This window comes from Nicotiana tabacum, chromosome 5 (assembly GCF_000715075.1).
Source record: "Nicotiana tabacum cultivar K326 chromosome 5, ASM71507v2, whole genome shotgun sequence".
Classification (NCBI taxonomy): Eukaryota; Viridiplantae; Streptophyta; class Magnoliopsida; order Solanales; family Solanaceae; genus Nicotiana; species Nicotiana tabacum.
In genome coordinates, this window is record NC_134084.1 from 63,430,179 (window position 1) to 63,502,267 (window position 72,089).

At 39.7% G+C, this 72,089-nt stretch overlaps 1 long non-coding RNA gene across 1 annotated transcript; it reads left to right on the forward strand.

Annotated features, from left to right (window-relative positions):
* The first annotated feature begins 19,334 nt into the window (after nt 1-19,334).
* LOC107780622 (uncharacterized) lies at nt 19,335-24,901 on the forward strand. Its single transcript, XR_012709220.1, has 2 exons — nt 19,335-19,698; nt 22,681-24,901. It is a non-coding gene; the product is annotated as an uncharacterized LOC107780622 (long non-coding RNA).
* The last annotated feature ends 47,188 nt before the right edge of the window (nt 24,902-72,089 follow it).

A 72,089-nucleotide genomic window follows, 5' to 3' on the forward strand; every position in this document is an offset into this window, starting at 1 on the left:
ACCAAAGAAAACGAGTACAGGGCTACCATAAGCAAGTTGGAAAAGCAAGTCAGAGAACTTCAATTCGATAATAGCTTTCAAGTGGCGGCGGATGAAGGAGAAAAGAAAAAACTAGCCAAAGAAAATGAGGCCCTTTGAGCTCAAATCCAGAAATTAAAAGTAGCAGCAGAAAATCCAGTCCGAAGTGACAAAGATGAAAAACTCATAGCTAACCTGAGGCAGAAAGTAAATGACTACAGTTTTGATTTGAATAAAGAAGAAAGTGAATTAGCCAAGGCTCGAAAGCAATTGGCTAAAAACTCAGATGAACGAGTACGCTTGGTTAAGCAATTGAGAGAAAGGTATGACGATGAGGTCGCAGGGTTAAAGAGAAGGGTCATCGCCGCAGAAAACAAAATGATCAAACAGGCAAAAGACTTTAAAGTTGAAAGGGAACATTGTTATACAACATTGGCGCAATTAGAAATAGATTTGCAACAACTTCAGGAGCAAAATCATGTGGCTGAGCAAACTTTGGAAGCCAGGGCCCAGCAGATTGGGCGTTTGTTACAAGAAAAGGGCGCCATAAGAGAGAGAATTAGAAGCATTGCCGACTACATCGTTATGAAGTGCCACATCTGTGAGGATATGACTCGCACTACATTCTTTGCAGTGGTGATGACCTTTGTTAAACAAATAATGAACGACTTGGACCGACTTCAAAGGGATCTTGCACATAGGCCCGTGGCGAGACCGAATGATGTCCCGCGGGCACCAGGAGCTTTGATGTATTTGTGATTTTTTGTTTGAGTCTGTATTTCCTTTTTTGTCGGAGTCTGTAAGTTATGTTGAGTTTGTATTTTCTTTCTGTTTTTGAGTCTGTATTTCTTTGGAGTATGACAGTCCATTCTTGGAGTCTGTATTTCATCTTTGCATCGAAATCTGTTAGTCTTTTGGAATTTGTTAGTTTTGAGTTTGTAATGGAGGCATTTGTTGTTTTATTTTATGAAAACTAAAAATCCCATAAAAATGTTTTATTTCGCACTTATCTACAAGAACTACGCTTGGTCTGATTCATGCGGGGTCATGATACGTAGGTAATCTCCATAGGATTCAACTGTAACCAAATAAAAGAGAGTAAAGAGAAGAAAAAGCAGAAAAGCAAAAGAGAGAGAAAATAAGAAATAAGAGAGAGTAAAGACAAAGAGAGAACAGAGGCAGGAATGAAAGGAAAGGAAAAGAAAAGAAAAGAAAAGGGGATGTTTGCAATTAAAAGAAGGAACATGCCAGGATGACGCATGCAACCAATCAAATACACAATAGAGACGGTTAACTGTTTAGGTGCATTCATGCCCAATGTGCGGTTACCAATCTGTTAAAGCCTAATCGCTAACAAGGTTGTTTGTTTGATGTATTAAGTCTAGGCAGGTGGTTAGTTGACTGGCATTCTAGCAACTCACTCCTACAACACCCAATCGAAAGACAGGCTGAATATGGTCGACCAAGAACCGGAAACAAGTATTGTCGACCCGTCGAAAGAGGTGGAAGAAATGGACAATAATGCAATGAGGGAAGAAATGTATAAGCTGAAACAGCAGATGGCTGAAATGTACCAAGCTTGGGCGAAAGGGCATCCACCACCAGTTTATCCCGCCAATCCTGCTTATATCCCACCATCAGCCCAACCTCCGGAGCCTCCCACTGTGAACTCATCTCCAGCCTTCCCCCTCTACCAACAATGCCATGGCACCACTTCCCATACTTCTCAAGCTCCACCACCCAAACAAGTTTTGTATCCTCCCCCACCAATTACACCTGTTTTTGTGGCACCTCCACATTTGCACAGATCTTCCAATGAACCCTTGTTTCAAACTCACGACAACAAGTACTCTCCCCCTGAACCCACCTTCAAAGTTCCAGAACCATATCCTTACACTCCTCATCTTAATATCCCGGCAGAGGCCGAGAAACCGCCCAAAAATCCCGAGCATGAAGAGATGATCAGAAAGGTCAAAAGCTTAGAGCAATCGTTCCGAGATATGAAGGGTCTGGGAGGCCAAGTGAGTGTGGCCTATAAGGATTTATGTCTGTTACCAGATGTTCAGTTGTCAGCGGGGTTCAAAATGCCCAAGTTTGATCTGTATGATGAGCATGGCGACCCGGTAGCACACTTAAGAGGATTCTACACCAAGATGAGAGGAGCAGGTGGAAGAGACGAATTGCTGATGGCATATTTTAGCCAAAGTTTGAGTGGGTCGGTGCTAGAATGGTACACCAGACAAGATCATGCAGGTGGTACACATGGGACGATTTGGCCCAAGCCTTCACCTGTCATTTTCAGTATAATCTTGAAATCATCCCAGACCGTCTGTCATTAACGAAGATTGAGAAGAAGCCCAGTGAGAGTTTCCGGGAATATGGGTTCCGTTGGAGAGAGCAAGTGGCGAGGGTTGACCCTCCGATGAAAGAAATCGAGATGGTTGATTATTTCTTGCAGGCTTTGGAGCCCACTTATTTTGGTCACTTGGTGTCAGCGGTGGGCAAGTCCTTTAACGAAGTTATGAAAATGGGAGGCATGGTTGAGGAGGGACTCGAGTCCAATAAGATCATGAGTTACTGATCAATCAAAGCAACCACCCAGGCCATTCAAAACAGTACTGGGGGTGTACCCGGAAAGAATAAGAAAGAGGATGTTGCAACGATCGAGTCGGCAGCTTGGGGTGGATCTAGGAACCTTCCACCATTCTACAACCAGCCTCGACCCTATCCCCAAACATACTCCCACACTCCATATAGCCCACCACTACTACCCACCGCCAGATCCCCATTTTTCTGTCTATCATGCACAAACCTATACCCAACCTCCTGTTCACGCGCAATGGCATGCACAAGCTCCACATAGTCCCTACCAAGCTCCACAAAATACCCATCCACCCCCAAAAGCCTACAAAACCCCTCCTGGAACAGGTTTTCGACCCAATCAAGCCTTTAAGAATAAAATGTTGCAGAAGTAGAAGACTTTCACTCCATTGGGAGAATCATATACCAGCCTATTCCACAGACTGAGACAGTTGGTTATGTTGAATCCGATCGAGGCCAAAATGCCAAATCCCCTTCCTAGAAATATTGATCGCTCGGTGAGTTGTGAGTATTGTTCAGGGGCCATGGGCCATGACACAAAGAAATGCTGGAATCTAAAAATAGCTGTACAAGAGCTCATTGATACTCATCGGATCGAGGTTCAGGCCCAGAAACACCAAATATCAACCAGAATATGCTACCAGCTCACCATGAGACCCATATGATTGAGTTGATACATAAGGGAGGGGAGGCTAAGAAACCCTTGTAGACGGTGATAATGATCCGCTCCAGTGAAACCAGTTCAAAATAATAGGTAACTAGTGGGAAATCAGTGGTCAGTTGAAAGGGGCAGACAATAAGCCAGTTGTGGCAGCCGGGAAAGGGTCGTTAGGCGCTGTTATAGTGAAACCAGAAAAAGCTAAAGTGGTGGTACCTGGGGTTACAAGTAAACCTGTTGTGGTCGTGAAGGGTGCTCGCGCAGAGCCTATTATCATAAAACCAGTAACTCAACTTCCAATGATCAACATCAAGGTGGTCCCGTGGAACTATGAACAAGTGACAGTAACTTACAAGGGGGAAGAGGTCAGAGAAGAAGTGTGTGAGACCCATGGATTGGCTTGATCGGGGAGATGCTTTGCCCCGGAAGAGTTGAGAAAATCTAAGACCTCAAAGGATAATCCAGTGTTGGTGAAGAAAGCAGTGCTGAGGAAGAAGCAGAAGAATTTCTGAGAAAGATGAAAGTGCAAGACTATTCCATTGTGGAGCAGTTAAGGAAGACACCAGCTCAGATCTCACTCTTGTCATTACTGATCCATTCAGATGAACACCGTCGTGATTTGATGAAGATCTTGAACGAAGCCCACATTTCTGACAAAATCTTAGTATACCACTTGGAAAAGATAACTAACAAGATATTTGAGGTAAACCGAGTCACTTTTTCTGATGATGAGTTACCCATGGAGGGTACCGAGCATAATAGATCCCTCTATCTGATGGTGAAATGCGAAGACTCCGTGGTTACTCGGGTACTGGTTGATAACGGGTCTAGCGCAAACATCTGTCCTCTCTCCATATTGAACAAGCTGCAAGTGCAGGATGAAAGGATTCATAAGAACAGTATTTGCGTTCGGGGATTCGATGGTGGGGGGAAGGATTCAGTCGAGGACATAGTGCTTGAGCTCACAATAGGGCCAGTCGAATTTACTATGGAATTCCAGGTGCTCGATGTGGCTGTTTCGTACAATCTGTTGTTGGGACGACCTTGGATCCATGTTGCCAAAGCAGTCCCGTCTACCCTGCATCAAATGATCATGTTTGAATGGGATCGACAGGAAATTGTTGTACACGGCGAAGATAATTTGTGTGTGCCCAACGGTGCCATTGTTCCGTTCATAGAGATTGACGATGACAAGGGACCATGGGTTTATCAGGTTTCCGACACAGTATCGGTAGAGAAAATTCCGGAAGGAAAGTACTTTCCAACTCCAAAGATGGCTGCGACATCAATTATGGTAGCTGTTGAAATGTTGAAAAATGGTTTCGTACCGGGCAAGGGTTTAGGTGCATCTCTGCAAGGTATTGTGCAGCCAGTTTCTCTTCCAAAGAATCTGGATACTTTTGGTCTTGGGTTCAAGCCTACCGTTGCAGTCGTGAGAAGAGCTAGAAAAATGAAAAAGAAAGCGTGGGCATTGCCAAAGCCAATCCCGCGTCTGTCTAGGTCATTCGTCAGGCCGGGTATTAGAAAGCAACTGTTGTCAAAGGTTCCTGGACCACTGATTGGTGCCGATGGAGATTTGGAGAAAGGGTTTGAAAGGTTGTTCGCCGAAGTTAACATGGTTCAGGTTAGGGAAGGGTCCAGAAGGGCAGATGTGCAATTCGTGGGACCACGTGCAAAAGTCAACAACTGGGAAACTACTCCTTTTCCTATCCGGAGGGAGTCTTGGTAATGGGTTTTGATTTTCTTTTAGTTGTCTGGATTATTCCAGGGTCTGCAATTCAGATATTATGTTCCGTCCAATTGGATGTGTTAAAACCCTGTTATCTTTATATTCAATGAAATGTAATTGTTCCTTTTCCTTCATTTCTTCTAATTTTATTTTTGATTTCTTCTTTTGTACAGTTCTTTTTATGCTGATATCAACGACTTGACAAGCGTGAGGAATCTTCGTCCCAGTTTTAAAAGCCAATCTAACTCTGAAATAATAATACAAGAAATTGAGTGTGATGACGAGTTGGAATTTGAGGATGATGAGGCCTATGAAGAAATTAGTAAGGAACTAAGTCATTTTGAGGAAAAGCCCAAACCTAATTTGAATGACATAGAAACAGTTAATCTAGGGGATCAAGAAAATGTACGTGAAAATAAAATAAGTGTCCATCTGGAACCTCAACTCAGGGAGGAGATAATTAAAGCATTGTTCGAATATAAAGACGTTTTTGCATGGTCCTATGACGACATGGCAGGTCTAAGCACTAATTTAGTGGTTCACAAGTTGCCCACGGACCCGGCATTCCCTCCTGTCAAGCAGAAGCTGAGAAAATTCAAGACGAATATGAGTGTAAAAATCAAGGAAGAGGTCACCAAGCAGTTCGATGCCAAAGTCATTCGGGTCACCCAGTATCCTACCTGGTTAGCCAATGTTATGCCTGTACCGAAGAAGGATGGCAAAACCAGGGTATGTGTTGACTATCGGGATCTCAAGAAGGCAAGTCCAAAAGACAATTTCCCGTTGCCGAACATCCATATCTTGATTGACAATTGCGCCAAACATGAGATTGGTTCTTTTATGGATTGTTACGTGGGTTATCATCAAATCTTAATGGATGAGGAAGATGCAGAAAATACGGCATTCATCACGCCGTAGGGAATGTACTGCTATCCGGTCATGCCATTCGGTTTGAAAAATGCTGGGTCAACCTACATGAGGGCAATGACAACAATATTCCATGATATGATACACCAGGAAATCGAGGTGTACATGGATGATGTGATCGTGAAGTCTAGAAAGCAGTCTAACCATGTTAGGGATCTGAAAAAGTTCTTCCGAAGGCTTCGCAGGTACAATCTCAAGCTTAATCCTATAAAGTGTGCTTTTGGGGTGCCGTCTGGAAAGTTGTTGGGGTTTGTAGTCAGCCGCCGGGGCATTGAATTGGACCCATCAAAAGTCAAGGCCATCCAGGAATTGCCTTCTCCGAAGAACAAGACCGAGGTAATGAGTTTGTTGGGGAGATTGAATTATATCAGCAGGTTCATCGCTCAGCTCAAGACAACTTGTGAGCCTATCTTCAAGCTGTTAAAGAAAGACACTGCGGTCAAGTGGACAGATGAATGTCAGGAGGCGTTTGATAAGATAAAGGGGTATTTTTCAAATCCACCCGTGTTGGTCCCGCCAGAACCAGGGCGACCGTTGATTCTATATTTGACAGTATTGGACAATTCATTCGGTTGTGTATGGGGTCAACATGATATCATTGGCAGGAAGGAGCAGGCCATCTATTACCTCAGCAAGAAGTTCACATCCTACGAGGTTAATTACACTCATCTTGAGAGGACATGTTGTGCCCTAACTTGGGTGGCATAGAAGCTGAAACACTATTTGTCATCTTATACTACTTACCTCATATCTCGCTTGGATCCATTGAAGTATATTTTTCAGAAACCTATGCCCATATGGAGGCTTGCAAAGTGGCAGATCCTGCTCACAGAGTTTGACATTGTCTACGTGACTCGGACTGCAATGAAAGCACAGGCCTTGGCAGACCATTTGGTCGAGAATCCGGTTGATGAAGATTATGAACCTTTGAAAACTTATTTCCCTAACAAAGAGGTGATGCATATTGATGAGTTGGAACAAGTTGAGAAGCCGGGATGGAAACTTTTCTTTGATGGGGATGCAAACATAAAGGGTGTGGGAATAGGAGCAGTACTTATTTCTGAAATAGGGCAACACTACCCTGTTACGGCTCAGCTTCATTTTTACTATACCAACAATATGGCTGAGTATGAGTCGTGCATTCTGGGTTTGAGGTTAGCTGTGGATATGGGTGTCCAGGAAGTCTTGGTCTTGGGCGACTCAGACCTCCTGGTGCACCAGATTCAGGGAGAATGAGAAACACGGGATTTGAAACTCATACAGTATAGACAATGTTTGCATGATCTGTGCCAGCTGTTTCAGTAGATCGAATTCAGGCATACCCCGAGGACCCATAATGAAGTTGCCGATGCTTTGGCCACTCTGGCGTCAATGTTACATCATCCAGATAAGGCTTATGTGGATCCTTTGCATATTCAGGTCCGTGATCAACATGCTTACTGTAATATGGTGGAAGAAGAACTGGATGGGGAGCCATGGTTCCATGATATCAAAGAATACATTAGGATGGGGATATATCCGGTACAGGCCACTGGTGATCAGAAAAGAACAATTCGATGATTGGCAAGTGGATTTTTCTTTAGTGGAGGAGTATTATACAAAAGAACTCCAGATCTTGGATTGTAAAGGTGCATATATGCCAGATAGGCCATAGTTATCATGACTGAGGTACACTCCGGAGTTTGTGGACCGCATATGAGTGGGTACGTTCTGGCAAAGAAGATTCTCCGACCAGGTTACTACTGGCTCACTATGGAGCGGGATTGCATTAGTTTTGTGCGTAAATGCCATCAGTGCCAAGTGCATGGAGATTTGATTCATTCTCCACCATCTGAATTACATACAATGTCTGCACCATGGCCTTTTATTGTTTGGGGCGTGGATGTCATTGGGCCAATCGAGCAGGCAGCATCGAACGGACACAGGTTTATCTTGGTAGCCATTGATTATTTCACTAAGTGGGTTGAAGCGAAAACGTTCAAATCTGTGACCAAGAAAGCAGTGGTTGACTTTGTGCATTCAAATATCATCTGTCGGTTTGGGATTCCGAAGGTGATCATCACGGACAATGGCGCTAATCTCAACAGTCATCTGATGACGGAAACATGTCAGCAGTTTAAGATTATACATCGCAATTCCACCCCATATCGCCCTAAGGAGAATGGAGCAGTCGAGGCAGCCAACAAGAATATAAAGAAGATACTTCGAAAAATGGTGGAAGGTTCTAGGCAGTGGCATGAAAAGCTGCCATTTGCATTGCTGGGTTATCGCACTACTGTTCGCACTTCAGTAGGGGCTACTCCCTATTTGTTGGTGTATGGCACGGAGGCAGTAATACCCGCAGAAATTGAAATCCCATCACTTCGGATTGTTGGTGAGGCAGAAATTGTTGATGTTGAATTGGTCAAAACCCGCTTGGAGCAATTAAGTCTGATTGATGAAAAGAGATTGGCGGCAGTATGTCATGACCAATTGTACCAACAGAGAATGGCGAGAGCATATAACAAGAAGGTACGTCCACGGAAGTTCGAAGTGGGTCAACTAGTGTTGAGACGTATCTTGCCTCATCAGGCTGAAGCAAAAGGAAAGTTCGCCCCAAATTGGTAGGGGCCATTTGTTGTATCCAGAGTATTGTCCAATGGCGCATTATATTTGACAGATATAGAAGGCAAATGTGTATAAATGACTATCAATTTCGATGCAGTCAAAAGATACTATGTATGATTCCCTTGTTTGATTGTACTTGTTTGTATTTGGCATATTTTGAAGATTGAAATGACGAAGGTGTTTTGTTCTGCTATCTAAACACTTTATCCCTTGTCACCCTTTTTGAGCCTTATTTATTTTCTTTAATACCTCTCTTTCGGGATAACGACACAATTCAGAAATGCAAGTGCGAAGGATAAGTAAGTGAAAGGAAAAAGAAAGAGTGAACAAGAAAGGAAAAGAAGAAGAAAAATGAAAAGAGAGAAGAAAGAGAAAGAAAAGAAAAGAAAAGAAAAGAGAAAAGCAAAAAATAAAAAAGAGAGAAAAAAAAAAGAAGAATAACAGAAGAAAAAGAGAGAAAAAAAAGAAAGAGAGAAAAGAAAAATCACAACAACGAAGTAATTTCAATGACATGAATTACGTCCGACCTGATTCCTTTTAAGGATACGTAGGCAGCCTCACGGTTCGGTCCCATAAAAACAAAAATCCAAAAGCCCCCAAACAAGAAATTGGGGCAGAAGTTGTGGATGTTGTAAGAAACTCGATTCCGAAAGTTGTAATTTTAACCCATTTGAATTGTTTTGAACCTTTTTATACCCTTTCTTTCTAACCCTGTCCAAAAGCCCACATTACGTTCCAAAGAAAGACCTTCTGATCAGTCTTCGAGAAAGGCCAAGTCAAGCAGGTAAAGGTAATACATGTCAGGGGCAACACTCTAGTTCAAGCATAAAAAAAATAAAAAATAAAAAATAATAAAAATGAGAGAGTCTTATTGGTGAAAACCCTCGCAGGCACCGTAAGGCGACGGGAGTTGAGAGAAATAAAAAATGAGAGAGTATTATTGGTGAAAACCCTCGTGGGCACCATGAGGCGGCGAGACCTGAGAGAAAGCAAAGAATGAGAGAGTCTTATTGGTGAAAACCCTCACAGGCACTATAAGGCGAAAGTGAGTTGAGAGATGAACGTATGAAAGAGGTCTGCTGGTGAAAACCTTTCAAGGCATCGCAGGATGAACAAGGTCAAGGTTTGGGTAAAGTAATCAAGTCATGGAAATTCTGAGGCAACAAAGTACGGCGACTGAAAGTTGTTTGGTTGGATAGATTGGGCCGATTAATCCGAAATGCATGTCATGATCCTCGGTACCAGCTGTTCCACTCAGATAAGTTTATTTTTCTTTTTCCCCTTTGTAGTAGTCATCTGGTTTTGGATTCTTCTTATCCTTAACCTGCAAAGTCATTGCATTTTATTTTCTTTTGGGTTTATTTGTCTAAGATGTTTCAATGTCAGTCTTGTTCAAAGCAAGTGAAAAGAAATTCAAAGCTCACTACCAACTTCCAAAATTGCAAAGCATAGCGTGGTCAAAGCGTACTAAGGATAACATGATATGAGAGAGGGTACAAGGAATCACCAGAAGTTTCATCGGTGGAATGGTTTGGTAATGCCATGGGAGATGCAAAGGTTCGAATAAAGGGGTCAGAGGTGTGAAACAACAGCAGGGGTATATAACACTCGGCTCGTCAAAAGTCATGGGGTTTGAAAGTCAGTCAGAAAGTCAAAGCGGTTCAGGGCCAGTTCAGAGAAGCCAGTCAGAACAAACATTGCAGCAGAAAGATCTTTAGCAAGAATGCCATCAGCTAACCACCACTTTAAACTAACAAAATTTTCTTTGATTGAAACAGGGGAAGAAAATTCGTTGGATTCAGAGACACTATCCGTGGAGAAAGGCAGTCACCAAACAGGTTTGATTTTTGATTTTTAGGACCCTCCTAAAAAATGGGACCTAGTTTAAATGTTCACAAATAGTATAATCTGGCATAAATGCATCCAGAGGAATATAAGTTGGTTTAGAAGTTTGCATGTTCGAGATAGAATTCAATTAGGAGTTTTTCAGGACCCTCCTGGATAATGGGACTTAGCTTTAAGATTTTTATTAGATAACAATATTTAGTGTAAAGTCTGCTGTAGGGTAGTATAATTCAGCCATAAAAGTTGTCACTCTTAAGATAAAATTTGACCTTTGATTTTCAGGACCCTCCTGGATAATGGGGAGTAGTTTAAATATTCTCTTAGATAGCAAGATTAGCAGAAGTCACACCTGTAGAAGATATAACTTAGATTTAAAATTGTCGTTTAGTTAAGAGTTGTCAGGACCCTCCTGCATAATGGGACCTAGCTTTAGAATCCTTGGTAACATTTGGTAATATGATTCAGTTTAACACTCACATATGTGCCCAGTTACCAAACTGGGGCAGAAAATTTTTCTTTGTTTTTGTCTATTTTGTTGAAATCAGGTACCCGCTTGGAGAATAGGGAGAAGACATTCAAGCGCAGCAGTCAGGAGCCCGCCTGGAGAACAAGGGAGTACAATTTAAGTTTTAGTTTTCAAATTCTTTGTTTCGTCTATGTTGAAGTCAGGAGCCCGCCTGGAGAGCAGGGAATACATTTCAAGTTAGCAGTCAGAAGCCCGCATGGAGAGCAGGGAATACTTTCAAGCGCAGCAGTCAGGAGCCCGCCTGGAGAACAATGGAGTACAATTTAAGTTTTAGTTTTCAAATTCTTTGTTTCGTCTATATTAAATTCAGGAGCCCGTCTGGAGAACAGGGAATACATTTCAAGTTAGAAGTTAAGAGCCCGCCTGGAGAGCAGGGAATACTTTCAAGCGCAGCAGTCAGGAGCCCGCCTGGAGAACAAGGGAGTACAATTTAAGTTTTAGTTTTCAAATTCTTTGTTTCGTCTATATTGAAGTCAGGAGCCCGTCTGGAGAGCAGGGAATACATTTCAAGTTAGAAGTTAAGAGCCCACCTGGAGAGCAGGGAATACTTTCAAGTGCAGCAGTCAGGAGCCCGCTTGGATAGCATGGGAATACATTCACGTTTTAAAGTCAGGAGCCCGCCTGGATAGCATGGGAATACATTCATGTTTTGAAGTCAGGAGCCCGCCTGGATAACATGAGAATACATATCAAGTTCAGCAGTCACGCCCCACCTGAAGAAGGGGAAAACATCGCAGTTTACAATTCAAGGTGGCAACAAATGAATGTCTCCGGGAGAATGAAGGACAACAAGGCAACAAGAAACACAAGAGCAAGTTTGAAGATATAGATAGGACTTTTGTAATCCATAGACCATAGTCTAGTCTAGATTCTTATTTTATTTTGACATGGTGTAATAAGGGGGTTCAGTAAGCAGTAGCAACAACAGCAGTAACAGCAAAATCACAGCTTCATGGTAGTCCCAGCTACCAAAACTTCTCGAACTACACTGACCTGATTCCTTTTTTAGCCAAGGATATGTAGGCAACCTCGGAAGTAGGGTGCGGTCAACTCTTTCAAAAATGCTTCCCACGGAGTATCCAAACGGGCAAAAATCGCTCGTATCCGCTCACTTTATCTTTGCACGAAAACTCTTCGTGTTTTCGGGCAAAGAGGGGCAGATGTGAGTACGTGATTTTTGCCCTATATGTATTACTCCAACAAATTCAAAACAAAATAATTTCTTTCAGTGTTTGCAATTTTGTTGGATTTCGTGGCATTTTCTATTAATTATTTACATTTGTCTGTGCACGTTTATTTTATTTAATTCATGAAAAATACAAAAATATGTTGCATATGCATTTAGGATTTAATTTTATGTTTTAGATTAATTAGCAAATTAGTTTGTTTTATAAAAAATGAAAATCGTAAAAATAATTCATTTTGCATTTTTTACTTTTAATTTTGAATTCTGCAATTTTTTCCTTAAATTTAGGGTTTAATTAATTAGTATAAATACCATGATGAGTGATTAATCTATTTGGGTAGGTTAATTTAGTTTGAAAAATTATTATTAATTAATTTAGGATTTATTTTGATTTTAGGAAAAGAAAAGAATTGTGGATTGAAAAAGAAAAGAAAGAATGAAAGAAATCTGGGCTCAAACCCGATTTTATTGCCTCAACTCAAGTAATAACCACCCAATACCCGTCCCAACCCACGCCTGACCCGGTCTGGATTCCCCCCCAAATGAAACGACATTGTTTCATTATGATGGATCTGGACCATTCATATCGCCTGATCCAACGGATCAGAACTGGGGGGTTTCAATATATATATGTCCGAACGCACCCTACCCCCCCCCCCCCTTATTTCATCGTCCCAACACCCCCTTCTTCAGAAACCTACCACCCAAACCCTAGTAGCCGCCCCAGAATTCCCCCACCGTCCGGTGGCGGCGCCACCTCCAAGCACTACCAAATTAACACCATGAACTCCCTTCCACCCCCCATCCCAAATCTCCAAACAGTTCCTCTCAAATCCCCCTCCTTTGCCTTGAATCTCAGATCTAAGGGCAACACCTAAAACCCTAAGAATTCCCAAATCCACCCAGAATCACACCATGCAACCCCTCATCTCCTTTCTGCCTCAAATACGAGTTTGTTTCATTTCAAACTGGCCCGTTAGTGGTAGAGCAGAGGTCCGAATAGCCAAGTCTCTCCCTAGGTTCCTTTCTGGCTCAGCAAGGTTGAGTGAACCCAAAACAGTCATTAATCGTTTGTCTTTTGTTAAGGACAGCCGATTAATGATCGTCAAAGGTTCACTTTCTTCTTCAATTTGTTCGAGTTCATGTAGTTCTTGCTGAAGCAGGTTTGGGATAATTTCCTTTGCGTTGATTGGTTTCCTTTGATCTTTTCTGTTTGTTTGCTTGGTTGTTTGTTTTTCTAGTTTTTGTCCTTCAGAAGTTTCGTTTCTTGCTTAATTGTATTATGTTTTGGTTGTAAGTTCATTAGTTATCTTGTTTGCTTAATTGTTAATGACAATCGGCTTCGTAAGGTTTGAGTTTAATTTGGTTTCAATTCGTGAGATTTTCTTCTTTCCGCTAGGTTTCATTTTACGTTTGTCAATTAATTTTGGAACTAAAGCATTGAGATTAGTCAAGTATAGTTCATCGTTCGCATTAATTCTTGTGTCAAGAACATTTTCTGAATTCATGTTTATGTGTGAAGGATATTCAGGCTAGTTCTTCATAATTTCAATAGTTGTTTTGAATTTCAATCTATTTGAAAGTGTCAGCTCATTTGTTTACTGTTATTGTGATTGTGAGCATTCAGAATTTACGGGGGATAAGTGAATAATTGGGAACTTTAGGGGGTAAGTTTGGAGATTGTTTTAACTTGAAGAATCTTTAATAACTGATGGGTAGCTTCCTAAATGGACAGCTGCCCAAAATGGTTAGGGAAAACAGGCTGTAAATTGAAAATATCTGAAGGAAATGAACAACTGTCCAAAAATCGGTTTTAAAAGATGCCCTGTGAGGATATTTTGGAAAAAATCTGACTGCCTTGCCTTGGAAGGCACACAACAGACCCTCAGCCTTATAAAGGAAGCCTTCTTCTCATTCAACACACAGTTTTTGACACCTTAGAGAGACTAGAAAGAAGAAGAAATATACTGAGTTGGAGAAATAATTGATTTTCTTCTGAAATGTCCTAGAAAATGTTAGAAATTATTTGAATTGGTTTTGGTTTTGACTCCCTGAATCCTTGTTTCTCTGGAACTTTTCCTGAAAATAGTTTCCAAGTCATGCATTTGCCCGAAAACTTGGCTTTAATCTGGGTTTAGAAGCTTGGTTTGAACTGCTGGAAGCTGATTTTTGGAAGTTTGGGGGTGGGTTCAATTGTGCAAGCACTGTTATATCGCTGCTAATATTGTCCTGTTGCTGTTGATCCCTCATTTTCCCTACTTTCTTTGTTTTCCAGGTATATTTTGGGAACCACAGACAACATGTGAATGTGAATCTACACTTTGGATATGAAACACTTGAGATGCAAGTTATATTTCAAGTTTACTTCTACTATTTCATCTACTACTGTATTATTAAGTCTGTAATCATATATTATGCATGTTTATTATAGCCTTTTCTCACATTGCTGAATATCGTAAAGTGAGTTTATGTCTACTTGTCCGTTTGATTCTGGGGGAGTATGAGTGTGAGGTTTAGATTCAAGTATATTAAAGTTCATATCATATAGTTTCGAAATGCTGAAATGGTTATTTGGACAATGTGTGTTATGGGATAACTGTAATAGTATGTCTGTTCACCTGCGGAATTGTTCAGTTTGTGATTGATTGTTGAACTTACATAGGCTAGTTTGTTCTAGTTATGCAATTCCATGGTATCCTATTAGCATGAGGTTTTGATGCTCATTGTTCAAATAAAGAGGCCATACAAGTCTAAGGCAGATTCAAGCCCAAATCACGTTGAAATTGCTTTCTTTTCTTTTGAAACTGTCTAGTTAAAATCTAGTATTTGATATGTTGATTCGGCAAAATGTTTAAAGTCTTTTTCTTGTTGGTTTTCTTTTGTTTCAACGTGAATTTCCCTTAAGTCCTTGCACCCCAACTCCTACTGGCTGGGAATGAGGCCTGCTTCATTTCTTTAGAAGGTTCTTTTTTGGTTAAGGTTAGTTAACGTGAGTTACTATAACCAATGGTCTTGTTCACAATGCAAAGTTATAAAATTGTAGATTCGGTGATGTACCGAATTATCTTTAATCATTTGTAGCATATCTTTCCAGTTAGCTTTTCTTGAGAACCTTTTCATGTGATCAAGCTTTTGGATAATCGTAGGGGTGGGCAAACTTCTAGGCGCGTAAATAAAATCATCGTGACTATGGATCCGGTTCCCGTGGCATGGTCATGATACGTAAGTCTAAAATTTGGGTGTGCATTTCATGTGACCCAATTTCCATTCTCAACAACGTTAAATAGAACGTGTCGCGAACCGTGGGTGCATTTCATGTGACGTGGTTCAAGGCGTGTTTTAAATAATGTTGAACCTTCCTATAAATAATTAAAAACGATTAAAGAGTTAAAATTTGCACATAGGTTCAAATGTATTAAAATCAGATAATTAAGCCAGTTATAACAGTTGAGCGACCATGCTAGAACCACGGAACTCGGGAATGCCTAACACCTTCTCCTGGGTTAACAGAATTCCTTACTCAGATTTCTAGTTCGTGGACTGTTAAACAGAGTCAACCCTTTCCTCGATTCGGGATTCAACCGGTGACTTGGGACACCATAAATCTCCCAAGTGGCGACTCTAAATTTTTTAACAATAAATCCTGTTTCGATTGTCCTTTAATTGAAAAAACTCCTCTAGACCCTTTTCGGGGGTGTAAGGTAAAAAGGAGGTGTGACACTTTACATGCATACACACTGTTCAAGTTCAATATAGTAGATGCATTCATTATGGATGCACCCTCACTTCATAAAATATTGTGATGTTAAGTTGGAGCCTAATATTTAGCATTAGATCTATTTACCTCGAAAATACAAGTAACAATTAAACTTGATTTGTAATTTTAAAGACATGTGATTTAGTTCAATACTAATTACTAATAACCAAGAAGTATGTACACGGCTAAAATCGGACGCTCCGATTTTATGATCGATATGATATTCCTTAACCCAGTAGGCTCGAGGCACCGATCGAGGTTCGATCCCGAGGGTTCCTATGCTCGATCTTGGGGTAGCACAAATCGATGGCTATCATGGACAAGCGAAAAATTCCCAAGGCACATGCTCAAAGCTGACAATGCTTGCAAGAATAGTACAAGTCCGTACCTGACCATTAAGTAGCTGTACCAGCTACTTTTCTTTGTAATAAATACGTATGTACTCTGTTGGGATTCCCCATCCTATATAAAGGGGACCCTGGTCATTTTTTGCGCACATGATATTCAATACAAGAATAAGAACATTCTCTGCTCTCTAACTTAAACACTCTCTATTGTCTTTCCTTTGATTTATTGCTTACATTTATTGTGTTTCATTGATTGTTCTTCATTTATTAGTCATTATTGATCATAAAGAGCCATCATCAAGGCCCTTAGGACTGTTAGTTCTTCATCAATCAGCCCCAGTCCAGCAGTTTAGCTCGTCCTCGACGCCCGACGTAGGCTAGCTCGAGGTCCTGATTCTAGCCATTTGGTTTGCATAACATATTATCTTCAAAGCTCTTATCTCTTTCTCTTAGCTCGCACTTAGAATCTATTGCCTAACAAATGTTATTAAAATAGATCACGTATTTTTAGAACCACAAAATCAAATATAATTGTAATTACCATTTTTGAGGTAAATAGTTTGGCGCCCACCGTGGGACTAAAAATAATAGTGATTGTTTTAGTGCTGGTTTACTGAAAAACGCAAGTTATTCTTCACACTTTTTCTTGTCCAAGAATCTTTGATTCAAGGTCAAAATGTCTAACTCAGTGAATGCACATGAAAACTACGGTCCTAAGGACCATAGAGAGAATGGTGTAGCTGTTTCAGGCGCTGGTGCACCACTGCAAAACCCTGAGGATGCACCAAAGCCAATCTCCGTGGGTGTGGGCTCACACAATGCCCGACACGTCAATATTAGCTCCCATACTAACGCAAGTATACGTTAAGAAAACCAACAAGAAGCTCGGAAAACCCTAGCCCGGGAGGAAAGAGAGATAGACAGGAGGAACGGAACGAGAAAACCTCAACACATCATTCATATGATCATTGGGGGGACCGACGTTCCTCAAGGAACCATGATCAAACGGACTAAAGTTTCCGCTGCAACAGAAGGGAAAATTCGGGGCCGCATGCCCGAGGATATCCTAGAATTCAGTGAAGAAGAGTTTGAGACCTTGTCTCATCCGCATAACGATGTGCTGGTTGTGATCACATGATTTTTACCCTATATGAAATACTCCTATAAAATCCAAGAAAATACATTTTTCCAATTATTTGCCATTTATAGGATTTTTTGTATGATTTTTATTATTTGTTTGCATTTTTGTGCACGTTTAATTTTTATTAAAAATCATGAAAATGTCAAAAATACCATGCATTGAATTTATATTTTTGATTTTATAGTTTTAGGACTAATTAGATAATTATTTGTTTTATTAAAGTTGAAAATTAAAAAATGGCTCATTTTACATTGTTTACCTTTTAATTTTTAGATTATTGATTTTCTCTCTTTAATTTAGGATCAAGTAATTTTTATAATTATAATAAATAGATAATTAGTTAAATTTTACAAATAAAGATAGTTTAGGATTTATTTTAATAAATTAGTCTTTAAAAAGTTTAAAAAAAAAGGTTTTTGGCTGAATTGGGCTATTTCTTCCTAAACTAGCCCAATCTTAATTTAACCCAAGACACCCCAAGACCAAAACGGAAAAAATCTGATCCCAATCCATCTTTTACCCTTTAATCTTGGCCATTGATCTCCAACAAGATCCAACGGTCCGGAACTCACCCCCTTTTTAATATAAAAGTGTCCTAAAATCTCCAACCCCCCTCATTTCCAAACTCCCCACTCTTCCACTTCTCTCTCAACTCCCCAAACTTAGAGCTCCCCAAATCTCTCTCTCTTCTCTCTCCTCCCATTTTCCGCCGCCACCCTCCTCCACCGGCGGCGCCGCCTGCCGGAAATCTCCACCGGCAGCGGCCGACTTCCAAAAAACTTCAAAATAACTTCAATATTCTCCTCTTCTTCTCCTCTACCTCACTCCAAAACCTAAATTCATAAAAAACTAACCCTCCTAAAACCAAAAAGTGGCCGAAACCCTCCCACCACCACTACTCCGCCGCCGGAAATCGCCCAAGGCGGCGGTAGAACTCCAAAACCCCTCAAATTCACACCATACACTCCTCTCATCCTCCTAACCCTCATCCTACCAACCAAATTCCCAAAAACCCAACCAAAATCCGTAGATCTTGGATCTAAAAAGGCCAAAATCCTAGATCTACCTCTTTTCCATTTTTCTAGCCGTAAAAAAAATTCTCCGGTCAAGATCTTCCATCAAGGATCTTAGATCCAAGACGGGAGTCTTGGCTTGAGGGTTTTTTCACGATTAGACCCTTTTAATTTTGTAATTTTATTTACGCATTTGTTATTTATTTCCGTCATTTACGCATTTTTGTATTTCCATTAATTTCGGCATTTATTTCTGTTATTATTTTTTCCGCATTTTTATTCTATTTTTTTTTATTTTTTTTACGCATTCTGTCTTTTTTTTATTTATGTATTTCCGTTATTTTATTTATGTTATTTATTTAACAAATTTTATGTTTAGTTATTTCCGTAATAATTAATTAATTAGTTAAAACCGAATTTAGTTAAAATATATGTAAAGTTAGTATAATCATATTATGTTAGTTTTATATTATTATATAGTTGTTATTACATTTGTTAATTAATAAATTAAAACATATTAATCAAGAAAAAGAAAAAAAGAGAGTTAAAAAAAATGAAAAAAAAGTGTTACATTTCTTTCTTTCTGTTTCATTGTTGTTTATTATTTCTTGCTGATTGTTGTTAATTTTTGGGCCTGGCTAAATAGACAGGCCCATGGCTTCGTTATTATTATTTATTTATTAATTTTCGTGTATTGGGCCTGGCTAAATGGACAGGCCCATAGCTTTGTTAAAGTTTAAGAGCCCAAGCTATTTAAGCCAAGAGTCATCCGAAACCAATCCAGTTTTGAGGTAATTCCAAAACCTTTGAGGGTCAATTTTGGAAACATAAATTCTAAAAAATCATTCAGAAAGTGCTAGAACTTTCTAGAATAGGGACAATTGTCCCAATGCTGAGTAAGGAATATGATAAGATCAAAAAAATATCCGAAAATAGGATACTTGTCCATTTTTTGAGATAAGGAAGATACCAGAAATTGGACAGCTGTCCATTTCTGTAAAGAAGATGCCATTTTTCCTAATTAATAGGGAATTCTGACAGATTCTTTGTACCTCAATTCTAATCCCTTTTCACCTCATCATTCTATAAATACACTCCTTCTTTTCATTATACACAGAGGCTGGATATACATTTTAGACCAAAAAAATACACTGATTCTGCACTACTTTGGAGTCTCTTTCTTTTTCTATTAGCAAAGAACTCCCACTGGTTTTTCTCACTATCTTCTGGATTTCTGTATTATTGGATGCTGGTTTTGGTTTTCTGTTTGGGTTTACGGCTGTTTCTCACTCAACTTTTCAGAGATCTATTTTCTTTCTGTTTGTTTTCTTGTTGCTGTCAAGGTACTTTTCTTAACAAAAAGTGTAAAGTTCCATTCTTTTGCTGAATCATGATGGAAATTTGTTGATAAATCTATAGTTAGTTTGAATATTGCATGAACCATGTTAGTTTGAAGCTTGTTTGTTTGTTATGTTGTAGATTTGTTTACAATGTTTTAGGCAAATGTATTAGTTTAAAAGTGTTCTGAAATTTACAGAATCTTCTTAAAGATTCATACATTTACAAAATTTGTATGGTCATATGTAGTAGTATCACATAAGTCATTTTCCAAAAATTCTATTAAAATAGCAATAGGCAGTTTGGTTTTCAGTTAGCAAAAAATGTAATAATTTTACTGCATTTCCTTGTGTGTTAAACCAGCTTAATAGATTAGCAATTTACCACATTATTTTTAATAGTTAAATAATGCTGGATTATTATTATCTTAAAGTCATAAAAATTAGATTTTTTTTTCAAAATAACAAAGTGATAACCATAATACATTTTCGGGCCCAAAGCCAATTGGGTTTATGAATTTGTGTTCTTATTTTTACTAAACAAAAACGAGTTGGTCAATAGAAACACTTCAAGATTTTTGAAATAAGAATAAGCTTCAAAATCAGCATTTCAAAAATAAAGACTTAGGCAAATTAGTAGGAAGATTGTCTAAAATTTAATAGATTTTATTTATTGAAACCCGTATTTTTACTTTTCTGTTTCAAAATATAAACCAAAAATGTAGTTAAAATCTTGCATTTTGTCATTACGAATATTAATTTCAAATTTCCTTCAAATATGTGTTGGACTAGAGTTCACTTGGACTCATTATTAAATTTATTTATGTGTCCAAAAAGGGATATTGGGCCAGAGTTACTTAGTAGGCCCAAATTTTTTTGAATCCATCGTGTTCAAATTAATTAATTGCTTAATAATTTATTTGGGCCAGATCCATCTGAATTAAGTCAGACCCAAGTTCTTTTAGAATTAATTTAGCTATTTGAAAAAATAGACAATATATGTCTTGGGTTATTGTTCATTTGGACTCAACCTTTGTCAGGCCCCAAACTTCAAAATCTGGGCCTGTTTGGCATTTAATAAGTAAAGTTGCCACACTTATTTCAAATAAGTGTCTCATATAGTATTGTACCTATACACCTAGATATATGACGTTAGAATAGTTTAGTGATTTAATCACACCTTTAGGTGCACTTCAAAATTACGCCTTAATCAAATACTCGTAGTTTGCTTTAGGCTCGACTTAGACTAGTGTTGCGATTGTGTATACATTCGCGTAACATAATTGCAAATTTAATTTTAAAAAATGACTCGAGGAATGTGTTCGCGCAACTTCAACCAAACTTTTCTTAATAAAATAAATAAAGCGTTACTAATGGTGGATACGTTCGCGTGACATGATTTTTGACGCGCCAAAAGAAAAGAGTATACGTACGCATAACTCAATTCTTTAATTACGAATAAATCAAGTGATTAAAAGCGGTAAGAAGGTAAATGCACATAGGCCCTAAAAATGAGTAGTTAAATAATTTAAGCCAAATATAAATTGCTAAGCGACCGTGCTAGAACCATGGAACCCGGGAATGCCTAATACCTTCTCCCGGGTTAACAGAATTCCTTACTTAGAATTTCTGGTTCGCAGACTTCATAAGGAAAGTTGAAATTTCTTCGATTTGGGATTAAAAATAAACCAGTGACTTGGGACACCAAATAAATTATCCCAAGTGGCGACTCTGATTAAATAAAATAATCTCATTTCGAATAATGTCACTTAAATTGGAAAAACTCCTTTATACTTCCCTCGGGTGGTAAAAAAGGAGGTGTGACAGCTCTGGCTACTCTGCTGGGGATAAGAACCCCAGAACTTCCGGTTCAGGGTTCAAGAATTCTAGCTTGTTAATGCGATTTTTATTTGGCTTTATTGTTGATATTACTGTATTTTGTGGACTTAATGTGCTAATTGTCATTTACCACTTTGATATTACTTGAACTATATTTAAATGTCATCTTATGCCACCCATCTGAGTCTTCTAAAAATGGTGCACACTTTCGCATGGCCCGCTTTTTTTGTAGAAATTATACCAAATATGACGGGCGGGCAAGCAACAAGGCCAGGCAGACTTTCGTGCTCCTGGTACGTTGCCCCCTCCTCGACCCCAGTTGTCCGCTCGGGTAACCCAAGTTTAGACCACAAACCCCAGGTTTTAAACTTAGAATAACGCAACCTCATGTCGGATCCCTAGTAGGAACGATTATTTGCATCACGTGCATTTGACCTTGGGGACTCAACACAGGGGTTGGGTCCATCTAAGATAGGTGTACCCAAAATAAAGACCATCTTGATGCATCCTACGTGCTATATGAATATTTATTTGTTTCGTCTTGCATGTTGACCGGTGAAAAATCAAGAGTGAGGTACGATAGAGAATTTACTCGATTTCTAAATCCCAGTATTTGAAAATATCCCAAAACTCTACAGAATTTTTGAAAAAAAGGAAAAAAAAAAAGAAAATGTATTTCAAAAGAGTGAGTCAAATATCATATTTTTATGTCAAAATTGACTGAACTACACAGATCTGATTCTCACCGGATGTGGGATACGTAGGCAACCCACATAAGGTTCGGCCTCATTTTTTTTACAAATAATAAAATAAAGGTGTTTCAGGGCTTTGGTCAAAATAATAGCATGACCCAGCTTCGGTTGTATTTTAAGTCGTTTCTTACCGGAATAGCCTTAGATTACATTCCAATTGTCAAAAGGCTATTTTCGGGAGGAATAGGCAAGTCTGTTTAAAAGGTGTCTTTTCCAATTAAATACTTAACCCCGGGCCTCAAAATTCGTTTGGAATTGTGAAGGGGCCATATTTGCAAAAACGACCATTTTTGCTAACATAGCAATAAAAGGTGTCCTTGTCCGTTGATTTTCTTCAGAAAAACTTGTTTTGCAAAAAGAATTCACAAAAGTCAACCCTAACCTTAACCCTCCGCAGGTACAAATGAATATTGTCCAGGACTCATCGCAATCTCTCATACAACGGGCTCGGTTGCAGCTTCACAGGTGGTGGGATGATTTAGATGAAGATGGCCGAGAATAGGTGAAAGAACAATTGGGTTCCCTGGTAGACATCATGCACATCAAACCCCGGGAGGATTTAATTAAGCTTTGGTAACCTTTTGGGATCCCATTCACAATGTGTTCTGTTTCTCGGATTTTGAGCTCACACCCACTCTAGAAGAAATAGCCGGGTATATTGATTTCGGCCAAGAGTTAAGAAAGCAGCAACTCATATTCCCCAGGTCTCCTTCAGTGCATAAATTCTTCGATCTTTTGAATATCAGCAAACAAATGAACAAGGCCCACACAAGCAAAAGGTGTTGCTCTTTCTACTTCCTGTATTTCAGGTTCGGGCACTCAGCAGGGTTTCAAACACATGAAAAGCGGTTGAGTAACAAACAAGACAAGAGCATATGGCAAATTCACCGTCAGTTTGCCTTCATCATGGCATTTCAAGGGGTCATGGTCTTTCCGAAAGTGGAGGGCACAATAGACATTCGTACGGCCAGAATTGCATAGGTCCTTGTCGACAAAAAAGATCACATACTTGTCCCATTAGTGCTGGCGGACATTTACTGGGCTTTGACCCTATGCAAATCTAGGGCTCAATTTTTTGAAAGTTGCAATGTTCTTCTTCAAATGTGGATGATCGAACACATTCGTCTTCATCCTAAGTTCATGAGATATGCTTCGGACGGGAACAATTTCATCAAAAAGTATGGGGAAAGGGTGGAAGACTACAAACCGCCAGAAGGGTTTGAAGCCTGGGTTTCATATTTGAGAAAATTGAGAGCAAATCAAATTGAATGGACCATAGGATGGCTCCCGGTAACAGAAGTCATATACATGACCGCTTCAAAGGGCTACTTGATGATGATGAGAGTGAGAAGTATACAACCATATGCACCACAGAGAGTTCTAAGACAACTGGGAAGATATCAGGTGATACCCGAAGAGGCAGATCTAAGCACCCAAGTCATTGAATTACACCCAGAAGCAAAGATACCCGAGGCTTTAGTTCAAAGGGACTGGAATTGTTGTCAGTATCTAAAAAGTGACACCCAGGTACCAGACCCGGTTAAGGGCGAAGTTGATCCCAATTATGCTGCTTGGTTTGAAAGGAGCTTCTATGCGAATAGTGAGCCAGAGCCCGAGCCCGAACCCGAGAGGCCTGCCAAAAGGCCCCATGTTCAAGCCTTTGATGACAAAATTCAGGAAAGGTTAGCCTGGGGGGAAAAGGAAAAGAAATGTTGAGCCACCATTCACGCTTTGCGAGAAGAGTTGAGAAATGTCACCTTCAACAATGATTTACAGGCACAAGAGGCCAAGGGTGAGAGGAAAAGATTGGTTCAAGAAAATGAAGCTCTCAGAGCCCAAGTTCGACAGCTGAGAATAGCAGCCGGGAATCTGAGCAGAAGTAGGAAAGATGAAAGGCTCATTTACAACTTTACCCAAAAGGTGCATAACTATGAAGATGACCTGCAGAAAGTTGAGTCTGAGCTAGCAAAAGTACGAACAAGGTTGACTAAAAATGCCGAGGGGCGTGCAGCTTTCGTTCAACAGATGAAAGAAAGATATGAAAGAGGGGTCACAGGTTGGGAAAAGGAGATTAGCAACCTCAAAGGTAAAATGGCTAAACAAGCCAAAAATTTTAAAGCCGAGAAAGAACATTGTTACGCCTTGATGGAACGGTTGGAAGGGGACTTACAACACTTGCGAGAGCAGAATCACACTGCCACCCAGGTCTTAGAGGCTAGATCCCAGTAGATTGGGCATTTGCTGCAAGAAAAGGGCATCATAAGAGAAAGGGTCAGAAGGATTGCTGATTACATCACAACGAAATGTAGTGCATGTGAGGACATGACCAGATCCATGTTCTTCGCCACTGTAATGATCTTTGTCCGCCAAATAATGGAGGATCTCTATCGGGTCCAAGATGACATGGAACGTAGGCCCGCTGCAAGACCAGTTGGTGTTCCTAGGACAGGGTTGGAGGCACTAATGTTTTCTTGATTGTATTTTCTTTTTTTTTTCAAGTTTGTATTTTTATTTTAAAAGCATGTTTCGAGTCTGTTTTAAATTCCTGAAAAAAGTATGTCCTGAGTCTGTTTGATGTCTTAAAATCCTAGAAAAAGTATGTTTCGAGTCTTTTGTAATTCAGTAATGTTGTATTAATGAAAATTTGAAAAAAACACAAAAATTGTTCTTTTATTTTTCGCATTTACCTCTTGAACTACGTGATGATCTGATTCATGCGGCGTCGTGATACGTAGGCAATCCTCATCGGATTCGGTCATGTTTTCATAAATAAATCAAATAAGAGAGGGATGTGAAAAAAAGGAACCGGCAGAAAATCCCAAAAAGAAATAAAAGAGAGGCAAAGAAAAATCAAAAGAAAATTAGAAAAAAGAGCAAGGAATAGAGAGGAAAAAAAAGAGCGGAAAAGGAGAATAAAAGTGCAAAAAGCCAAAGTGAAAAAAACTGGGGTAAAGCAAGCAAAATCGGGATGAATCATGCAACCGTTGCGAAACATGTAGAAACACATTTAACTGTATAGGTGCATCACGTGCGATTACCTATGTGTTATTTGCTTCAAACTGACCGGTTTGTTGTCTACTGTTAAGTCCAGGTTCTATAGTAAGGTGATTGAGTTTGTGGTAGTCTGGCTTCACATCCATACTTCACGAGATCGAAAGGAAGCGTTGAAATGTCGTCGGAAATTCCTCTGCCAACAATTCCTATTGCGGATGATAGTCCGATCTCTGGCATCCCAACTTCAAAATCGGCAGCTGCCGAGAAAAACAGAATTATGTGTCTCATCGTAATGGAAATGTGGGATGCCTGGGCCAATGGAAGACAACCACCAAGTGTGATCCCTGGGTTCCCTAAGCTTTTTACTAGGGCAAATGGGACCTCCAACGTCCCGATCAGTCACCCCAATACCCCACTGGGATATCCTACCATCTCGACCCACTTCATTGGAACACCTTTTGAGGTCCTCCCCCAGGTGTTAGCTTCAGGTACGGCTTCAAATATCTTCACTGCTCCGCCTTGCTCGGCTACTGCACAGCCTACACTGCCCAAGCCTAGCTTTGACCTATCATCCTTCACCTTCCAAACACCATCCTTCCCACCATAACCTACTCAATTTACTACCGTTGCTTACCTACAAGCGCCCCGGTATGAGTTCACCGCAGGGCAAGAGAAAACCGCAAAAACCCTTGAGTAAGAGGAGATTGCCAGAAAGATGAGAAGCATGGAGTAGAGTCTCAAAAACATACAGGGTCTGAGTGGACAGAAAAGTGTATCCTATGCCGACTTGTGTATGTTCCCTCACATGCATCTACCATTAGGATTTAAAAACACGAAGTTTGAGAAATATGACGGGCACGGGGATCCCATCGCCCACCTTAAAAGATATTGCAACCAGTTGCGGGGAGCGGGCAGAAAAAAAGAGCTCCTCATGGCCTACTTTGGAGAGAGTTTGGTCTGCATTGCTTCCGAATGGTATATGGACCAAGATATATCCCGTTGCCATATCTGGGATGACCTGGCTCGGGACTTTGTCAGGCAGTTTCAGTACATTATCGACATTGCCCCTGACCGGAACTCATTGACAAATCTAAAGAAGAAATCCTCGAAAAGCTTCCGAGAATATGCTGTCAAAAGGCGTGAGCAAGCCTCCAGGGTAAAGCCTCCCATGGACGAAATTGAAATGGTCACGGTCTTCCTTCAGGCCCAAGAGGCTGATTATTTTCAAAACATGATGTCTGCGATGGGTAAGCCATTTACTGAAGCCATCAAAATAGGTGAAATGGTTGAAAATGGGTTGAAAACAGGGCGAATCTTAAGCCAGTCTGCTATAAGGGCGACCTCCCAAGCAATCCAAGGCGGGTCTGGAGGTGTGGCCAACCAAAAGAAGAAAGAAGAAGCAGCAATGGCCACTTTAAGTACAAGAAGATCCCGTCCACCCAAACCTCTTTTCTCTGAAAGAACCCCATAACATTACTACCCCCACCAGGATGTGGCCTACGATATGGCTCCTCAGCCATATGCAGTGATGAACGCCCAACCCTACGTCAGGCCACACCAATAATGTAATCAAAATAGAGGTCCATTTCCCAGAAATCAACCTCCTTACCAAGCTCACTAGAACCCCCGACCTCCACAAAACAACTTCCACGCCCGTGAACCACCCAAGAGGCCAAACTTCACACCAAATGGTGAATCCTATTCCAGCCTGTTCCCCAAACTTGTTCAGATGAGTTTGTTGCATCCTATTCCCCAAACCAGGCAGGATCCAACATCGCCCGCTTACAAAGCTGGTACTCGATGCGCCTACCATTCAGGGGCAGAAGGGCATGATACAGATGATTGTTGGACCCTGAAGAGGGCTATGGAGAACTTGGTAGAACAAAAGAGAATCGTGCTAAATGACGAGGACGTTCCTAATATAACCAACAATCCATTACCGGCTCACAACAACGGGCCGATTATTGGGATGATTTGTAAAGATAAAGAGTTTGATCCAACTCTAAAAACCATCATTGCTATAGCTGATGTGGAAAAGAAGCCAAGGGCTGTCACAAAACAAGACAAGGGAGAGAAGAAAAGCAAAACCACCCCTCAGAAGACGGAAAAGAAAGTGGAAGTTGAAACTGGGGCAGCACCCTCCAAAGATGTCGTTCTCTATATTCCTTGAGGTCGCAAGAAAGAATAGATGTCACTGAGTCTTCCTAGGAGGTTGGAGCTAAACAAGGGATCTCAAATGTATGTGCCCAAGGGGACCTACGTGATGCGGGGGCCAATAATTCCACCAAGGCTGAGTGAGCCCGTGGTTATTGGTCGCGCACCACAAAGGCCCATGACGGATCCCACCGCTATGCCATGGAACTATAACAAATCAGTAGTGACTTACAAAGGCAAAGAGATATCGGCAGAAGTTCAGAAAAATAGCCCGGCCGAGAAGTACTTCAATTTGGAAGAGGTGAATAATGCCACGAAAAAGCGTTTCCCACCTAAGAAGCCAGTGAGTGCTGAAGAAGCAGAGGCATTCTTTCAAAAAATGAAAATGGCAGATTACGAGATAATCGACCAGCTTCGAAAGTCTCCTGCTCAAGTCTATCTCTTATTTCTATTGATGAACTCCACTAAACATCAAAAGGTATTGGTCAAATCTCTCAACGAAGCATATGTACCCATTGAAACCACTGTAGAATAGTTGGAGAGGATGGCAAAGTCGTTTTTTGCAATCAACCAAATCTCCTTCAGCAAGAATGATCTGCCCCCAGAGGGGGCCGCACACAACAAATCCCTTCGCCTGATAGTCAAATACGAAGGGTATTATGTGAAAGGCTCATGTTAGATGGTGGTTCTAGAGTAGATATTTGCCCACTCTCAACTTTGCAGCATATGGAAATCGGTACCGAGAGAATCAGACCCAACAACGTCTGTGTGCATGCCTTTGATGGAAGAAAGAGGGGTACAATAGGAGAGATTGATCTGATCCTGACTATCAGTCCGGTGGTCTTCGAAGTGACCTTCCAGGTTTTGGACATGGATACTTCCTATAATTTCCTCTTGGGAAGGCCGTGGATTCACGCAGTAGGGGCTGTGCCTTCTACTCTCCACCAGATGGTGAAGTTCGAACATGAAGATCAGGAGATTGTAGTTCACGGGGAAGATTAGCAGTCGATTTATCGGGACCCGTCAGTCCCTTGTCTTGAAGCTAGAGAAGGAAGTGAACATATTGTCTATCATGCTTTCGAGATTGTGGTCGCGGACCAATGTGAAGAAGGGAACCCTTGCCCTCAACCCTTTCTTTCAAATGCATCGATTATGGTGGCCAAAGAAATAATCAGGCATGGTTACAAACCCGGGAAGGGGCTCAGGAAGTCATTGCAAGGGATCGTCGAACCTATCACTCTGGCTGCTAGTTAGAAGTTCTTTGGGGTAGGTTTCCAACCCACCTCAGCTGATGGAAAATAGGCGGATGAAAGAAAGAACAATGGTTAGGTCTTGCCTTAGCTGATTCCGCATATTTATAGGACATTTGTCAAGCCTAAATACAATGAGGAAGAGGAAGATGAGGCCTTCACGGCCGAAGAAATCGAAGAAATCTGTGGGGCTATGAGGCAGATGTTGTATGAAACGCACGTGATCCAACCAGGGGAAGGCTCAAGCACCGCTGAGGTGCTATATATGGGACCCAGTGCCAAACTGCAAAATTGGAAGGCTACTCCATTCCCAATAAGGCGGGAGTCCCGGTAGACCAGTCCTGCCACTTTCTCTGCATCACGAGTTATTCTAGGGTGTAACTCAGATGTTTTCTTTAGTTTTATGTCTTTAATTTCCAATGTAAACCCTGTTATATTCAAATTCAATGAAATGAAATCAATATTTCATCGTTCATCTCTCTATTCTTTCTGATTTTGTTAGTTTTTCTTATTTTTCTTCTTTTCAGTTTTAATAATGCGGCTTTAAATAAAATGACATGCTTGTGGACTTCATGCTCAGATCGAAACACACTGTCTAACTATGAAATAATGAACCAAGAACCGGAATATGATGAAGAAGAGGCTTTTAGGGAAATAAATCGAGAATTGGAGAAATTTGAGAATAAATATAAGACGAACTTAAATGATACTGAGCCGATAAATTTGGGTAATTCAGAAGAGGTCCAAGAGGCCATAATAAGCATTCACACAGATGAAAGAACTAGGGATGCTTTGGTCCAACTTTTGTTTGAGTTCAAAAATGTGTTTGTTTGGTCATATGATGACATGCCAGGACTGAGTGTTGATTTGGTGGTTCATAAGTTGCCAACTTACCCTGATTATCCCCCTATTCAGCAAAAGCAAATAAAGTTTAAAATTGATATCAGTGACAAGATTAAAGATGAGGTCACAAAATAGTTGAAAGCGGGGGTGATCCGAGTGGTTCGATACACCACTTGGTTAGCCAATGTAGTTCTAGTGCCAAAGAAAGATGGGAAAACCCGAGTGTGTGTGGATTATAGAGATTTGAACAAAGCGAGTCCTAAGGACAACTTCCCTTTGCCAAACATCCACATCCTCGTTGACAATTATGCCAAATATGAGATACAGTCTTTTATGGATTGTTATGTTGGGTATCATCAGGTCTTAATGGATGAGGAAGATGCGGAGAAGACAGCGTTTACAACACCTTGGGGAACCTATTGCTACAAGGTCATGCCTTTTGGTCTGATGAATGTCGGGGCAACCTACATCAGGGCCATGACCACCATTTTTCATGATATGATGCACCAAAAGATAGAGGTGTATGTGGATGACGTGATCATCAAGTCCAAGACCCAGGATGACCATGTTCGGGATTTGAGAAAATTCTTTGAGCGGCTGCGTAAATATAATCTGAAGCTATACCCAGCCAAATATGCATTTGGGGTTCCATCTGGCAAACTTTTGGGATTCATAGTTGTGAACACCTAATTTTTGACCGCACTCAAATTTTATACTAGTTTAGTGTAAATATTTCTTTTAGGTCTAATCTTAATATTTTTTTTAAAAAAATTATCTTACTTTTAATATGTTTTACTTTAGAAAAAAAGGGGTGCCATGAAAAGTTAAAATAAAATAAATAATAAACTAACGGAAGAACAAGAATCAGTAAATTAAGAAAGATACAAAATAATATCCCTTTTACCTATGATCTCCTCAACCACCCCACGATTTCTCCTCCTAACTCCCATTTTTCCACTTCATGTTAGTGACTTTCCCACTTTCTCATATTAGTGACTTTTCCACTTTCTCATATTAGTGACTTCCCCACTTCCTCATGTTAGTGGTCATGTCCCAATCCTCACTTCCTCATGTTAGTGCCCACTCCCTCACCTCTCACATCATGCGCACACACACAATCACTGGCACACACACACACGATCTTACACAAAAACACACATACACATCTATATAATACACTTCACAAATAAAAAGAAAAAAAGGGAGAGAAAAAACAATAATTCAACTAAGAAGAAACGAGAGAAGAAGTTCAAAATACAGACGAAAAAAGGGATGACTTCTTCTTAAAGGAGACAGGGGGTATACACTCGATATACAGTTACTATACATTCTATATACACTAGAGATACTCTCGATATACACTAGATATACACGGGCAACCATTGAAAAATACAAGGTCATGAACCCCACCCCAAACGACCACTATTTCGTCTTCTTCGTCCTCACTGTAGGAAATAGATACACACACACACACAACAAAAGAAAGAACAGGAATTCGTGGACGTCAGTTAGTTCGAGAAACTCCGGCGACCTCCATTAACGCCGACAAAATCGCATTTTTGTCTCTCTCCACTGTTCTCCTCTCATTTTTCAGTTATTTTAGTGACTTTGTTCTACAAAATGAGATCCGACTGTTTTTTTTAAAAATAAATTCCGACGAGGTTCCGTTGAGGTCCGAGCTCCCGTCCGTTTAAGTTCCTGTCATGGCTGCGGTGTTGATTTTGTTTGTGTAATTGCTGAATGCTTTGAGGAATTGAAACTTCATTTTTTAGGTGCAATTCTTACTTCTTCTTATGTTTCTCTAATGGTACTGGTGTGGATTCATTTTGAGTTTATTTTGCAAGTATTATTTTCTGTTTGATTTACAACAAAGTAAGGAAACATGATTAATTTGGTTATAAGGAGAAGAAAACGGTACTGCCCGTCATTTTGATAATAGAAAACCATCCAATTTTCAGTTAAGGATTATATTCATTAATTCATATAAAGTAATTGTTAATATATACATTTTGTAATATTGTAATAAGTGTCATTTGGAAGACGTATACATATTGTAATGACACTTATTTGTGACCTTTTTGATTAATGATATACGCAGGAGGCAAGAACTTTTCCCAACAAAAAGCTCTTTCTTTTCTATAATGTTTAGCATCTTTCCATCCTTCAAGTGCTTTAAGAAGTGCAATATGTGATTTTTACACTGTTTCATCTTCACAAAAGGAATTCTATAATAATCTTCCACGAGTTATGTTTTGATAATTACTTGGACTGGAGGATATGTAGTTTCTGTAATTTAGTTAGTCATTGCAGTTGAATTAGCAATTATTGTGATTGTGTACATGTTCGCGTGACATGATCATGATTCTAATAATCAATTCGGAGTATGCCTTCGTGCAACTTCGATCAAACTTTTGTTAATAATAAAAATGGGTTTCCATGGGCTATTAATTAATTTTAGTTTATATAGCTTGAGGTGTGCCATTCACAATTTTATCATTTGTGGCCCCCGTATTAACTTCGCGACTTAGATATAAAATGACAAATGTTTGTAGCATGCTTTAGGCATGATTAATAAATAAACCATCGTGATTGTGTACACGTTCGCGTGATATAATTATGATTCTAAAATAAATTGAGGTATGTGTTCGCGCAACTTCGGCAAAACTTTCTTAATAATTAATATAGTGTAATTAATTGTTAAAATAAAAACACAACTTCCTTTTGTTAAAATAAGTGAGGTGTGTCATGCCAAACAACATTTATAATTCATGGCACTCGTAAGATTAGATTAAGAACTAACACTTATAGAAAATGTTTGAGGTGTGCCATAAATAAATTAAATCATCCATGGTCCTCACAAATATTGCTTTTAAAAATTTGAACAATCGTAATTTGCTTTAGGCCCGATTTAGATTAGTATTGCGATTATATATACTTTCGCGTAATATGATTGCAAATTTAACTCTTAAAAGACTTGAGGGATGCGTTCGCGCACCTTCAACCAAATTTTCCTAATGAATCAACGAAGCGTTATTAATTGTGGACACGTTCGCGTGACATGATTTTTGACGTGCCAAAGGAAAAGAGTATACGTACGCGTAACTCAATTCTTTAATTACGAATAAATCAAGTGATTTAAATGCGGTAAAAAGATAATTGCACATAGGTTCTAAAATAAGTAATTAGACAATTTAAGTCGAGTATAAATTGGTAAGCGACCGTGCTAGAACAACGGAACCCGGGAATGCCTAACACCTTCTCCCGGTTTAACAAAATTCCTTACTTAGAATTTCTGGTTCGCAGACTTCAAAAAGGAAAGTCGAAATTTCCTCGATTTGGGATTTAAAATAAACCGGTCACTTGGGACATCATTTAAAATATTCCAAGTGGCGACTCTAGAATTAAATAAATAATCTCATTTCGAATAATGTCACTTAAATTGGAAAAACTCCCTTATACCCCTCAGGTGTGTAAAAAGGAGGTGTGACAGCTCTGGCGACTCTGCTGGGGACAAGAACCCAAAATTTCTGGTTCAGGGTTCAAGAATTCGAGCTTACAGTAACTGTTATATTTGGCTTTATTATTTTTTTCATGTTTGTGCTTAATATGCGAAATATTGCTTTTTACCGCTTTGATATTATCTGAACTGTATATATAAACTGTTACGAAACCCTTCTTCTTTCTGAGTCTTCTAAATTTATGGTGCACACGTGCGCGTGGCCCACCTTTCTGTTAGAGGTCATACCAAATATAATAAAGTTGGTCCAAGTAACTAGGCCGGGCAGACTTTCGTGCTCCCGGTACGTTACCCCCACTTCGGCTCGAGCTGTTCGCTTGGGAAAGCCAAATCTAGAATAGTATACCCCAGGTTTTACACTTAGAATAACTCAGCTTCATGCCGGATCCCTAGTAGGAACGTTTATTTGCATCATGTGCATTTGACTTCGGAGACTCCACACAGGGGTTGGGTCTGTCTAGGGCAGGTGTACCCTGAAATGAAAAGACAATCCTGATGCATCTTACTTGTGCATTCATTTGTTTCGGATTTGCATGTTGACCAGCTTATAGGAAAAGTTAGAAAAGGAAAATCAAGGTGAGGACCGAGAAAGGAAATTGGCTGTTTTTTCGGAAAAAAAATCCAAAATATTTTGAAATTCTTTCGAAATTTTGAAAAAACAAAAGAAGGAAATTTTTTGTTTCTTTTAAAAATAGTTTTATTATTACGAACTACATAAGTTTGGTTCTCGTCGGATGTGAGATACGTAGACAACCCACATCGGGCCCAGCTATTTAAAAAAAAGAAAGAGAAATAGATAATAAATAAATAAAAATGTGGGTACATAAATGTCGTTGTGTTTTCATAAGTAAGGCGATGCCATTCTTGTCCAAAATATGCTGAATGTCCCCAAAATGGCGCCGGAAGGCTGTTTTTGCAAGAACAACCGCCTTTGGTCGTTTTTTTAAAAAAAATATATAAATAAATAAATAAAAATTGCCGGTTAGCAAACACAGCCTTTAAATCTTCTTCATCGAAGTGTTTTTTTTATGAATTTTTTTTTTCCAAAATGAGTCTTGATTTATGTTTTTAAAATTAAAATCACTCGCATGTACAAAATGAGCACCATCCAAAACCCACCGTTCATAGATGTAGATGAGTTTCTATTTCGGCTTCAGATGTGGTGGTATGAATTAGGAGGAGATGGTCAGAAATGAGTCATTAAGTATTTGGGAGCTCTCACAGATATTATGAAAGTTAAACCACGCGATGATTTGATTACGACACTAGTGACTTTTTGGGACCCTGTTCACAATGTCTTTCGCTTCTCTGATTTCGAGCTTACTCCCACATTAGAAGAAATAGTTGGATATTCCGGTTTTGACGGAGATTTGAGAAACCAGAATCTTATATTCCCAAAGGCTCCCTCAGTACACCGATTCTTTGGTCTTCTGAATATCAGTAATCAAATCAGAAAAAGCAACGTTGTCACAGGGTGTTGTTCTTTCAACTTCCTATATTCAAGGTTCGGAAAGCCATATGGATTTGAAATTAATGAAAAGGGCCTTACTAACAAACAAAACAAGGACACCTGACAGATTCACCGTCGCTTCGCTTTCATGTTGGATTTTCTGGGAATCATGGTCTTCCCAAACAAAGGGCGGATGATTGATATTTGCATAGCCAGAGTTGTACAAGTCCTCACTACCAAAGAACATCACACTCTTGCCCCGATCATTCTCTCAGACATTTATCGGGCGTTGACTTTGTGTAAATCCGGGGCAAAATTCTTCGAAGGGTGCAATATTTTGTTGCAAATGTGGTTGACTGAACATCTCCGACATCACCCCAAGTTCATGTAGTATGGTCCGAGCAAGGACAAATTTATTGAGAGTTATGAAGAAAGAATAAAAGATTATAAATCTCCAGAAGGGGTAGAAGCCTGGATATCCCATTTAAGATCTTTAATGGCAAGTCAAATTAAGTGGACTTTGGGATGGGTCCCGGTAAGAGAGGTGATACACATGTCAACCTTAAAGAGTTATTTGTTGTTGTTGGGTTTAAGAACGTCCAGCCGTATGCGCCACAGAGAGTTCTAAGACAACTAGGGAGATACCAAGTGGTGCCTGATGATGAAGATTTGAGTGTGCAAGTGATTAAGCTACACCCCGAAGCCACTCTCCCTGAGGCTTTAATCCAGCAGATTTGGAATGGTTGTCGATACTTGAAAGATGATACCCAAGTTCCAGATCCTGCGAAAGGTGAGATAAATCCGGGTTATGCTAGGTGGTTTGAGAAAAGATCCCGTGTGGATGATGCACCAGAACCTGATCCTAGAAGGCCCATAAAAAGACCGCATGTTCAAGCCTTTGATGACAAAATCCAAGAACGGTTGGCTTGGGGTGAAAAGGAAAAAGGGTACAAAGCAACTATTCATGCCTTATAAGAAAGCCTGAAGAACCTCAATTTGGAGAAAGACTTACAAGCACAAGAAGCAGAAGGTGAAAAGAAGAGTCTGATTAGCGAGAATAAAACTCTCCGCGCTCAGTTTCAACAGATGAAGAAAGCCTCTGAAGCACCAGTAAGAAGTTAGAAAGATCAGAAAATAATTGCCAATCTGATGGAAAAAATGCAAGATTATGACTCCATCTTGACAAAGACTGAAAAGGTGTTAGACAAAGCTAAGGAAAAAATCATACAGTTAAATGAGGAGGCCAAATCTAGTAAGGAACGCCAAGTAATGAGATGTGAAGAAAAAATGGCTCAATTCAAGAGAGAGAAGGACCATTGGATATATTCAGAAGATAAACTCCATGCACAGTTGGAAGAAATGAAAAGGTACAATAGAGAACATCAACACGCAGATATTGATAGGGAGAGAGCACAGGCAAGACTCGATCAGGCCAGACTTCGGGCTCAATTGGAGTCGGCTTTAGATCGCGAAGGACACATAAGAGATATTGCCACCACTCGCCAACAACAGTTACAAAACCAAGACCAGAATCTCCAGGACATCAGAGCACAAATCCATGATTTGGCCGTTTACACCTATCAAAGTTATGTGAACTGCCAAGGGATGGATTATGAGATGTTTCTAGAGCATGCACCTACTTTTTACCGTCATCTTGCAATGGAGTTAGAGAGGATGTACCGTACACTAGGAGGTCAGCCGGGTCAAGCCCCACCGTGAGCAGATGTTCCAGTGATTAAAAGCAAAAGATTATGGAGTGAAGCGTAGTCATAGTTGTTGGAACTTTTCATATAATAGTCATGTTTTAGTTTAAGTCCATGTTGAGTCTTTTAAACCATATTTTTTAAAGTATTGTCCAAATGTAATGTCATTTCTGTCTTTGTACTATTTCGTTTGTTAAAATAAATAAAAGTAATAATAATTGTTTCCGCCAGAACTACGCTCGGTCTGATTCATGCAGGTTCATGATACGTAGGCAATCTTCATAAGATTCGACCACAACCAAAAGAAATGAATAAAATGAAAAAGGGGAGGGAATAAAAGATGGGCGACAATAAAAGGGAAAGGGCAGGTAAAGCTGGGATGACACAAGCAACCGAGCAAATACATAGTAGAAATGACTAATTGCCTAGGTGCATTGCATCCCTATGTATGGTTGTTTATTTGTTAAAACTCTAATCACTAACAAGTTTGGTAGTTGTTATCAGAATTCAAACAGTTAGTACACCTAAGCATACTGGCAACCCACCCCTACCAAACCAGATCCAAAGGAGAAATAATCATGTCTATCCCAGATGTAGATACCAGTGTCATTGAAGGAGAATAGTTGGGTGTTAACGCCATAGAAGAAGAGATGTACAAATTAAAACAACAAATGGCCGAAATGTATCAGGCCTGGGCTAAAGGATAACCGCCATCCGCCTACCCGGCTAACTCCACCTTCACTCCACCATCGGCTCAAACTCAGGATCATCTTACCACCGATCTATCCCCGAGCTTTCCCATTTACCAACACTACCGGGGCACCACTTCTCATACACTACAATCTCCACCCCCTAAACCGATTCCATACCCCCTCCACCAGTAACTCCTATCTTCGTAGCATCTCCACCAGCTACACTCCACAAATCTCCTAGAGAGCCTATGTTCCAGGCCCAGGACAACCAATACTACCCGTCGGAGCCCACTTTCAAAGCTCCAGAAACCCTTTCCTATACTCCTCACTTTGACCTCCCGATAGAAGCTGATAAACCAGTCAAAAATACCGAACATGAGGAGATATTTAGGAAAGTTAAAAGATTAGAACAATCATTCAGAGACATGCGGGGGTTGGGAGGGCAAGTCAGCGTGGCCTACAAGGACCTATGTCTGTTCCCGAATGTGCAATTACCGGCAAGTTTCAAGATGCCCAAGTTCGATCTATACAACGGGAACGGCGATCCAGTAGCCCACTTGAGGGGTTTTTGTAGCAAGATGAGGGGAGCTGGAGGAAAAGATTAATTGTTAATGGCTTACTTCAGTCAGAGTTTGAGTGGATCAGCATTGGAATGGTATACCCACCAAGACCATGGGAGATGGTACACATGGGATGATCTGGTGCAAGCATTTGCTTGTCACTTCCAATACAATCTTGAGATCATTCCAGATCGACTGTCCTTGACTAAACTTGAGAAGAAGCACAATGAAAGCTTCAGAGAATATGGTTTCAGATGGAGGGAGCAAGCAGCAAGAGTAGATCCCCCAATGAAGGAAAGTGAGATGGTAGATTACTTCCTACAGGCTTTAGAACCTACTTACTATGGCCATTTGGTCTCAGCTGTGGGAAAGTCGTTCAACAAAGTAGTAAAGATGGAGGGCATGGTAGAAGAAGGCCTCAAGTTGAATAGAATCATGAGTTATTCGGCTATCAAAACGACTACTCAGGCTATTCAAGGCGGCATAGGAGGGATTGGGAAGAAGAAAAGAGAGGAAACAACAATGGTTGATTCAGGAACTTGGTCCGGATCCAGAGGTTCACCTTACCACTACAATAAACCTCGACCCCACCAACAAACTTATCACCACAATCCACCCCAACACTACTATCCCCCACCAGAACCTCATTTTTCCGTCCACCATGCACAAGCATACAACCAACCTCCTGCCCACACTCAATGGCGTGCTCCTGTCCTACCAAATACTTATCCACATCCACGAGCATACCAAAACACTCCCAGACCAAGTTTCAGGCATAGTCAAGCATTCAAGGGTGAAAGGTTGCAAAAAAAGAAAACCTTTACTCCGTTGGGAGAATCATACACTAGTCTATTCCACAGGCTAAAACAGCTAGATATGCTAAGGCTGATACAGTCCAAACTGCCAAATCCTCCTCCAAAGAATCTTGACTATACTGTCAGCTGTGAGTATTGTTCTGGTACTCCGGGTCATGATACAGAAAAGTGCTGGCACTTGAAAAGTGCGATACAAGAGCTTATTGGTACCAATATCATTGAAGTTCAAGCTCCCGAAGCACCCAATATCAACAGGAATCCGATGCCAGCCCATCAGGAGGCAAATATGATCGAAATAGTGCATGCGGAGGGAGAACACAAGAAGCCATTACAAACCATCATGATGATTCGGTCTAGTGGAGTCAAGACAGATGAACAATCAGCAGATGCAAAGTTGGTGCTCAAGTAGAGCAAAAAGAGTGTTGAGCCATCTGTGGTAGTTAAGAAGGGGTCTTTAAGCAAAGTTGCAATGAAATAGGAAGGGGTGAAGGTGATTGTACCGGGAGCAGCCAGCAAACCCATCATAATCGTGGAAGGAGCCCGCGCAGATCGGGTTATTATCAAGCCAGTAACCTAGTTACCAATAATCAACAGCAAGGCTATTCCATGGAATTACGAACGGGTAACGGTGATGTACAAATGGAAGGAAGTCAAAGAAGAAATCTGTGAAGTACAGGGTTTGACTCACTCGGGAAGGTGTTTTACTCCCGAGGAGTTAACAAGAGCTAAAGATAATCCAGCGCTAGTAAACAAAGTCGTAACTGAAGAAGAAGCAGAAGAATTCTTGAGGGAGATGAAGTTATAAGACTACTCTATCGTGGAACAATTAAGAAAGACGCCTGCTCAAATTTCCCTATTGTCATTATTAATCCATTCGGATGAGCACCGTCAAGCTTTAATGAAGATCTTGAATGAGGCGCACATTCCCGATAAGTTCTCCGTGAATCACTTGGAAAAAATAGCCAACAAAATCTTCGAATCAAACAGAGTCACGTTTTCTGATGATGAATTTCCTGTAGAAGGAACTGAGCACAACAAAGCTCTTTACCTCACATTAAAATGTGAGAACTCTGTGGTGACCCGGGCATTGGATGACAGCGGTCAAGCGCAAACATCTGTCCTCTCTCCACTCTAAGCAAGTTAAAAATAGAAGATGAGAGGATCCATAAGAACAATATTTGCATGAGGGGATTTCACGGCGGAGGTAAAGATTCAGTTGGGGACATAGTGATGGAACTAACGATAGGTCCAGTTGAGTTCACAATGGAGTTTCAAGTGCTGGATATAGCTGTTTCCTATAATTTTATGTTGGGTCGACCATGAATCCATGCCGCTAAAGCAGTCCCATCAACACTACACCAGGTAGTCAAATTTGAATGGGATAGACAAGAAATAGTTGTGCATAGGAAAGACAGTTTTTGTGCTCGCAGCAATGCCATTGTACCGGTCATTGAAGTGGAAGATGACCAGGGACAATGGGTTTACCAGGTTTCTAACATGATATTAGTAGAGAAAGATCTGGAGGGGAAATACATTCCAAATCCAAAGATAACCGCCGCATCAATCATGGTAGCCTATGAGATGTTGAAGAATGGTTTTGTACTCGGTAAAGGTTTGGGCTCATCTTTGCAAGGCATCATACAGCCGGTGTCCCTTCCTGAAAACTTGGGAACATTTGGTCTAGGATTCAAGCCCACTGTCGCAGACATAAGAAAGGCCAAAAAGCTAAAACAGAAGACATGGGTCCTTCCAAAGCCAGTCTCACGTCTTTCCAAATCATTTGTCAAGTCTGGTACCAGAAGTCGCCCAGTAACAACAATTCCCAGTTCTATGATTAATCCTGACGAGGAATTAATTGAAAGATTTGAAAAGTTGTTTGATGGTGTGAACATGGTGGAAAGAGGTGAATGTCCTAGCAACGCAGAAATTCAATTCGTTGGGCCAGAAACAAAGATTAATAATTGGAAAGCCACTCCTCTCCCCACTCGAAAGGAGTCTTGGTAGTTTATTTTGATTTTCCTTCAGTTTGTCTGGGTTATTCCAGGTCGGTAATCCAGATTTTTTATCTTTCAGTCTGTTTGAAGTGTGCAAACCTTGTTATCTTTCATCATTTAATGAAATGCGGTTCCCCTTTCTTTATCATTCCTGATAGTTTTTCTTTTGTTTTTCTTTTCTTTTCTGTACAGTTCTTTTTACTCTGGTTCTAATGACATGACATGCATGAGGAATCCTCAGCCTAGTCTTAAAAATCAATCTGATTCCGAAATAATAGTTCAAGAAGTATATTGTGACTACGAATTAGAATATGATGAAGATGAAGCTTTCGAAGAGATTAGTAAGGAGTTAATTCACTTCGAAGAAAAACCCAAACCCAACCTAAATGAAACAGAAACTGGCAATTTAGGGGACACAGATAATGTCAAAGAGACTAAAATAAGTGTCCATCTCGAGCCAAAGATCCGGGAAGAGTTAATCAAAGAACTCATCGAATACAAAGATGTTTTTGCATGGTCGTATGCTGACATTCCGGGTTTGAGCACTGATTTAGTGGTCCACAAATTGCCCACTGATCCAGCGTTTCCTCCCGTCAAGCAAAAGTTAAGGAAATTCAAAACTGATATGAGTGTGAAGATTAAATAAGAAATCACCAAGCAGTTGGATGCAAAGGTTATTCGGGTCACTCGATATCCTTTTTGGTTGGCTAATGCCTTACCTGTGCCAAAGAAGGACGGCAAGATCAGAGTATGTGTAGATTACCGCAATCTCAACAAAAATAGTCCGAAGGATAACTTCCCACTGCCCAATATCCACATTGTGATCGATAATTGTGCCAAGCATGATATTGGATCTTTTGTGGATTGTTATGCAGGGTATCATCAGATTCTAATAGATGAAGAAGATGCAGAAAAACGACATTTATCACACCATGGGGAACTTACTGCTACCGGGTAATGCCATTTGGTTTGAAGAACGTCGGGGCAACTTACATAAGAGCGATGACTACTGTATTTCATGATATGATACACAAGGAGATTGAGGTATACGTGGATGATGTGATCATAAAATCAAAGCATCAGGCCGACCACGTTGGGGATTTGAGGAAATTATTCCTAAGACTTCACAGGTACAACCTCAAGCTTAACCCTGCCAAATGCGCATTTGGTGTTCCATCCGGAAAGCTATAAGGATTCATAGTCAGTCGGCAAGGCATCGAGTTGGACCCATCAAAGATCAAAGCCATCCAAGAATTGCCACCTCCGAGGAACAAGACTGAAGTGATGAGTCTGTTAGGGAGGTTGAGCTACATCAGCAGGTTTATTACTTAGCTCACAACAACTTGTGAGCCTATTTTCAAATTGCTGAAGAAGGATGATGTTGTCAAATGGACTAATGAGTGTAAATAAGCATTTGATAAGATAAAAGGATACTTGTCAAACCCACCTGTGCTGGTTCCGCCAGAACCAAGGAGACCTTTGATTCTTTACTTGACAGTCTTAGAAAATTCACTTGGCTGTGTACTGGGGCAGCATGACATTATCGGCAGAAAGGAATAGGCTATCTACTATCTTAGCCAGAAGTGCACGGCTTATGAGGTTAAGTACACTCATCTGGAAAGGACATGTTGCGCCCTAACTTGAGTGGCTCAGAAATTGAAACATTATTTGTCATCCTAAACTACTTCGCGCTTGGATCCGTTTATATCTTTTAGAAGCCTATGCCGATAGGGAGACTTGTGAAGTGGAAGATATTGCTCATAGAGTTTGACATCATCTATGTGACTCGGACTGCGATGAAAGCCCAAGCATTGATCGATCATTTAGCCGAAAACCCGGTCGATGAAGATTACGAGCCATTAAGAACTTATTTTCCCGATGAAGAAGTGATGCATATCGATGAACTGGAGCAAATTGAAAAACCAGGTTGGAAACTTTTCTTTGATGGGGCTTCCAACATGAAAGGAGTCGGAATAGGAGCTGTGCTTATTTCTGAAACAGGGCATCACTATCCTGTTACGGCTCAGCTTCGATTTTATTACACCAACAATATGGCTGAGTATGAAGCCTATATTTTGGGTCTAAGGCTAGCTGCAGACATGGATATCCAGGAAGTCTCTTGGGAGACTTAGATCTTCTGGTACATCAAATTCAAGGAGAATGGGAAACGCGAGATTTGAAGCTCATACCGTACCGACAATGTTTGCATGATCTTTGTCAACGGTTTCGATCAGTGGAGTTCAGGCATATTCCAAGGGTCCATAATGAGGTTGTTGATGTTTTGGCTACCCTGGCATCAATGTTGCACCATCCGGACAAAGCTTATGTCGATCCTCTGCATATTCAAGTCCGAGATCAACATGCTTACTATAACATGATTGAAGAAGAACTTGATGGCGAACCATGGTTCCACGATATCAAGGAGTACATCAAAATGGAGATATATCCAGTGCAAGCCACGGGGGATCAAAAGAGAACAATTCGACGGTTGGCAAATGGATTCTTCTTAAGTGGAGGAGTTTTGTATAAGAGAACACCAGACCTTGGATTATTAAGATGCATAGATGCTAGACAAGTTACAGTTGTCATGTCCGAAGTACATTCGGGAGTCTGCGGACCACATATGAGCGGATATGTGTTGGCAAAGAAAATTCTCTGAGCAGGCTATTATTGGCTTACCATGGAGAGAGATTGTATCAATTTTGTGCGCAAATGTCATCAGTGCCAGATACACGGAGATTTGATTCATTCTCCACCATCGAAATTGCACACAATGTCGGCACCATGGCCCTTCGTTGCTTGGGGCATGGATGTCATTTGACTAATTGAGCCAGCAACATCCAACGGGCACAGGTTCATTCTGGTAGCCATTGATTATTTCACAAAGTGGGTTGAGGGCAAAACTTTCAAATTGGTGACCAAGAAAGCAGTGGTCGATTTTGTTCACTCAAATATCATCTGTCGATTCAGAATCCCAAAGGTGATCATCACAGATAATGGTGTTAATCTTAACAGTAACTTGATGGAAGAGGTATGTCAACAGTTTAAGATTACACATCGCAATTCTACCCCATATCATCCCAAGGCGAATGGAGCAGTCGTGGCAGCCAACAAAAACATAAAGAAGATACTTCGGAAAATGGTAGAAGGTTTGAGGCAATGGCACGAAAAATTACCATTTGCGTTTTTGGGATATAGCACTACTATTAGTACTTCGGTAGGTGCAACTCCTTGTTTGTTAGTATATGGCACTGAAGCAGTAATACCTGCAGAAGTTGAAATCACTTCCCTTCGGATTGTCGCTGAGGCTAAGATTGATGATGATAAGTGGGTCAAAACCCGTTTGGAGCAGTTGAACTTGATTGATAAAAAAATATTGGCAACAGTATGTCATGGCCAGTTATATCAAAAGAGAATGGCAAGAGCATACAACAAAAGGGTGCGTCCTCGAAAGTTTGAAGTGGGTCAGCAAGTGTTGAAACGTATCCTTTCACATCAGGTTGAAGCAAAAGGCAAGTTCGCCCCGAATTGGCAAGGGCCATTTATTGTAACCAGAGTATTGTCCAATGGTGCTCTATGTTTAACAGATATCGAAGGAAAATGCATAGACATGGCCATCAATTCCGTTGCAGTCAAGAGATATTATGTATGATTTCTTTGTTATAATTGTTGATTGTTTGTATCGGGCATTGTTTCGAAGATTGAAATGACGAAGGCTATTCATTCTGCTATCTAAACACTTTACCCTTTGTTCCCCCTTTTGATTGAAAATGACGAAGATTGAAAATGCATAGACATGGCTATTCTTTTGGAATCAATAACGAAAAAGAGAGAAAAGAAAGAAAAAGAGAAAAGAGAAAAGAAAAGAAGTGAAAAGAGAAAGTATAACAACAAGGAAATTTAAGTGTGAACTACGTTTGACCTGATTCCTGTTAAGGATACGTAGGCAGCCTCACGGCTCGGTCATAGTAAAATAAAATATCAAAAGATCCCCAAGCAAGAAATTGGGGTAGAAGTTGTACTTGTAATAAGAAATATGATTCCAAGAGTTGTAATTTTAAACCCATGCCAAATTGTTTTGAGCCTTTGCTACCCTTTCTTTCTAACCCCATCCAAAAACCCACATTACGGTCCAAAGAAAGACCTTCCGATCAGTTTTCGAGAGATGCCAAGTTGAGCAAATAGAGGTGATTCATATCAGGATAACACTCTGATCCAAGCAGGAAAAGTAATGAAAATGAGAAAATCTTATTGGTGAAAACCCTCATGGGCACCATGAGGCGACAAAAGCTGAGAGAAAGTAAAAATGAGAGAGTCTTATTGGTGAAAACCCTCATGGGCACCATGAGGCGATGAAAGCTTAGAGAAAGTAAAAATGAGAGAGTCTTATCGGTGAAAACCTTTACGGGCACCATGAAGTGACGAAAGTTGAGAGAAAGTAAAAATAAGAGAGTCTTATCGGTGAAACCCTTCGCGGGCACCATAAGGCGACAAGGAATTGAGGAACAAACGAATGAGAGAGGTTTGTCGGTGAAAACCCTTCAGGGCACTGCAAAGTCTAATAAGGTTCGTAAGTTGGCGGAAAGTAAAATTGGGTTGTGGAAATCTTGGAGAATAAAGTAAAACAATTGGAAAGGAGATTGGTTAAATAGACTGGGCTAATTAATCCAAAATGCATACCATGATCATTGGTGTTAGTGACTCCACTCAGATAAGTTCATTTTTCTTATCTCAAACAGTCATCGAAATTTGGATTTTCTTCTTTATTCTTAATTCTCAAAATCGTCGCATTTCATTGCTGTTAATTTTTGCTCCTCTAAAGCTCTTCTAAGGTTAGCTTTGTTCCAACAAATAAGAAGGAATGTCAAAATGTACTACCAGATTCAAACTTGCACAAAGCAAAATACGGCTAGGACATGCTGGATATAGTATGATGAAAAGTGGGACCTAGGGTGTAAGCAAAGGTTAAATCGGTGGAATGGTTCAGTAATGTCATGAGAGATGTATGGTTACGAATAAAAGGGTCAGAAGTGAAAAACAACAGTTGGGGATCCTGCAGTTAAGGATCAGTCATGAGGTCAAAATAGTCCTTTCGACCAGTTCAAGGCAGTCTGTTGAAGCAAAGCATGGCAAAGAGAAAACCATCCCCAACATGAATGCCACAACTAACCACCACATTTTAAACTGACAAGATTTTCTTTGATTTGAAACAGGGGCAAGAATGGCATTTGTTTCAGGAAGCACCCTGTGAGGAAAACAAGTACCATGCAGGTTTGATCGTATAAATTCTCAGGACCCTCCTGAAAAATGGGACTTAGCTTTAATTCAAAACATTCATGAGTACAAGATCTAGCACAAGCTCTACTTCGTGAAAATATAAGTTGGTTTGAATTTTTCATTTTTTTAAGACAAGACTCAATTCAAAACTTCAGGACCCTCCTGGAAAATGGGACCTAGGTTAAAATCCAAAAAAAATAAATAAGTAATGAATATAGGACAAATGTGCACCAAAAGGGATATAAGTTGGCTTCAAAGTTCACATAAGAGTTTTCAGGACCCACCTGAATAATGGGACGTAACTTTAAGCATTCCGTTAGATAAGTAAGTGTTGTTATAAGAGAGTACAATTTAGCCGTAAAATTGTCACTCTTAAGATAAGACTTGATTTTTGATTGTCAGGACCCTCCTGGATAATGGGACGTTGTTTAAAACTGGCTTGGATAACAAGATTTAGCATAAGACATACCTTCAGTAGATATAATTTAGCTTTAAAATTGTCGTTAATTAAGAGTTGGCAGGACCCTCCCGGATAATGGGAAGTAGTTTAAAACCTTCTTAGATAACAAGATTTAGCAGAAGTCATACCTTTAAAAGATATAGCTTAGATTTAAAATTGTCGTTTAGTTAAGAGTTGTCAGGACCCCCCCCTGGATAATGGGACCTAGCTTTCAAATTCTTAGTAATATTTGTTAATATGATTCAGTTTAACACTCACAGATGCGTCCAGCTACCAAACTGGGGCAGAAAATTTTCTTTTGTTTTGTCTATTTTTGTTGAAGTCGGGTGCCCATCTGAAGAACAGGGAGATCAACACAGATGTTTAAGATAAGAGCATGACCAAGTACTAGCAATCCGGCGTCCACCTGGAGAACAAGGAAAAACAGTTGAAATATAAGCAATCAGGCGTCCACCTGGAGAACAAGGAACAACAGTTGAAGTATCAGCAATCAGGCGTCCACCTGGAGAACAAGGAAAAGCAGTTGAAGATTCAGTAATCAGGCGTCCACCTAGAGAACAAGGAACAACAATTCAAGTTTCAGCATTCAGGCGCCCAACTGGAGAGCAAGGGAGTACAATTCAAGTTTCAGCTTTCAAGTTCTTACTGATATTTGGTAACATGATTTAGTTTACACTCATATATATGCACAGCTACCAAACTGGGGCAGAAATTTTTCTTTGTTTTTGTCTATTTTGTTGAAATCAGGCGCCCACCTGGAGAGCAAGGGAATACAATTCAAGTTTCAGCAATCAGGCACCCACCTGGAGAGCAAGGGAATACAAATCAAGTTTCAGCAGTCAGGCGCCCACCTGGAGAGCAAGGGAATACAATTCAAGTTTCAGCAATCAGGCGCCCACCTGGAGAGCAAGGGAATACAATTCAAGTTTCAGCAATCAGGAGCCCACCTGGAGAGCATAGGAGTATAATTCAAGTTCAGCGGTCAGGCATCTACTTGGAGGAAAAGGAAAACCCCTCAGATTACAATTAAAGTCAACAACAAAAGAAGTTTGCGGCGAGAATGCGAGTCAACAGTCCGAGGTGATCAACAAAAGTTAGTCACGATCCAAAAAAAAAAGATAAAGGCAAGAAGTGAATCCAAATGCAGAAGTTGATGAAAGATGTGAGCTTCTCAAGACATGGTTAAGGTGACAAACACTACATGTCCGGTCTTGATCCGAAAATCTGAAGAAGAATGAGCTAGCACCTGCAACTAGCAAGCGTCAAGATTCAAATCCAAAGTCTGCATGAAGAACCATTCAAGACTCAAGATCTAGCTTTAGAAGACTTATAGATAGGAATCTTGTAACTCATAGTTGATAGGCTTAGCTAGTTTTTTCCATGTTTTGATTTTTTATGTAACATCAGGATTGCGGATCGGAGCCTCGGACGGAACCTCACTCGACTCTCGAACATCACTTCATCACCTCATCCATTTCTGAACTACACGCGACCTGATTCCCTTATAACCCGGGATATGTAGGCTGCCCAAAACCAGGACTCGGTTGCACCTTTTCTTTTTATTTTTTTTCCTCTTTTGAATACCGATATGGTCAAAATATTAGTCACATGGTTCACTTTATCTTTGCCCGAAAACTCTTCGTGTTTCCGAGCAAAGAGGGGCAGCTGTGAACACATAATTTTTGACCGCACTCAAATTTTATACTAGTTTAGTGTAAATATTTCTTTTAGGTCTAATCTTAATATTTTTAAAAAAAAATTATCTTACTTTTAATATGTTTTACTTTAGAAAAAAGGGGTGCCAAGAAAAGTTAAAATAAGATAAATAATAAACTAACGGAAGAACAAGAATCAGTAAATTAAGAAAGATACAAAATAATATCCCTTTTACCCATGATCTCCTCAACCGCCCCACGATTTCTCCTCCTAACTCCCATTTTTCCACTTCCTCATGTTAGTGACTTTCCCACTTCCTCATATTAGTGACTTTTTCACTTTCTCATATTAGTGACTTCCCCACTTCCTCATGTTAGGGGTCATGTCCCAATCCCCACTTCCTCATGTTAGTGCTCACTCCCTCACGTCTCACATCATGCACACACACACAATCACTGGCACACACACACGATCTTACACAAAAACACACATACACATCTATATAATACACTTCACAAATAAAAAGAAAAATAAGGGAGAGAAAAAAAATTCAAGTAAGAAGAAACGAGAGGAGAAGTTCAAAACACAGACGAAAAAAGGGATGGCTTCTTCTTAAAGGAGACAGGGGGTATACACTCGATATACAGTTACTATACATCCTATATACACTAGCAATACTCTCGATATACACTAGCAATACTCTCGATATACACTGGATATACACGGGCAGCCATTGAAAAATACAAGGTCATGAACCCCACCCCAAACGACCACTATTTCGTCTTCTTCGTCCTCATTGTTGGAAACAGATACACACATACACACAACAAAAGAAAGAACAGGAATTCGTGGACTTCAGTTAGTTCGACAAACTCCGGTGACCTCCATTAACGCCGACGAAATCGCATTTTTGTCTCTCTCCACTGTTCTCCTCTCATTTTTCAGTTATTTTAGTGACTTAGTTCTACAAAATCAGATCCGGTTATTTTTAAAAAAAAAATCCGACGAGGTTCCGTCGAGGTCTGAACTCCCGTCCGTTTGAGTTCCTGTCATGGCTACGGTGTCGATTTTGTTTGTGTAATTGCTGAATGCTTTGTGGAATTGAAACTTCATTTTTCAGGTGCAATTCTTACATCTTCTTATGTTTCTCTAATGGTAATGGTGTGGATTCATTTTGAGTTTATTTTGCAAGTATTATTTTCTGTTTGATTTACAACAAAACAAGGAAACATGATTAATTTGGTTATAAGGAGAAGAAAACGGTACTGCCCGTCATTTTGATAATAGAAAAACATCCAATTTTCAGTTAAGGATTATATTCATTAATTCATATAAAGTAATTGTTAATATATACATTTTGTAATATTGTAATAAGTGTCATTTCGAAGACGTATACATATTGTAATGACACTTATTTGTGACCTTTTTGATTAATGATATACGAATGAGGCAAGAACTTTTCCCAATAGTAAGCTCTTTCTTTTCTATAATGTTTAGCATCTTTCCATCCTTCAAGTGCTTTAAGAAGTGCAATATGTGATTTTTACACTGTTTCATCTTTACAAAAGGAATTCTATAATAATCTTCCACGAGTTATGTTTTGATAATTACTTGGACTGAGGATATGTAGTTTCTGTAATTTAGTTAGTCATTGCAGTTGAATTAGCAATTATCGTAATTGTGTACACATTCGCGTGACATGATCATGATTCTAATAATCAATTCGGAGTATGCCTTCGCGCAACTTCAATCAAACTTTTGTTAATAATAAAAATAGGTTTCCATGGGCTATTAATTAATTTTAGTTTCTATAGCTTGAGGTGTGCCATTCACAATTTTATCATTTGTGGCCCCCGTATTAACTTCACGACTTAGATATAAAATGACAAATGTTTGTAGCATGCTTTAGGCATGATTAATAAATAAACCATCGTGATTATGTACATGTTCGCGTGATATAATTATGATTCTAAAATAAATTGAGGTATGTGTTCGCGCAACTTCGGCAAAACTTTCTTAATAATTAATATAGCGTGATTAATTGTTAAAATAAAAACGCAACTTCCTTTTGTTAAAATAAGTGAGGCGTGTCATGTTAAAAAAAATTTATAATTCATGGCACTCGTAAGATTAGATTAAGAAATAACACTTATAGAAAATGTTTGAGGTGTGCCATAAATAAATTAAATCATTCATGGCCCTCACAAATATTGCTTTTAAAAATTTGAACAATCGTAATTTGCTTTAGGCCCGATTTAGATTAGTATTGTGATTATATATACTTTCGCGTAATATGATTGCAAATTTAACTCTTAAAAGACTCGAGGGATGCGTTCGCGCACCTTCAACCAAATTTTCCTAATGAATCAACGAAGCGTTATTAATTGTGGACACGTTCGCGTGACATGATTTTTGACGTGCCAAGGAAAAGAGTATATGTACGCGTAACTCAATTCTTTAATTACGAATAAATCAACTGATTTAAATGCGGTAAAAAGATAATTGCACATAGGTTCTAAAATAAGTAATTAGACAATTTAAGTTGAGTATAAATTGGTAAGCGACCGTGCTAGAACCACGGAACCCGAGAATGCCTAACACCTTCTCCCGGGTTAACAGAATTCCTTACCTAGAATTTCTAGTTCGCAGACTTCAAAAAGGAAAGTCAAAATTTCCTCGATTTGGGATTTAAAATAAACCGGTGACTTGGGACACCATTTAAAATATTCCAAGTGGCGACTCTAGAATTAAATAAATAATCTCATTTCGAATAATGTCACTTAAATTGAAAAAACTCCCTTATACCCCCCAAGTGTGTAAAAAGGGGGTGTGACAATAGTCAGTCGGAGGAGCATCGAGTTAGACCCAACAAAGATAAAGTTCATTCGGGATCTGCCTCCTCCAAGAACCAAGAAAGATGTTATGAGTTTGCTTGGAAGATTGAACTACATCAGCCGATTCATTGCCCAGTTGACATCTACATGTGAACCCATTTTCATGCTGTTAAAGAAAGACGCAACAATTAAATAGACAGGCGAGTGCCAAGAAGCTTTTAACAAAATCAAAGAATACTTGTCGAACCCGCTAGTCTTGATCCCGCCTGAACCGGGAAGGCCTCTCTTCTTGTATCTGACTATCTTGGAGAATTGTTTTGGATGTGTCCTCGGACAACATGATGTGACCGGGAGGAAAGAACAAGCAATCTACTATATAAGCAAAAAGTTCACAAGCTATGAGGCCAAATATACCTTGTTGGAAAGAACTTGTTGCGCTTTAACTTGGGTTGCTCAGAAGCTGAGGCATTACTTGTTGGCCTACACCACCTACCTCATTACCAGGTTGGACCCTTTAAAGTACATATTCTAGAAACCAATGCCCACTGGGAGGTTAACAAAGTGGCAGATCTTGCTCACTGAATTTAACATAGTCTACATCACTCGCACGACAATGAAAGCCCAGGCATTAGCAGATCACTTGGCTGAAAACCTAGTTGATGATGAATACCAACCTTTGAGTACCTACTTCCCGGATGAAGAGGTAAATTCAGTTGAGGCAATATCCGAGGACGCCAATGCTTGGAAAATATTCTTTGATGGAGCGGCGAATGCAAAAGGTGTTGGAATTGGGGCAATCTTGATCTCACCCACTGGTCAGCATTATCCAGCCACAACCCGGCTTCGGTTTTTCTGCACAAACAACACTGCCGAGTATGAAGCCTGCATTATGGGTATGAACATGGAAATCGACCAAGATGTCGAAGAATTGTTAATCATGGGAGATTCAGATCTGATTATCCGACAAGCTCAGAGAGAATAGGAGACTCGAAATGTCAAGCTTATTCCTTATAGGCAACATGTGGAGAATCTCAGGAGGCAGTTCAAGTCAGTAGAGTTTAGGTACATCCCTCGTTGTCACAATGAGCTAGCTGATGCACTTACTACTTTAGCCTCGATGATACCATACCCAGGCAATCCCCGCATTGATCCCTTGGAAATCCAAATCCGAGAAAGGCACGGTTACTGTAATACGGTTTAGACAGAACCAAATATTCAGCCATGGTATCATGACATCAAAAGGTTTCTGAAAACTAAAGAATACCCCGAGCAGGCCAGCGGTGACCAAAAGGGAACCCTTAGGCGGCACGCAAGTGGTTTCTTCTTGAGCGGTGATGTTCTGCACAAAAGAACTTCGGACCTCAACTTGTTAAGATGTGTTGACACTGAAGAGGCCAGAAGAATCATGTATGAAGTGCATGCATGAGTGTGCGGACCCCACATGAACGAGTATGTTTTGGCAAAGAAAATCCTTTGAGCGGGTTATTACTGGATGACTATGGAAAAAGACTGCTTTAGTTTTGTCTAGAAATGTCATCAATGCCAGGTGCACGGTAATTTGATTCATGCGCCGCCTATAGAACTGCATCCTATGTCAGTATCTTGGCCATTTGTTGCCTGAGGCATGGACGTCATTGGGCCGAGTGAGCCGAAAGCTTCAAATAGACGTAGATTCATATTGGTCGCTATTGACTACTTCACAAAGTGGGTTGAAGCGATTACTCTCAAATCTGTCACCAAGAAAGTTGTAGTAGACTTCATGCATTCCAACCTCATCTGCCATTTTGGTATTCTTGCAACTATCATTACAGATAATGCTGCAAATTTAAATAGTCATTTGATGGGGGATATATGTGAACAATTCAAGATAACGCATCGGAACTCTACTCCCTATCGTCCTAAAGACAATGGTGCCGTCGAAGCAGCAAACAAGAACATCAAAAAGATTTTGAGAAAGATGATTCAAAGTTCCAGCCAATGGCATGAAAAGTTGCTTTTTGTATTGTTGGGGTATCGCACTACGGTGCGCACATCGGTCGGTGCAACCCCGTACCTTTTGGTTTATGGAACTGAAGCTGTAATACCCGCGGAAGTTGAATTCCCTTCTCTCCGGATCATTGTTGAAGCTGAAATTGAAGACAGTGAGTGGGTCAAAACCCGTCTGGAACAGTTAACCCTAATAGATGAAAAGCGAATGGTCGCGGTCTGCCACAGGCAGTTGTACTACAAAGAATGGCCCGTGCCTACAACAAGAAAGTTCGGCCTAGAAATTTTGAAGTGGGGCAACTAGTTTTATGGCGTATTCTTCCCCATCATGAGGAAGCAAAAGGAAAATTTGCTCGTAACTGGAAAGGCCCATACATCATCAGAAAGATATTGCCAAGAGGGGCATTGTACCTTGGAGATATTGAAGGAAATGATCCCGAAGCAGTTGTGAACGCAGATGCGGTCAAAAGGTACTATGTTTAGTCTTTCTGCGGCGATGGTATTGTCCGATTGGGATGACGAAGGCTTTCATTCTTGCTACCCCAAACACTCCAATCCTTTGCTAACCCTTCGAGCCGGTTATCTTTCTTTCATTATCCTCTTTGGAACTCGAAGATGTGTTAAAAAAAATTCCCCTGAACTACGTTCGACTTGATTCCGAAAGGATACGTAGGCAGCCTCTCTCTGGGGTTCAGTCATACCAAAATAAAAATCCAAAATCACCAAAAGTGAAACTAGGGTAGATGTTATAATGGTTCGGTGAAAATCCCACCTGAACGGTTCTAAAGTTGTAATTCGATCCAAATTCTTTTTACCCAAATCTTGTTCAAGTCCTTTCGATCAATCCTTAAAAGGTTTTCAAAATCGGAGAACGCAGTTGTTTAAATTCGATGCAATCAAGATGAGAGAAATAAAATAAGAGAGTTTTATTGGTGAAGACCTACGGGTACCGTAAGGCGATGATGAGCAGAGAAATTGAAAATGAAAGAGTCCTAGCAATTCTCAGTTTTTAAACATGGGTCGCTATGGGTTTATGAGAAGATGGATAGTTGCACAGATCGAGTATCCAGTCCAAGAAGCATGTCATGTCTATTGGAGTCTGCATGCACCCCAGACAAGTCCTTCCTTCCTCCCCGAAAGGGACACTTCTCCTTAAATTCATTTTCTTGTCCATTGTTTACTTTTCCTTGAATCACTCTCGGTCTAACTCTGTTTTCCGAGATTAATACAAAGAAAAGGTGGCAAGATTGGTTTTACAGGGTTCTACTTAATAAAAGCCAAATCCAAAGAAAGTACCCAGCCTCAGCGGGTGCATCAAGTCGATCCCGACTGGCCATGATGGCCGATGCTCTGAAATCAAGTTATTGAAAATGAAAAGAAATCCAAAGTCAAAAGCCCCTAGAGGTATAATAAAGTGAAAGGGCCAAAACCCCGTACGGTTGAACCGTCCCGAGAAAATTGGAAAAGTTGCATTCCTCGGTTTTAGGAAAGAGATCAATCTTCAGAAAACAAGCAAGCGACAGAGTTTCTCACCAGAAGAGTGGGCTGAGATCAAATGATCAATGCAATCAAGACCACAAAACCAACCACCATTTCAAACTAACAATTGCTCTTTGTTTGAAAAAATTGAAACATGTGCAATCCAAAGCAACCGTGCAAGAAGCAGGTTCAGCCGAAAAGGAAAAGATGCGCAAGAGCTAGAAATAGCTTTGCAACAAATAATCAATCCAAAAAGGGAAGTTTCCTCCAATTTCTTTCCTGCATTTTATTAAAAATGAAATGAAAAGAAAAAAAAGAAGAAAAAGAAGAAAATCCAAACAAAAATGGTAGTTTAGAATCCCCAACGTCAATCTTTTATGCTTTACCAAATTTAGGGCTCCAATCCCTGAGTTGAGATTTTAGACATTGGGCCTCCATTCCCTAGTCGCTTTACCAACATTAGGGCTCCAATCCCTGAGTTGAGATTTTAGACATAGGGCCTCCATTCCCTAGTCGCATTTTTACCAACATTAGGGCTCCAATCCCTGAGTTGAGATTTTAGACATAGGGCTTCCATTCCCTAGTCGCCTTTTTGCCAACATTAGGGCTCCAATCCCTGAGTTGAGATTTTAGACATAGGGCCTCCATTCCCTAGTCGCCTTTTTGCCAACATTAGGGCTCCAATCCCTGAGTTGAGATTTTTAGACATAGGGCCTCCATTCCCTAGTCGCCTTTTGCCAAACATTAGGGCTCCAATCCCTGAGTTGAGATTTTAGACATAGGGCCTCCATTCCCTAGTCGCCTTTTTGCCAACATTAGGGCTCCAATCCCTGAGTTGAGATTTTAAACATAGGGCCTCCATTCCCTAGTCGCCTTTTTGCCAACATTAGGGCTCCAATCCCTGAGTTGAGATTTTTTAGACATAGGGCCTCCATTCCCTAGTCACCTTTTGCCAACATTAAGGCTCCAATCCCTGAGTTGAGATTTTAGACAAATGGCCTCCATTCCCTAGTCACCTTTTTGCCAACATTAGGGCTCCAATCTCTGGGTTGAGATTTTAGACATAGGAGCTCCATTCCCTTGTCGCCTTTTGCCAACTTAGGGCTCTAATCCCAGAGTTGAGACTTTAGACATAGGGCCTCCATTCCCTAGCCGCCTTTTGCCAAGATTAGGGCTCCAATCCCTGAGTTGAGATTTTAGACATAGGGCCTCCATTCCCTAGTCGTCTTTTTGCCAACATTAGGGCTTCAATCCCTGAGTTGAGATTTTAGACATAGGGCCTCCATTCCATAGTCGCATTTTTTCCAACATTAGGGCTCCAATCCCTGAGTTGAGATTTTTAGACATAGGGCCTCCATTCCCTAGTCGTCTTTTGCCAACATTAGGGCTCCAATCCCTGAGTTGAGATTTTAAACATAGGGCCTCCATTCCCTAGTCGCCTTTTTGCCAACATTAGGGCTCCAATCCCTGAGTTGACATTTTTTCGACATAGGGCCTCCATTCCCTAGTCATCTTTTGCCAACATTAGGGCTCCAATCCCTGAGTTGAGATTTTAGACAAATGGCATCCATTCCCTAGTCACCTTTTTGCAAACATTAGGGCTCCAATCTCTGAGTTGAGATTTTAGACATAGGATCTCCATTCCCTTGTCGGCTTTTGCCAACTTAGGGCTCTAATCCCTGAGTTGAGACTTTAGACATAGGGCCTCCATTCCCTAGCCGCCTTTTGCCAAGATTAGGGCTCCAATCCCTGAGTTGAGATTTTTAGACATAGGGCCTACATTCCCTAATCGCCTTTTTGCCAACATTAGGGCTCCAATCCCTAATTTGTGATTTTAGATAAAAGTCCCCCATTCCCTAGTCGCCTTTTTGCCAATATTAGGGTTTCAATCCCTGAGTTGAGATTTTTAGACATAGGAACTCCACTCCCTCGTCACACTTTCCAACACAGGGTCTCCACTCCTTGGTTGAGTTTTTTAGATATAGGGCTCCATTCCTTAATCGCTTCCTCGTAATGACACACAATCCATATTTTATTGCTTTTAATAGAGAAATAATGTAGATTTTAGTTACAAATAACTCACAAAATTTTCCTAGTGGAAACTGGGGCAGAAAATTTCTTTCGTTTGTTTGTTTTGGTGTATGAGTAGGTTTTACCTCGACGCACATGATTTGAGATGACCAAAAGAATGAGTCTAAATCCAGAACAAATAAAAGAAGAAGAAAAAACAACAAGAAGCAAACTCAAAGGTTGAAGCGGAGAAAGATGCGGACTGCTCAAGATATGATTGAAATCACAAGCTTCGCATATCTCACCTTGATCCAAACCTGAAGAAAGAACTAGCACCTACAGCTGACGAGCATCAAGATTCAGATCGGAGTCCACAACAAGAACCAGCTAAGACTCAAGATCAAGCTTCAAGAGATTTATAGATAGGAATCTTGTAACTCGTAGTTGACATGCTTAGCTAGTTTAACTTTTTATTTTCCACTTTTGGTGTAATAAGGAGTTCAGCAAGCAGTAGCAGTAGCAGCAACAGTGAAATCACAGCTTCCCCGTAGTCCCAGCTACCGAAAACTTGCAGAACTACGCTGACCTGATTCCTTTATAGCCAAGGATATGTAGGCGACCTTTGAAGCAAGGTTCAGTCAGAATCTTTTATAAAATGCTTCTCATGGAGTGTCAAACGGGCAAAAATCCCTCATAATTGCTCATTTTATCTTTGCCCGAAAATCTTTCATGTCTCCGAGCAAAGAGGGGCAGCTGTGAGCACGTGATTTTTGCCCTATATGAAATACTCCTATAAAATCCAAGAAAATACATTTTACCAATTATTTGCCATTTTATAGGATTTTTTGTAGGATTTTTATTATTTGTTTGCATTTTTGTGCACGTTTAATTTTTATTAAAAATCATGAAAATGTCAAAAATACCATGCATTGCATTTAGATTTTTGTTTTAATAGTTTTAGGATTAATTAGATAATTATTTGTTTTATTAAAGTTGAAAATCAAAAAATGGCTCATTTTACATTGTTTACCTTCTAATTTTTAGATTATTGATTTTCTCTCTTTTAATTTAGGATCAAGTAATTTTTATAATTATAATAAATAGATAATTAGTTAAATTTTACAAATAAAGATAACTTAGGATTTAGTTTAGGATTTATTTTAATTAATTAGTCTTTAAAAATTAAAAAAAAGGGGTTTTTGGCCGAATGGGGCCATTTCTTCCTAAACTAGCCCAATCCTAATTTAACCCAAGAAACCCCAAGCCCAAAACCTTAAAAATCTGATCCTAATCCATCTTTTCCCCTTTTAATCTTGTTCATTGATCTCCAACAAGATCCAACGGTCCAGAACTCACCCCCTTTTTAATATAAAAGTGTCCTAAAATCTCCAACCCCCCTCATTTCCATACTCACCACTCTTCCACTTCTCTCTCAACTCCCCAAACCTAGAGCTCCCCAACTCTCTCTCTTCTCTCTCCTTCCATTTTCCGCCCCCACCCTCCTCCACCGGCCCACCCGCCGGAAATCTCCACCGGCGGCGGCCGATTTCCAAAAAACTTCAAAATAACTTCAATCTTCTCCTCTTTTTCTCCTCTACCTCACCCCACAACCTAAATCCATAAAAAACAACCCTCCTAAAACCAAAAAGTGGCTGAAACCCTCCTACCACCACTACTCCGCCGCAGGAAATCGCCCAAGGCGGCGGTAGAACTCCAAAACCCCTCAAATTCACACCATACACTCCTCTCATCCTCCTAAACCTCATCCTACCAACCAAATCCCCAAAAATCCAACCAAAATCCGTAGATCTTGGATCTAAAAAGGCCAAAACCCTAGATCTACCCCTTTTCCATTTTTCTAGCCGTTAAAAAATCCTCCAGTCAAGATCTTCCATCAAGGATATTAGATCCAAGACGGGAGTCTTGGCTTGAGGGTTTTTTCACGATTAGAACCTTTTAATTTTGTAATTTTATTTACGCATTTGTTATTTATTTCCGTCGTTTACACATTTTTTTATTTCCATTAATTTCCGCATTTATTTCTGTAATTATTTTTTCGCATTTTTATTCTACTTATTTTTTTTTTTTTTGCGCATTCTGTCTTTTTTTTATTTATGTATTTCTGTTATTTTATTTCTGTTATTTATTTAACGCATTTTATGTTTAGTTATTTCCGTAATAATTAATTAATTAGTTAAAACCAGATTTAGTTAATTTCATGCTTATTATTGTTAATTTTTGGGCCTAGCTAAACAGATAGGCCCATGGCTTCGTTATTATTTATTTATTTATTTTCGTGTTAAAATTGGGCCTGGCTAAATGGACGGGCCCATAGCTTTGTGAAAGTTTAAGAGCTCAAGCTCTTTAGGCCAAGAGTCATCTGACTCAGGCCCGAAACCAATCCGGTTTTGAGGTAATTCCAAGACCTTTGAGGGTCAATTTTGGAAACATAAATTCTAAAAAATCATTTAGAATGTGCTAGAACTTTCTAGAACAGGGACAATTGTCCCAATGCTGAGTAAGGAAAAGGATAAGATTAAAAAAATATCCAGAAATAGGACACTTGTCCATTTTTTGAGATAAGGAAGGTACTAGAAATTGGATAGCTGTCCATTTCTGTAAAGAAGATGCCATTTTTCCTAATTAATAGGGAATTCTAACAGATTCTTTGTACCTCAATTCTAATCCCTTTTCACCTCCTCATTCTATAAATACACTCTTTCTTTTCATTATACACAGAGGCTGGATATACATTTTAGACCAAAAAAAAATACACTGATTCTGCACTACTTTGGAGTCTCTTTCTTTCACTATTAGCAAAGAACTCCTACTGGTTTTTCTCACTATCTTCTGGATTTCTGTGTTATTGGAAGCTGGTTTTAGTTTTCTGTTTGGATTTGCTGCTGTTTCTCTCTCAACTTTTCAGAGATCTATTTTCTTTCTATTTGTTTTTTTGCTGCTGTCAAGGTACTTTTCTTAACAAAAAGTGTAACGTTTCATTCTTTTGCTGAATCATGATGGAAATTTGTTGATAAATCTACAGTTAGTTTGAATATTGCATGAACCATGTTAGTTTCAAGCTTGTTTGTTTGTTATGTTGTAGATTTGTTTATAATGTTTTAGGAAAATGTATTAGTTCAAAAGTGTTCTGAAAATTATAGAATCTGCTTAAAGATTCATACATTTACAAAATTTGTATGTTCATATGTAGTAGTATCACATAAGTCATTTTCCAGAAATTCTGTTAAAATAGCAATAGGCAGTTTGGTGATTCAGTTAACAAAAAATGCAATAATTTTACTGCATTTCCTTGTGTGTTAAATCAGCTTAATAGATTAGCAATTTACCACATTGTTTTTAATAGTTAAAAAATACTGGATTATTATTAGCTTAAAGTTATAAAAATTAGATTTTTTTTTACAAAATAACAAAGTGATAACCATAATATATTTTCAGGTCCAAAGCCAATTGGGTTTATGAATTTGTTTTCTGATTTTTACTAAACAAAAACGAGTTGGTCAATAGCATTCACACTTCAAGATTTTTGAAATACGAATAAGCTTCAAAATCAACATTTCGAAAATAAAGACTTAGGCAAATTAATAGGAAGATTGTCTAAAATTTAACAGATTTTATTTATTGAAAACGTTTTTATTACTTTTCTGTTTCAAAAGATAAACAAAAAATGTAGTTAAAATCTTTCATTTTGTCATTAGGAATATTAATTTCAAATTTCCTTACTCATTATTAAATTTATTTATGTGTCCACAAAGGGATATTGGGCCAGAGTTACTTAGTAGGCCCAAATTTTCTTGAATCCATCATGTTCAAATTGATTAATTGCTTAATAATTTATTTGGGCCAGATTCATCTGAATTAAGTTAGGCCCAAGTTCTTTTAGAATTAATTTAGCTGTTTGAATAAATAGACAATATATGTCTTGGGTTAGAGTTCATTTGGACTCAACCTTTGTCAGGCCCCAAACTTCAAAATCTGGGCCTGTTTGGCATTTAATAAATAAAGTTGCCACACTTATTTCAAATAAGTGTCCCATGTAGTATTGTACCTAAACACCTAGATACATGACGTTAGAATAGTTTAGTGATTTAATCACACTTTTAGGTGCACTTCAAAATTACGCCTTAATCAAATACTCGTAGTTTTCTTTAGGCTCGATTTAGACTAGTGTTATGATTGTGTATACGTTCGCGTAACATAATTGCAAATTTAATTCTAAAAATGACTCGAGGAATGCGTTCGCGCAACTTCAACCAAACTTTTCTTAATAAATAAACAAAGCGTTATTAATGGTGGACACGTTCGCGTGACATAATTTTTGACGCGGCAAAAGAAAAGAGTATACGTACACGTAACTCAATTCTTTAATTACGAATAAATCAAGTGATTAAAAACGGTTAAAAGGTAAATGCACATAGGTCCTAAAAATGAGTAGTTAAATAATCTAAGCCAAGTATAAATTGCTAAGCGACCGTGCTAGAACCACGGAACCCGGGAATGCCTAATACCTTCTCCCGGGTTAACAAAATTCCTTACTTAGAATTTCTGGTTCGCAGACTTCATAAGGAAGGTCGAAATTTCCTCGATTTGGGATTAAAAATAAACCGGTGACTTGGGACACCAAATAAATTATCCCAAGTGGAAACTCTGATTAAATAAAATAATCCCATTTTGAATAATGTCACTTAAATTGGAAAATCTCCCTTATACTCCCCTCGGGTGGTAAAAAAGGAGGTGTGACACTGGTAATTTCATTTCTATTGAATAATATCCAAGTTAAATGTGTACTCGTGGATCCAGGTAGCTCGGCCAACGTAATCAGGTCGAATGTGGTAGAACAGCTCGGACTGCTCAATCAAATCATACCTACCTCTCGAGTCCTCAACGGCTTCAACATGGCCGGTGAAGCAACGAAGGGGAAGATCACTCTCCCGATCAACATGTCTGATATATTTCGGAATACCAAATTTCATGTTATCGAAGGTGACATGAGGTACAATGCACTACTTGGAAGGCCATGGATACACAACATGAGGGAAGTACCGTCAACTCTTCATCAGATGATGAAATTTCCAACAAAATATGGCGTAAAAACGATATATGGAGAGCAGCATGCGGCAAAGGAGATGTTCACGGTTCACGGGGAGGAACCAACTCTTATACCCTCCACCTTGGAGGAGCCGGAGGGCAAATAGACCCCCGAGGACGATGAAGAAGATTTCCTCGCTCCCCGAACTCTCGTTAACCAGGAAGAATCGGACGCGACACAATCAACAATTGAAGAACTAGAACAAGTTGTTTTGATCGAGCATCTCCCAGACCGGAAGGTATACCTGGGGACGGAATTGACCCCCGAACTCAGGAAAAAACTCATTCAATTTCCTATCAATAACATTGATTGATTTGCTTGGTCCCATTTAGATATGACAGGGATCCCGCCGGAAATAACCAACCATCGACTAAGTTTTGACCCCAGGTTTAAACCGGTGAAGTAAAAAAGGAGACCTTAGTCCGAAGTAAAACACGCGTTCATCAAGGACGAGGTAACAAAACTTCTCAAAATAGGGTCAATTAGGGAGGTAAAATACCCCGAATGGTTGGCCAATGTGGTGGTAGTTCCCAAAAAGGGGAATAAGTTAAGAATGTGTGTAGATTATAAAGACTTAAACAGGGCATACCCCAAAGATTCATTCCCATTGCCCAACATCGACCACTTGATCGATGCTACAGCCGGCCATGAGATCCTCACCTTTCTCGACACATACTCGGGGTATAATCAAATTCAGATGAACCCTGAGGATAGGGAAAAGACTTCATTCATCACGATGTATGGTACGTACTACTGCAATGTGATGCCCTTCGGGCTAAAAAATGCGGGAGCCACGTACCAACGCGTAGTTAATAAGATGTTCGAACATCAAATAGGCAAATCTATGGAGGTTTACATTGAGGATATGCTGGTTAAGTCCCTGCATGCAGAGGACCATTTGACTCATTTTCAAGAGACATTCGACATTCTCTGAAGCTACAACATGAAACTCAATCCCAAGAAATATGCCTTCGGAGTGGGTTCAGGCAAATTCTTAGGATTGAGATCAACCCCGACAAAATCAAAGTCATCGAAGAAATCACGATGGTAAACAATGTGAAGGTCATGCAACGGCTGACCAGGCGGATAACAGCCCTGGGTCGATTCATATCAAGGTCATCGGACAGAAGTCATCATTTCTTCTCCTTGCTTAAAAAGAAAAATAGCTTCGAATGGACTCTGGAATGCCAACATGCCCTAGAGGAGTTGAAGCGATATCTGACAGTCCCACCTTTACTCCACACCCCAAAGGAGGGTGAAACGCTATATTTGTGGCTGGTCGTATCCAAGGTAGCGGTAAGTGGTGTGCTAGTTCGAGAATAACAAGGTACGCAATTCCCTATTTATTATGTAAGTCGGACCCTGGGAGATACCGAAACCAGGTATTCGCACCTGGAAAATTAGCTCTTGCAATGATAAGCGCATCTCGAAAATTAAAACCTTATTTTCAATGCCATCATATTTGTGTTTTAATGAAATATCCTTTTCGAAGCATATTACATAAGCCCGAATTATCAGGCCAACTGGCCAAATGGGCCATCTAACTCGAGGGAGTATGATATCGAGTATCAGCCCCGAACGTCTATCAAGTCCCAAATTTTGGCATATTTTATGGCCAACTTTACGCCCAAGGTAGATAAAGAACTTCTACTAAAAACGGGTACATCTTCGGGGGTATGGACCTTATTCACTGATGGTGCCTCGAACGTGAAAGGGTCCGGGCTCGGCATAGTTCTGAAGCCGCCTACGGGCAACATGATTAGGCAATCTATAAAAACCGCAAGGTTGACAAACAACAAAGCCGAGTATGAGGCTATGATTACATGTCTGGAATTGGCCAAAGGCCTAGGAGCGGAAGTAATCGAAGCAAAATGTGATTCCCTTTTGGTGGTAAATCAGGCAAATGGGAACTTCGAGGTTCGAGAAGACAGGATGCAAAGATACTTAGACAAAATTCAAGTTATATTGCATCGTTTCAAAGAATGGACTCTGGTCCATATATGTTGAGAGCAGAATAGCAAGGCTGATGCCCTTGCAAACCTGGGATCATCTGTCGAGGAAGATGACATACTCCCCCGGGCTGTTGTTCAGCTGTCTAAATCAGTGATCGAAGAAGGCCATGCCGAGATCAACTCCACTAGCCTGACATGGGATTGTAGAAATAAATATATTGATTATTTGGAAAGTGGGAAGCTACCCATAGATCCAAAAGAATCGAGGGCCCTGCGAACCAAAGCAGCCCGGTTCTCATTCGACCAAAATAGAACTCTATACAGAAGAACTTTTGATGGGCCCCTAGCACAATGCCTGGGACCAGGAGACACAAATTAGATGCTCCAAGAAATCCACGAGGGCACCTGCAAAAACCATTCCGGTGCCGATTCCTTAGTCCAAAAGGTGATCAGAGCGGGCTGCTATTGGGACAGCATAGAGAAGGACACCAAAGAATTCGTCCGAAAATGCAACAAATGCCAGAGATTTGCACCAACGATTCTCCAACCCAGTGAACGGTTGCACTCGGCCTTGTCACCATAGTCGTTCATAAAGTGGGGAATGGATATCATCATACCCCTGCCAACGGCACTAGGTAAAGCTAGATTTATTTTATTTATGACTGACTACTTCTCAAAATGGGTGGAAGCGCAGGCCTTCAAGAAGATAAGGGAAAAAGAAGTCATTAACTTCATCTAGGACCATATCATGTGTCGATTTGGGATTCCCTCCGAGATAACATGTGATAATGGGAAGCAGTTCATCGAGAGCAAAGTAACAAGTTTGTCGAGGATCGTAAAATCGAAAGGATCCTGTCAACACCCTACCACCCATATGCAAACATTCAGGCCAAGTCTACAAACAAGACCATCATTCAAAACTTGAAAAAGAAGTTAGAAAATACGAAAGTGAAATGGAGAGAAATGTTGCCCGAGGTGCTATGGGCATATCAAACAACTCCAAAATCGAGCACAGGAGAGACGCCTTTCTCTCTGGTATACAACTCCGAGGCTTTAATACCGATCGAGGTCGATGAGCCAAGCACCAGATTTCGACATGCCACTGAGAGCTCAACCAACGAGGCTATGACTGTAGCCCTCGAACTATTACATGAAAAGGGAGAAGCTTCACTGGTCCGAATGGCCGCCCCAAAACAAAGAATAGAAAGGTACTATAACAGGAGAACCAATCTCCGACATTTAAAAGTCAGGGACTTAATCCTGAGGAAATTCACCCTAAACACTCGAAAACCTAACGAAGGGAAGCTAGGCCCAAGCTGGGAAGGACCGTACCACGTCCCCAGAGTTATCGGCAGAGGGTCGTACAAGCTTGGTACCATGGAAGGTGAACAACTTCCAAGCAATTGGAACATATCAATGCTCAAATGCTATTACTGCTGAGGTGTCCGATGGAAGACACCGAAACATCTTACGACTCAAAGACTTTGGATTTTAAAGCATGCGTTGCACTCTTTTCCTTCGAACGGATTTTTATCCGGAGATGGGTTTTACCGACAAGGTTTTTAACGAGGCAACATCTATATGCTACCTAAGGAGAACTTAACAAGTATTCAAGGCTCCTCTTCAATCACCCTCGAATACTGGGGTGCATCACCCCAAGAGATCACTTCCCTAAAGAGATCAAGATGAGCCAAAGAAGGTCTCGATAGAAAAATGATGTATCAGGCCAAGCGGTTAAATGAACCATATCCGCATAGAATGTCGAACCCTCGACGGCGAAAACTATGTATACTTGTACCAAGTAATCAAAGGAATATTTTCACCATAGAAAGGCTTTGCGCTCTGAAAAAAGATTGTTATTTTTAAAAGCAACGGCCCCAGGGACAGAAATTTCCTGAACCCTCCGAGACTGACATAAAAAGTTCGAAGCCATAAGACCTCCGGGCCAAAAACTTCGAGCTCATAAGTCCTCAAATGAGGCAACGTCAAGCTTACAAAGAACGGCTCCAGAGCCAAAAACTTTCGATGTCTCAGGGACTGTCGCCAACTGTCACCCCATCGAGTTATCAAAAATTCGAGGCCGTAAGACCCCGAGAGGGAAACCTCGAGCTCGAAATTCCTCCATGAGACATTATCAACAACGTAAGCCCTCCATGAGGCATCTTCAACACTATAAGACCTCCGAGCATGGCCAAATCTGTAAGACCTCAAGCCAGGCATGATTTATACTTATTCTAAGTAGCCTACCTGTAAGACCTCAAGCAAGGCATGAATTATACTTATACCAAGTAACTTATCTGTAAGACCTCAAGCAAGGAATGCTCAAATTAATTTGACCTTACAAAAGGCATAATCCCGATCTTAAAGTCAAGGCTATATATTCAAACTTGTAAGACCCCTAAAAAGGCATACCCTCGATATAGATGCCGAGGCTACCTCACTCGGGAACTAAAAGGCTACGGCCAAACATAATGACTTTGGTCACAAGGCTCCGACCAAACTAACACGACTCGGGGATGCCCGACCGTCACCATAAAATCACAGACCTTCAATTACTTCAAAATACTTCGAAAAGAATTGGTTAACTAGGTTACCCTTGGCATAAGCAAAAGATATTCGATCATATCAGCCCCAAACAACAAAAAGGCTTCGAAACAATTTAGCCATCAAGCAAAACCTCCTGAGGTGCTCATCTATCATCACATAACGGCTCACAATTGAGGTTCTTATCAAAACACCGAAGAGTTGAATGAACACAAAAACTTCAATGAGGGAAAAATAAAGCCTATACTAGAGGTTGTACCAACCCTACGTGTAAGAGCCACTGTCGCCAGCTTAAATAAAAAGGTCGTATCGACCTAATGTGTAAGATCAACTGTTGCCAGCTTAAATTAAGGGTCATACCGACCCAATGCATAAGAGCCATGGTCGCCAGTTTAAAAGAACCTCAGGATCAATTAGAGGTCACATCGACACTATACGTAAGAGCCTAAGGACCAGCCCAAATAATCTCAGGCGCTATTTCTAGACCTAAAGGTTGATAAACTCGAGTCAAGAACCTGACTCAGGGACTAAGCCCCAATTGGTCAGCTTTCGACGGTCACAAATCGCCCAGATGTGGCAAGAACACAAGGTTTTAATCTGAGGTCCAGATTTTCGGACCAATCGTCAAAGAAAAGGAAAAATGAGAGATGATGAAAAATGAAGACTTTATATATATTGCTCACAAGGGTACATTTACAAGGCCTATAAAGCCCTTACAAGGGAGAGAACAAATAAAACCCTAATCTACCACCGGGTCTATGCCTTCGACGACTCCTTTGGAGGTTGTTCCCCCAATGGATTCAGCCATGGCCCCAAGGTCTTCAACGACATCTTCCCCTTTGTGGATTTCGCCTTTATCCTCATAGTCTTCTGAGCCACTACTCGACTCACTTTTAGAAGCAAGCAGGGTCGTAGCCTTCTATTCTAGTGTCTTCTCCCTCTCGAGCTCAGCAGTCAGATCAATGCCCCCTACATGTATATCCTCGAGAGCCTGCCTCCGATATTCTAACCAAGCATGTTCCATGGCTTGAGTCGATTGCAGCTCGGACCCTTCGGACACTCTCCTGGCCTAAGTGTTTGCAGCGACAACATCCTCTTTGTGCGAGGATACGAGCGCCTCGGCTTTAGCCTTGATCCCGAATAGCGCAACAACTAACTCGGTATGATATATTTATACTTATTACTCTCTTCCCTCGCATCATAAAGTTACTACCCGACTATGACCACCTTCCCCTAGAGGGTATCTCTCTCAAAAGCTATCTCACTCACATGCCGTTTGAGTTCGGGAATTTCAGAGTCTCTAGCTCGGAGCTCCTCCCTCATTAGGACATCCTTCTTCTTAAGCTGCGTAGATCAGCCCAAAGGTGTTTGTGAGCACGTGATTTTTGCCTCATACGAATTACTCCAAAATAACTCCCGAAATTTTTCTTTAATTATGTGTTATTTTTAGGAAATATTGTACGGTTTTCCTGTTTGTTTGCATGTGTAATTTTATTAATGCATTTTAAAAATACAAAAAAAATAAATAATATAATGTAATATGTGTTGCATGTGTATTTAAGATTTAGTTTTTCAATTTAGGAATTAACAGGTTTTACAAAAAAGAAAAATCACAAAATATGTAATTGTTGTAATTTTGTCATTTAAATGTGCCCTTATATGATTTCATTTTTTTTCTTTGATTTGCATGTTAATTATTGTAAGTGTTAATTAATATTTGTAGTTAAATTTTACAATTAATTAGGAATTGTATTTAAATTAGAAAATTTAAAAAGGAAAAGGAAAAGAGTTCAAAAATGTGAAGAAATGCGGATTGGGCCAGTTTTAAAAGAAAATCATGCCCAAAATCACAGCCCATACCCGCCCCAATCCAGTCCAACTCAGGGGTAAACCAAACGACGTCGTTTGGTCACTTTTCATCAAGGCCGTTGGATTAAATCAATCTAACGGTTGAGATTCAATATCCCTACCCGTAACCCCCTACCCGACCCATTGCCCGGGCCAACCCATCCCCAGCTTGAACAAAATGGCGTCGTCCCCTTTAAGTGAATTGATCCTGGCCATTGATCGTGATGGATCCAACGGCCAAGATCAATTCCCCCCCTCTACTATAAAAGCCTAATTCCTACCCCCAGCCCCCTAACCAAACACCCCCCTCCCTCTCCTGTTCATCATCGTCCCTAAGACGATACCCCAAACCCTAGCCGCCTTAGCTCCCGTTCGCCTGAAACCCGGCGGCAACCACGCCGCCGGCCACCACCTTAACACCATAGCTTCCCCACAACATCCTCTTTCCAGATCTGATGATAGTTTCCTTCGAATAATTACTGATCTTCTCGAATCTGCAATCAAAAAGTTCGTCTGAAATTTCATCTACTCAGATGATTACCAAATTAACACCACAGCTTATCCTGACCACCCTCATCATGAATCTGGTAGTAGTTCAGCTCGAACCTTCCTGGAACTTCTCGAATCTTCATTTGAAGGTTCGAGTCAAGCATGAACTCACCCATATCCGTCCCAAATTCACACCAAATGACCCCTAGGCCTCCCTCACCCCTAAGTCGTCTTTGGTTCCCTTCGAATCTGATCAGAAATGGTTGAGCCCTAAATCGGACCTTCAAGAACCCTAAAATCCCAAATTTTGGAATCTGCCCAAATTGAATAAAAGGTTGGGGTCTAATCGACCTTAATCGAAGTATTTTCAGTTGAGAATACTTCGACTAAGGTCTGTTTGATTTCAAAGAATTGAATCATAGTTTCGAAGACTGGGTCCGTATTGATTCTGTTATTATGAGGTATTTTCTTTCTTTCCTTCGTGTTTGTTTTCATTATTTACGTATCTGTTTATTTACTATATTGATTTTGGTTGTTGTTAAGTCACACTGACTCTATTTATTTTCAAAGGTCCTTTTATTTGGTCCAATTTTGTCTGTTATTTATAGTCGCCTTAACTTTATGTGTTATAAATTATGAAATCGAGTCCTAAATTTCGTCGCTTACTTAATTCCCTGTTAGTCTATAAATTCGTCAATAACACTGTTTGATAGTTGCTTTGTTACTAATTTGTTTAAGTGTCAATTGTAATGTGCAGTCGATTAATAAGTGGTGTCGATTAATTAGTTTCCGTTAAATCTTTGATTCTGGCAATAATCCCGAAACTATTTGAATTGCTTGTTTTCATTGTTTGCTGATCAATGTCAGCTATAATACGCAATCGTTTGATTAAGCTTCATTGATTAGTCTGTTTGTATGGACTGAATCATTCAACATTCTATTGGTTTTAATTCTGATTGTTAATTGCCCGATTAGTTAAAATTCTATAAATATTGTTCTGAATTGGAAATCTAATGTTTTTCTGCATTAAAACCTTAGGGTTTGGTTATAGCTATTCAAACAGAAACTAGTGCTGATAATTAAGTTTGAACAGATTGTAAAATCTGTTTTGTGTTGGATTCTGATTTTTGTATTAGGGTTAGTATTATTGAGAGTTTTCAGGAGTTTATTAAAGATTAGTTTGGGGAAAATAAACTACAGGAATACTTGTTTAAAGGTTGTTGACTATTTTAAACCTGTTAGTGGACTGATTTGAGACATTCCTAAGTGGGTTTGTGTAAAGATAATAGACAACAAATGGTAGGATCAATAAGGTATTTGTTTAAAGAATACCGGGGAACAAAAGAAGATGGGGGACTGAAATTAAGGGAAAAGGTGTCCTTAGTGGTTTGATTAAATGAAAATTCAGACTTAGTGTTATTTGGGTGGAAAAAACTGATTTGAAAAGAATAACGAGGGTCCGGGCAGTAGGCTGAAAGAGGATGAAACAAATTATATAAAAGGGGTGTTAGGACTGATTTCAGAAGAGAGAGAGGACACATAGAGATATACAGAACACAGAGAGAACACAGAAGAAAAAAAAACAGACACTCATAGAGATATACAGACATAAAAGAGAGATAGAAAAAGAAAAACAGGAAAAAAAAAGCACACACGCACACACACAGAAAAGAGAAAACATAACAGAAAAATAGAGAAGAAAGGAAGAAAAATCAGAAATATTATTTCCTCGTATCTCTCCGGGTTTGTTTGGTGATACTGTTTGATTGAATCTGAAATTTTCTTAAAATTTCTGCTACTATTCGTCTGATTTTCATGGTTTCTGTCGGCTTTGCTCAAATCTGCAGAATTGTTTTGGCATTTTATTTCTGCTGTTGAGCTTCTTGTGCTGCTACTGCTGAATACCACCTCTTTTACCCTCATTTCCAGGTATGTAAAGACATTTGAACCTTGAAGTAAATCTAGATGAGAGCCTATGAAATCAAGCTGAAATTGTTATTTCGTTCTTTCAAAACAGGAGCTATTTTTTTATTTTTCTGCACATTTATCTCGTCAAGCATCAGATTTTTTCTAGTTGATGTAAGAGTTTCTTGTTTGTATATGGCATGTTAATGGTTATGTGTATAACCATAAGTGAGAGGAAAATTGGCATAATCCGTTACGATATTGGGATATTCCAAAAGGTTTAGATGTGTATTTGCGGTATATAATGTCAATTTGTTTAATCAAATTTGTAAATTAGTTTTCTTTCTTAACAACAAATGGCCATTTATTTTAGGAATGCGATTAACCCATTTCCTTATAAATAGTATATAAAAATAATGTCAATGATTTGTACAAAGTATAGATTTAGTATTTTTAAATAGCTTGCGTAAGCCGAGATAAAAATTGGTTTGATCTTATCTATCCCAAACTCAATCATCGTAAGCAAATTAACCAAATAATTTGACCTTTGGACTAAAAACTAGTCGTGTAGAAGAAGGTCGGATTTATGAATACGAATTGCAACATTTTAAGTCAAAGATATGCAAAGTAGAGTTCGCTCCAAATAGAATAATGGAAATTCTTCGAAAACTATTAGTTTGCTTATCAATTAAATTTTTCCTAGTTGTTACACGTAATTCGCTTTTGGTAAGTTTTCAAACATATACACTTAGTCTTAAGCTTAGGAAAATGATAAATAACTTGTGCATATAATTATCAAGTATTAAAAATATATAAGCAAAATACGAATACCGTATTCACGACAAAAATGGTAGTTTTAGTTGCGCGTTATTTATTTATTTTTCATCTCATTAATTCTTTTAATTTGAATAGTTTTGAGGTATATAATTCACACATTTAAAATATAATATGTGGTCAACACCTAATAAATTTTGATTTTTAAGAAATCTCAAGACATTCCATTCGGTGATTTCCCATGGTTCTCATATTTAAAAATTAAATGGACATAATAAACAGTTGTAGAAAATTTATATTACCATCAAAAAATATTTTGTGTAATTGGGGACACGTTCGCGTGACATGATTACATTTCTAAAGACAATTCGGAGTATGCGTTCGCGTAACTTCGAACAAACTTTCTTAATAAAAGGGGTTTTTCGGAGGATATTTAAATTAAATTAATTTCATATAACCCGAGATGTGTCGTTCACTATTTAATCATACAAGAGTGACGAATGTTCGTAATTTTATTTTAAGCACACGCAATTTCGGCCATAATACATTTTTATAATAAAAATATAAAAAAAATATTATCAACCTTATTGTGTACACGTATGCGTGACACGATTCTTTACATTTATAAAAAAATATATAATACGAATATACGTACGCGTGATTCGTTTCAAGGAAGGTCTATAATTGTAAACAATCTAACCAAAAGTGGTAACCAAATCATGCAACAAGAAAAATGTATTTAGTAAATCAAGATAATTAGGCCAAGTATAAAAATGGTTAAGCGACCGTGCTAGAACTACGGAATTCGGGAATGCCTAACACCTTCTCCCGGATTAACAGAATTTCTTACTCGGATTTTTGGTTCGCAGAATGACAAACAGAGTCATATTTTCCTCGATTCGGGATTAAAACCGGTGACTTGGGACGCCATAAAATTCCCAAGTGATGACTCTGAAATAAATAAACAAATCCCGTTTCGACTGTCCTTTAATTGGGAAAAACTCATTCACCCCTTGCGGGGCGAAAAAAGGAGGTGTGATAGTTGTGGCGACTCTGCTGGGGACTATACTGCTAACCCAGAACCACTGGCTCAGGGTTCGAGAATTCGAGCTTAAAATAACTGTTATAGTTGGCTTTGTTCGTTATCTGATTTTTCCACATATTTATGCTTAATGTACTAAATGTTGCTTTTTACCGCTTTAATATTATCTGAATTGTATATATAAAATTGCTACTAAACCCTTCTTCTTTCTGAGTCTTCTGAATTTATGGTGCACACGTGCGCGTGGCCCACCTTTCTGTTAGAAGTCATACCAAATAAGACGAAGTTGGGACAAGTAACTAGGCCGGGTAGACTTTCGTGCTCCCGGTACGTTGCCCCCATTACGGCTCAAGCTGTCCGTTTGGGTAAGCTAGGTCTAGAACAATCTGCCTCAGGTTTTTCACTTAGAATAACTCAGCCTTGTACCGGATCCCTAGTAGGAACGGCTGTTTGCATTATGTACATTTGACC